Below are 72,089 nucleotides of genomic sequence, written 5' to 3'. Positions count from 1 at the left end.
AGAATGCATCCTTTGGGAATAATTTAAAATAGGTATGTGCATGAATCCTGATGCATGTGATTGCATGGCTGTATCTAAGGGATAATTTGGCCTATTTTTTCTTTTTTTCCTTTTTTTTTGCAAAGCCTCTCTGCAAACTATGTGAGGGTTTATACTGTTGTTCAGAGTGCTGTTCATGTCCATGTTCTTTGTTTTGTCTGCAGCTGTGGGCAAAAAAAAGGAGAACAAACACATACACAACTTTGCAGTAAAAAAACACCTTTCCTGTGGTGTTCTCAGGATATCTAACAAACAGTGAATTAAGACTGTTATAGAAAAGTCCTTCTTCCCCTTCCTGCCATCATCATCTGAACTATAAAAATGAGGCAGAATTTAAGTCTCACTGGTGATTTTAATTCACTTTTTTACAATTTTTTTAATCATTAGTGGTAAAAGAAACCTGTATAGTTCATCTCTAAAGAAGGCTAGAAAATACTTATCTCTTTTGAGTGTGTTCTTCATGATGGCTAAAACAATGGATACAATTCTTGATCTGCCACCATCAATTGGAATTTGCTGCTGGTTTCTGTGAGGACAGGATTTCCTCTTCTGTGCTACCAATTAGTTTGTTTTCTTTGTATGGTCACTTACTAATGGGATTCCCTTGTTTGTGAGTATGTGTGATAAGTGCACTCTATTTAGTGTTATGATATTGAAAGACATCACAATAGCTACATCGTGTTAGGAACAGAACCTGGAAGTATTTGATTTGTTTTCAAAACCCAAGTTTGTGTTTTACTCGTGGTACTGTGCAGTGCGTAAACTTGCAAATGAGAGTTGTATGTCATGCTTTGGAAACGAAACTTTCACTACCCTTTTTTTTTTCCCCCCGTAATATATGATAAAACTTCAGTTGTGAAAAAAGAGCCTCCATTTCTGTCAGATGTGGCACAGAATGTGGCCTGAAAATACAGCCTTACGAATTTTGCAGCTGTGTGGTTACTTCGCCTTTTTATGTTTATCTTTAGAAATGAGATACTCTTTAGCCTGTAACATCAATTCTATATGCTTAGTAATAAAACAAAATTGCTGATACTGCAAGATTTATTATATAGAAGTATATATTTAGTATATAGAAGCTGGAGTATATTCTGATCAGATTTTCTTGTGAGAAAATCTGTTAATATGAACATCTATTAAAATTCCATCAGAAGTGCATGTTTGTAAAGTTTTCCCGTGGAAAAAGAGGAATTCAAAGTTTATTTGCTTTTCTTTAATGTACACTGATTAACAGTGTGTATGTTCACCTGTGTGCAAGTACATATGCATACACATGGGAAATATGACATTTGTGTTCCAGAAAACTCTGTATAGAAATAGAGAAGGATATTGATATTTGTGTTCTTCTTTACAAAGCATGAAAAATGGTGGGGTGTGTGTTAAAAATAATTAATTAAAAAAAGTAATTATATAAATGGGTTAAAATTTCAGATTTTGATGTTTTGCCTGTACAGCATAGGAACTAATGGGAAGCAAAAAAGACATGTTACTGGCAAGCTTGGATTGGGCTATGATGCTCTTGAATGATAGCAGAGAAGTTTTTAACCAGACACTGGTGAGGGTGTCACTAGAGAGATATGACAAAAAATACTAGTTTCCCTTCGCATGGACATGTGAGCAGATGATCTGGAATATTTTGGGAATGTCCAGATTTGGAGGATAATGTGGAAAGAGAATACAGTATATTAGCCTGAATATAGGAACTTCTGAATATGTTCCTGATTCACTCGAAAGGTAACAAATGTCACAGAAAACCAGCGTGCATCTGTAGAAGAGTAAGCTGCAGAGAGCCATGTGAGGGAAGTTCTCCCTGTTCAGTGCAGAGACGCTATGGCGCTTGATGATCAAAAGAAGGATAAACTAAAGACATGGTAAAAGAGCTGTCCTAGGCTCATCAGTTATTTGAACACTGGGTTGTGTTTTCCATGTCCCATAGTTATTGCAAAAATGATCTCTTGTCACACTCTGCATTACCCACTCATGTTTTAAATGTAAATATCATTTTTCATTTCTAAGGGTGTTGTAAACTCTTGCCATTTTCATTCATTAGCCCTTCCTCTTCCCCATATGTTTAAGTTTCACGGTCTTTTTTTGGATTCTGTCGTTAGGGAGGAGGTGGAATATTCGACAGGCAAATGGTCAAGCTCTTCTCTGGTGCAGGTGGTGTTTGGTAAGAAGTGGTAGACAGATTTACAAACTGAGGAAATGCAGTATAACAGCATATACTTAAGTTTTAAATTACATTGAAATTGATCAGTACTGATGTCTTTGCATTTATATGCAAAGTAATACTGTTCTGCATGCTGAAATATTGTTAGATGTTGCTTAAAAGGAAATTGCTTCTATGAAATGAAATGACATAATGAAATACAGTTTCTGTATTTTTTTGAATAATATAATGTGTTTAATGTATGTGTTTGTAGCAATACATGGACTCTAACTTTAGTTCTGCAGATTGAAGGCCTTGGGCTGTCTGAGGACATACCTGGATAGGATAGACATAAATATGTTCTATTCTTGTGAAGTAAATATTTCCTTGTTACAACTGCTTTCAAAAGGAAAAGGAGGGTTTCTTGGTGTTTTTTTTTCCACAATGACATCTACTGTAAATCTTACAAGAGTACCCTGATGTCTTGTTTCTGCAATACCTAGTTACCTTCTAATTTCCACACAGAATTTATTTATTCTGTTAATTTTGTTCCTATTTTTTCTGAGACCGAGTGACTTTCGTGTTTAGTGACTGTGCCAGTTTAGTCCCTGTCCTCCCTTAGCCCCCTTTTTTCCAAGCTAAACTAGCCAAACTCTTTTGGGCACTTCACTAGTGATAGACCATTCCCCTAACCATTGTGCTTGGGATCATCAGGCCCTCTCCCAGCTTGAATCCACTTTTCCTCGGCTTGACTGAACAGAAAGGTAGGTGGTAATCCAGAGTGTGAAGAGCTCCATAGGAGGTCTCATCTGAGCCTTCTGTGCTGACATTAAGCTGACACTGATACTTTTCCTTGCTAGAAGTACCTTGGTTGACATCCTGTGTGCCCTCTCTCTGGCTGCATCAGATGGTGTCATGGTCTCTGCTGTATATATCCACCTACCCTAAGTATTTAACTTGACATGCAATTTAACTGTGTAATGAAAGGGGAGAGATGGACGTTTCTGCATGGCTGTTCACAGACATTTAGGCAATTTCTATTATTTAGTTTAATATTGTCTATTAAGTGTGCTGTCCAACTTCTTGTCCTTAATTTTGTTAACCCCTTTCTAATTTTTGTGGCTAGATGTTGTTGGTGATATATAAGATTTGATTAGATTATTTGGTAGGTGCCATGGCTGATCACCTCTTCGAAACCTCCTTTATCCTACAGTTCTCTTTTCACCAGTACTCCTCATGTTCCCTTTAATGTGTATGTTACCCATCTGGCAACTCTTGTACAGATTGCTCGCATCTGCTGCTTAACTAATCGTTTCCCATGTTGGTCTCAGTCAGATGCTTTACTGAATGTCATGTGGACTTAATCAAACTAGTTCGTTGAAAAATTGAGATAGCTTATTCAAAGACTGAAGTTAGCTGGACACAGTCTAATTCTAGTAAATACAGATTGTGCTTTCTCCCATTTTTCAAGCACACACGAGGTTTATGAAGTCTTCTGTTATTTGCCCTAAAACTTTGTATATTATTGAAATCAAGACTAGAGATGACTGGCTGATCATTATGAGGAACTTCTCCCATTGTCTTCCTTAAATATAAACAATGTTCATTTTGTTCTACTATAGTACATCTTAGGATAGAGACTGCGAACTCTTATTCTGTTTCCTTTTTTCCTTTAACATCCTATGTATAGTCATTGTTCTGTTCAAAAGTGAATTAAGTATTAATTTAGTTATAGACCAATACTTATAGGATCTTTGGTCTTAGTATCATATTCAATACATGTATAATGGTCTTTCTTTTTCTTATTAATACATTTGATGAGCATTTGAAGGAATTGCAAACTCCTAAACTCACTCGTTCTCTGAATTTTTAACAATTTGATCTTTTACGATAGAGAACTTAAGTCTGTAACATTTCATTTGCAGTAAAGTGAGTTGGGTCATGATCATTCAAATCAGATCTTACCAGATCTGATGTTGAAAACTTAATAGAAAACCAAACTCAACCACAGTAGTGTTGTTTCATTGGCTTCTTGGTGAAGATACACCCATCACTCATGTGATGAAGTAGCCAGAACTGACAGTGATCAGTAGTATTTTTTTATGGGTATGGGAGGTTCAAGTAATAATACACTGTCCTGACACGTCTTTCTCGCATGTAACACTGTTGAGCTATGCCTGTCATCCTGCCTGGTAGCCCATATCAGACTCCAACTCTATCCCATTAGGGCCCTTCTTTTCCGGACTAATTTTGATACTTTTTTTTCTGAAATCTGTCACATCATTAATATGCGTAACTACTGCACTGTCATACCATTTTTTCATTTTACCTGAATGCTTTAAAATGTAGGCAAGTACCCTTTCAAAGTTATGTTTTTGTCATGATCACTGGTTTTTGTCTCTTATTCCTTGGAGATCCATTTTATCATGATCTCTGCAGTTAGTTTCAGTGCCAACACAACATAGCATAGATACAAGAAGATAAATCTTATTTGCATGTAACAAGTGATTCCTTAGGCTTTTCAACTGCAGTTATCTTGTCTGTTTTTTTCTAAGAATATTGATATGAAGAAACTGAATGGCAGCTCAGGACATCTAGGTTCAATTTATGGCTTGACTTTGTAGAATTTTTTTCAAATGCTCTTGTGCAGTTCAGTTTTTCTATACCTCTTTGCCCAGTAAAATAGAGGTAATAATATTTCCTTGTGTCAGAAGGCATTTCCAGGGGGTATACTTACCAATATTTGGCAAGGGCTCAAGTAATTTAGTGGTAAATATTGTGGAAATAGAGTCTATTGCCTGGAATGCATCCCAAAGTGACTGGATGGTTGACTGTTCAGAACAGCTGTTAATATATTTTCATATTTTTTTTAAAAAATGGAAGTTTAGGAAAATCTTAGAGTGTACCAACCATTTCGTTCAATAAACTCTGTCCATGCTTTTCCGAGCAGTTGTTATTATTATTGGAGCTTTTGGCTTATTTTCAGGAAACAGGTGCCATTATTTAAATTTTAAATTTATATTAATATATGTAAGAGGAAATCACTGTCACCTAGAGAAAAGGTTTTGTTAATAGTTTCCGTTACGGGATCCTGCTTTCAGACGGATGTTCTCATTGCTCTTTACTCATTTAACAGTGATTGCTTGCTCTTGTGTTTCTTAGCGTATTGTTGAAGAAAACTACAACATTTTGGACATTCATTCTGAGAATTTTCAGAGCTTTGCTTCTACGCTTCCAAGTTTAGGATGTGTGATTTGCCATTTGAAAATGAAGTTGCCTATGTCTTTTGAGTCTTTTGCTGTCACATAAAACACACCTACCTTTTCCCAAGTGATACTATTAAAATAATGAGACCCTAGTTCATGTAGCTGTGATTTTGCTACAGTTAGAATGATCAATGCAATCAAGTCCCCATATCATAAAAATTATTTAAAAATAGAGGCGATACAATGCCAGTAATGGATGATGATAGAAAAGTAAGACATACTGCAGAAAAAGACACTGAAAGAACTGTATTAAATGGAGGACTCGGGAGATTTACAGTTACAGACTATAAATAATTGCAGAGATAATAGTATAAATGAAAGAAGGGAATTACCCACATTCTCAGAAGAAAGGACAAGGTGCAATGGCCTGAAGCTGAAACAGGAAAATCTCGAATCAGTAAGAGGGTGTTTCTTACAACCAGAGTAATTGTGTGGTGAACTAGAGGGCAGTGCAGTGGCACTGCAGGTGGGCTAGCGAGGCCATCAGCATTCCTGCAGAATGGAGCTGGACAGATTAGGTGGCGTAGATGAGCTTCTCTGGCTGCTAGTTATTTCAAGAGCTTACAAAAGTCAATCTGTTTCTCTACATCATCTTCATAAATCCTTCTACAACTGCCAGTCATGTTGTTCCAGGGGGCTGTCATACTGAAATGCATTTTTGCAGTCATGACTCCCAGTGGCTTCAGTGAGGTGAGGATCTATCTCACCTCATTTTCCATTGAAATTAGGTGTACAATTGGCTCTGGTTTTCCCAGAATGCCCTGTCTCTCTCTCACTGTTGTTTACTCAGTGAGTAGGTTCTCATTATCATCTTTATTGTCATGTTCAAGTGCACTGCGCTCCTTATTTTATGTGTAAGCGTCAACAAAAGCGTGCAAAAAAGGTGCAGTGTGACCCTAACCTGATTCTTCTTTCTGCCTGTGTCACTCAATGTGTTGCTATGCTAGTGACACTATCTAATTCCAGCAGGTGAATACAGCTATGTGAATATAGCTAGGCGAATACAATCTCCAAAAATGGAGACTCCAGGCCTTTTTCTGCAACAGCAGGACATTGTTGGCTCTTCAATTTGTTACCTACAGTTTTCTTCCTGATATTTAAGATGCGTTATCTAGGTTTTACTTGGGTTATTTGAAAGGGAAAAAAAAGAGTGTGAAGGTCTACTTGCATTTGGCGTGGATATGGCAGAAGCCCTTGTGGTGTTAACACATTCCAGGGGAAAAAAAAAACCCAAACAAACAAAAAACAAACAAACAAACAAAACCAAAACCAAAAACAAAAAAAGGAAAATTTCTGTATCCTTTGCCCTCTTATGTTAGGAATTAGAAATTCTACATCCTCATTACTGCAAATAGCCAAGAACAACCATTACTGTTTTATCTTTGATGCTTTTGCTAGGTAGTCATCCCTGTGATGGGAAAAAGCAGGAAATGTACATTTCAAAGTGTGTGAGTTCCCAAGGTCTTGCATGTCATGCATTGGTCTCCAAGCTGTTCACGAGTGTTACCAAGACACTGGTGCTTGATAGTTCGCCCTTGTTCTTCACGGTTGTCACACTGCTCTGAGCGAGTAATGAGCAGTGAGACTTCTTGCTTTTAACCTGAAAGTTAGCTCAGACATACTGTTAGGCTCCAAATAAGCAGCCCCGGTGAAAAGCTACAGGCTGGGAACGTAACTGTTTGCTGCAGAATGGGAATGTGACTTGGTGCTGCATGCTGTTCTTCAGCTGGAGCAGGAAGGCCCATCTGCAGGGTTAAGATGAGAGCAAGATTCAGCCCTTTATCAGCAGGCTCCAAATGGATGTGGGATCTGCTCTTTTTTTAATTTATTTTGCAGGGAGAGTGTTCTTTGGTACCTACCAGTGTGCTATGCTCCATGGATATCAATAATTCAAGCTTTGCGACAGTTCTGTGAAAGAACTCATGCAGATGAGCCTGAGGGACAGCCACAGGACTGGTTCAGCAGGAAGGCAATTGCCATGTTAAGCTACCCGGGTTGTTTACCTACTTCTTGCTGCCTCACTGTGCCATGGAGTCCCTGGCCCTGTTTTATTTGTTTTCACTTCTCAGTGCAGTTACTATCTCAGATGGTGGTTCTGGACTAGTGATCCCCAGGACCAGTGCATCTGAGGGAGAAAGCCTTGGGGCTGAAAAAGTGTGAGCACCCAAATCTTCTCAGACACCCTTAGGCTTATGAAGCTGGAATATCTTGGTGTTTCAGGGACCAACCCCCTCTCCCCCTCTGGGTAGTGAAGTGGTGAATTTCTCCTGTGCCAGATGGACAGACGCCACTTTCTAACTCCTATCTAAGCTTTACCTGGATGTGAGTTTCAACCTTTTTAAGATAATGTTGATAGGAGTATTTTCTGTACAGTTTTTAGTGTGCTTTTCCCCATTAGTTCAATTTGAATCCAAATTATTCAATAAAGTCAGTACATATGTGCTTCATATTGGGGTATAGATTCTATATTTGGACCTTAAGTAGAAGCATCTTGCTAATCACTCTGAATGTTAAGGAGTTTTTATGGTTCGTTCAATGTGTCTGATTTTCTGCTTTCCACCCCTATGTAATTGTGAGCAGTAACATTTCTCGGAGCAGCATCTTGCCAAAGGCGCACCTGGCAGCTGCCTGGGTGTAGCTAGCTGCTGTGTTGTGATTTTAGTACAGCTATAAATGAGGCAACAGACATTCTTCCCAGGCTTCAATTTTGGCTAAGGGCATTCTGTTTTTTAGCTTTGCTTAGCAGCTGAGGAAGTGCTTATATGGCCACTTAGCTAATTAGTTTCGCTCTTATATTTGAAGACTTTACTAATAGTTCAGTCCATTGGTTAGTTTAACAGAAAGCATTTATAACATCCATGAATTGTAACCGTCTGTCAGTGTTGCAAGCATAGGCTGGTAAGCAACTGTATATCTGCATAGAGGAAATGCATAACACTGTATATCACCTGGAGATAGATCATCCTAAGCAAAAAGAAAGCTTTGAAAAAGAAATATTTTTAAAGGTAGAGTGTAGCTGCTCCTTAGAAACCTAAAGTGATGTAAATCATCAGAGAATTGTCTTACCACTATGACAGAGTTAACTCTTATTTGTTATTATTTTATAGCTGTTTCCATCCTTATTAATTATCATTAATAATTAATTCTTGTGAAAGTAGTAAATAAAATCATAAAGTCTTACTGAATTTTTTATGGCTTCTAATGAGACTCTTATCAGACTTGGGGGTGAGCAAAGACTGATGTTAGCATTTGCCTTTGTAATTTGGCATCTGGCTAAGTGCAGCTGGGGGTGAGTAGTGCAAGGTAGACCTACAGAAAAACTGGGTTAGAAGGACCCTCTAGAGTAATCTGACCCAGCTCCTGCCTCTAGGGAAGGAGATATTCCTATGTTGCTCTTGACATTGGAAAAAACATGTCTAACATTTTTTAAACCTCTCCAGCAATGGAGACTCCAGGCCTTTTTCTGCAACAGCAGGACATTGTTGGCTCTTCAGTTTGTTACTTACAGTTTTCTTCCTGATATTTAAGATGTGTTAAACCTTATAAGGAGGAAGTTAACAGTGTGCTAAGGATGCCACATTTGTCTTATATTTTGGACAAGACTGAGAGGCTGTGGGGTATCTTTGCAAATTTAAATTACATACTTTTATTCTTGGTTATACAAGCCAGATGCTTAAGCGTGCCTGTCTAATGTGTGAAGAAATTTTCAAGGACACTTTAGTGGAGGCGAAAACTTCAGTTACAGCTGTTGTGTGAAACAGAAGCAGTCCTAAGATTATGCACAAATTCACCTTATGAATTGATCCGAATGTGACTTGGCAAAAGCTCACAGCAGAAGTCAAAAGGATCTGAATGCTGTGAATAAAACCCTTGGTGTACACACTGCCAGCTGGGCTCCTTGCTTGTAATAGTCATGACGCAGGTGGGTGATGAAATCTACCCTCTGCTAGCCAGAGGGCAGAAAGCAGAGGGCAGGGTGGCAGCCAGCAGCTTGCTCCCTTTCCTGTGTGCACTGGCAGCAAGGCTTGTCTCCACGCTTGTCCCACTCCAGCCTTTGACTCTGCTGCAGGGAAATGAGCCAGACTCCTCCTAGGCTCCTGCACCAGGACTCCACTGTTTCCAAGGTAAGATTTTCCATGGCATGGAACTTTTGCACTTGCGGATTGCAGAGCAGTAACAAAGTCAAGAGACAGCACTCCTGTATGAGAAGCCTCTGCAAGCTCTAGACTATTATTTTCAAATGATTGATCCGTGTGGTAGCAGATACTGTCCTGTACTGCAGTTCCTCACTTCACTGGCCCACAGGGCAGAAAACTGGCACAGTGTACAAACATCTCACTTCTTTCTCAGTCCCACTTTTCCATTCAGTAGCTCCAACACATTCATGCAGAAAGGCAACTTTTCTGTTACTGAAATGCAAGCATCTCAAACTGTTTGTGCAAAGGCAATGTGGTAAAACTGCATTCACGGCCAAATTCACTTCTGCATAAACATCTTCCCTGTTCTCTTTTCTGGTGGTGAGCGTCACACTTCTGAATTGAAAGGTCAGATTGGTTAAGTTTTTATAGAGTTTGCCTCACCAGAAAGATGCCTGGGGTTTTGTCTTCAGTGTTAATGTCAGAAGTAAATATTTATTTGAGCACTTGCTGATTTAAAATGTATTGTTTCTTTGGACTCACATTTGTTAGATGGCTTGACATAAAGGGTATAACATTCTCCTTCCACCTAAATTCCTTGATTTGAATAGTTATCAGCAGCAGAATTGCACGGGAAGGCACATGGTATGGGAACAATACCTCCATTATGACCTACTAACATTGTAATCTGAGTTTAAAGAAACACCTACATATCCAGCACAGTAGGATAGCTGAATGCATTTTTATGCCACAGAAACAGTGATCTCTGACAGAAGGTCAGCATTTGTGTTTCAGGTAGTGCTTCAGTGTTATTTACATTGCTATTTCTAACTGGTGCAATGTTTCAATTAAATTAATATTTGTCACCTTGCGCAAGCTTTATTTTATTTACTTTTTGTTTGTTTGGTTTGTCTGGGTTTTTGTTTTGTTATTTAAATGTTAAAAGGCTTGAAAAACATACGATGTTGAAAACACCTTGTTAATTAAGGAATAGTTCCTTCTTTGGAACTGGAACTGTGTCTTGAAACACTGAAGACACAGAGGAACCTTAATTTACACCTAGTGCTCTAGATTACGGACAACATTGTAACTGCAGTGTTTAGTCATGGCCTATACCAGAAGCTGAGCAACTTGCAGTCTCTGATGTATTTCCCATAAGGGCAACGATGGGAGTTGGGGTGCTCAAGACACAAGGCATAAAACAACCTTCCCAATGTCGTGGCGGAACATCTGTGACAGAGCAAAGAGTTTGGGCAGCAGCAGTTAAGATCCTTTCCCTCTGAGTGATACGGCTAGAGCCCTGTGAAGAGCTGGTGCACATTCCCATATGGACTAGATTAGCCATACTGCATATTAAGAACATGGCCACAAACTATTTTTTTCTAATGCAGAATGCTGTACTGGTGTAACATGTAACAAACTTACATTAGCATGAATGTCTTACCATCAAATGCAGCAAAATTATGCAAATCTTGCAAGAACGCTTATGCGTTGGCATATGTTGGCATATGTTGGCCCAGTTCTTGCCCTCCTTGGAGGTGGCTGGAATCCCTCTGTTTATATAGTGGGCTATTCATTGTGCTCAGATTTCACTCTATTCCTGTCAGACATCTACAGGCATATTTAGGTGAGTTAGGGTAAAGGTACCTAAGGGGAATTTAAAGGATCAAGTTTGCGTTGCTTGTTCTAAGTCTCACTACAAGCACTTATGTTCCTGGGTCAGTGTAGGCAGTTTAAAAACACTCCCTGCTCATTCTAATGTAAATCTGAATACTGTTCCTTGAGACAGATCTCAGTTATGTATACAGTGTGGCAGCTGGTACTTGCTTCCGTTCCCAGAGGGGGAAAATATTGACTGTTTATTTTTTGCTATTGGATTTTGGGTAACTGAGCTGTTTCCTTCACCGCAGGCAAACTGCAGTCAGCCATTAACTTCAGTAGCTTAATTAAATAATTTGAAAGTTTCTGATTTCATTGTGCCAATTGATATGCTTAAATATATTTTTTTACCAATAGAGTTTTTCCAGCTATTTAATAGCACATCAATAATGGTACATTTTTAATACAGTTTGGCTTTCACAGTGTCCAGCTTGTGCATCACACCTCCTAATTCCATTTTAAATAAGGTATGATGAATACGAAGAAGGCTGCAAGATACATAATGGCAAATAATACAGATAATTTCTAAAAAAATGAATCAACTGCTTGTGACCAAGTATGTATGAAATTAAATAGGTCCTAGCTGGCCTCTCTTTACATTAGGTGGATGTTACACAGTAAAGGTGCAAAATTATTTAGTAATTTAGTCAGAAAAATATTAGAATTTCTTTTTGATATATTCCATGTGTTAATTGAATAGGCTTACTTCTCAAAGGAAATTTCAACATTCATCTAGTGTGCAGATATTTTCCAGACACACCTAAGTTGTCAGAATAGCTGCCTGACATACACAGTATGCCTTTTGCCCACATGAAATACTGCGTTTTGATTTCTACCAGACTTACACAATAATAGGCCTAATTCTCCCTCCCTTTCCTGTGCTGATTTTTAGATTTCCTGTTCCTGATGGAAGTACTCTCTGACATCTACTTACAGCTGCCATTTTCTGCTCTATGCTTTGTATAGTCTATTATGCATATGCAGAGCATGGTATTGCTTTTCAGTTTCTTTTTCTACACTTATTTTGCGTTCTGTTTGCATAACCTTACGTGTTTTCAGATATATAGAGCTTTGGGGCACCCAGCTTTGTCAATAGTCTTAGAGAGGAGAGAAAAAGAATGTGGGGGGAGGGGGAGTAAAAGAGTGGAGTTAAGTTCCAGTTGTATTAATAAAATATTTCAAGTAATAAAAATACTTGCTTTGTGTCAATGGTGGTGTGGTAAATAATTGCAGCAAGTTAGAATGGCCAAGTTAGAAAACATATTAGCCTTTATTTGTGTTGAACTGAGATTGAAGTAATGTGAAACAAAACACTTGTTAACTGTGTTACACAATCATAATTTGTATTGGTTTATTGATGTCTTAAAAAACAAGCTTAACTGAACAGGACTTTCCTAATGCATAGGTTTCTTGAATGAAAAACATGGCCAAACTTTAGCTTTGTGAGACAAAGCAGTTACAAAGCTGGAAGACATCATTGTGCTTCATGTGCCTTACTTCCAGGTAATTTGGAAATGGACAGTTCCTGCAAAAAGGGACAGCCAAGTTGATCCTACAATTTATTAGGTATAAACAATGCCAGAAGATGACTGGATAGCTTGTATAATGCAGGAAGTTTTCACTGTCTCAGGAAGATTAGGTGAAATACAGTGCATATATGTTGAAATCCAGAGCAGAGGCTTTGCAGATACTCAGATCTTCTGGAGAGAAGTTGTAGCCTGCAGTCTGATGACACCGAATATGTCTCCATGGTTGGTTGCACTCATGCACAAATGCCCTCTGCATAAGTGTTCAGTGGCCTGGACACCAGCCAGCTCCAGTTCAAAAGCGTGTTTGTGAAGCCCAGCCCAAATCGCTCTGCCTCTGCGTGCAGCTTATTAGCTCCAGCACAGTGTCACCCTAACAAGGTCACAAGGGTTTTCAGTTCAGTGCTGGCTGGAGGCCCACTAGATTGGTGTGCAGGCAAAGGAGCTCCTATGTGCTTGTTGTGGCTCATTTATCCGCATCCCGTAACAGTTTACGAGGATCCCAGAACTAGATAAGCAATAACACAGAGGTTAAGAAAAATTAATAGAATGCTCTGGACCACTTTTGAACAAAACTTCTTTAATTACACAAGCTTGTCTGTTACTTGTGGACTGGATCATTCATATGCTTTTGAAAGCCATGAAAAGAGGCTTTTGCTTCCAGACAGGTTAACACATTCTTAAGGTACTGCTATGTCAGTCTTGTCCAGTGTAGGGCTTGCAGGCACACCTGACCTGCAGGACAGTTTTACCCACTTGCACCTCTCTAGCTGCTTAATCGGCTGCAGTCCAGGCTGCTCCAAAAGAGATGGCACTGTGCCCATCGCTGTGCTTGACCACTCATCCCCATGGCTTCCCATTGCAAGTGCAGCCACATGGAGAACTGGCAGACCAGCTGGCTAAACCCCAAACATTTCACTGTTGCTGGATTCCAGCTGAGCAGCTTCCTGGTTCCAGCCTGTCTGCATGGCCATGTGAGTGATGGCACTGGCATGAGAGGGCAAAGTGGCTGAGGGCAGGGAGATGGTGGTGAAACCATTCCTTCCAGTGCAGCACCAATTTTCGCTGTGCTGCCCCTACAACCGTCCCTGCATACTGCCTACCTCCCTGTGAGTATGCCTGTATGACTCAACATCAAATTAATCAGCCACTCCTGAGGCACCTCATAGTTCAGGTGTTGTGGGCACTACTTCTGAGTTCCGGTCTGGCTAGCAGTGGATCCAGGCGTTGATTTACAACAAATGGGAATAACTGAAATCTAAGCTTAAGTATCACCACAATTTATCTTGCTGATATCTGTGCGGTACTTTTTTAAAATGTATATATACTTAATTTTATGAAACACATAGGTTGGTGGTTTTTTGTGGGATGTTACTTTTCCTGTGCTGAAGTCCTGAAAGCTGTATTAGACCCATGAGAGAAACTGAACCTTGAGTAATGCGGTTACCAGAGAGACAAATCTTTTGTATGGGTATTTCCCAAATGCATCCGGAAAGTTGTTTTTTTTCAGCTCATCTTAAAAAAAATTTAAAAATGGAGTGTATCAGAGAATTGACTTTTAACATATGATGTTGCAGAAGAGGGTAGAAGACTGACTAATCAGAAGCAGCTCCCCGTTTTCCAGCTTTCATGCCTCTTCAGTGCCTTTTCTGATAGCATTGTGCTTTGACAAATACCAGTTGTTGGAGGTTGAAGATGAGGAGCTATAAAATAATTTGATTTTGTTTTGAAAACAGTCTGTCAAAAGCAGGCGAAGTCTTAATGATGAACTATGATTGTGGTATTTAGTAGCTAGGGAAAAAATTCTATTCTCCAATGGAGGGTAATCTGCTAAACATGCTATGATAGGCATTTTAGGCAGACTGTATGGTTACTTTTGCAGTTATGCTGTGGAATAGTATTTAGTTCTTCAGTAAGAAGTATCCCTTGAGGAGCAGAGGTGAAGCAAGTCTAGAATTCGCATAGTTTTAAGTTACACATTTTTCTATAAATAGAGTGCCTATTAAAATGAAAAAATAGAGCACCTATTAAATCTGCCATGGATTTCAGTGGGAACAGAAGTGGGTCATAGGTCTGCATAGAAACTCAAAAAAATAATGAAATTTTATGCATGGAAGTGCCTGCACCATGCCCCAGATTCTCCATCAGGTTTTGTACTGTTCTTTTTCCACATAGGTTTGGATTCCTACAGTCACCCTTGATCTACTTGTGTCCATATTTGTAATGTGTTTCAACAAAAAGATATGATTCTCCTTGTATTCTGGATGTTGACTTGTCTCTGGGGGCAACTTTTTTCAGCTCTTATTATTGATAAGAACACAAGCATAGAAGTTGCACAGTAAACAGCCTCACTGACAAGAAGGTTACCTTATATCACTGTGGCATAGTGAAGGTGGCAAGAGATGCATTTACATACTGTCAAATTGCATTTACAACTTTTCCATTATCAAGGTCCTTTATGTTGCCGGTGCGGTGTTAGGAGTGCCATGGAGAGATGGCAGACAGGTGCCTGCACCTGAATCAGTGGAGGAGGAGCAAGATTAGCAGCTGACCATAGTACAAGATATTGAATAAATGGAGAGCCAGATGTTAAGCTAACACATATTAAAGCCAGGCAATGTCTATCTGACAGTGAACTAGGCTTCCATCATTTTCCATGTAGTACACTCTGGCAGAGGCATCTTTTACCAAGCAAAATTGGATGCCCAGTTTTGCAGCGAGTCCAGTTTTGCTGCTCACTTAGATGACTTTTTATCATTATGTGTGGATCAATAAATATTTTGTGTTGCAACCAGAAGCACAGGTTCTGTTTCTTGTACATACAGCCTACAAATAGACTAAAATGGATTATGGGCTGAAACAATGACGTGTTCTTCACTAACTAAAAATGTTCTGTTTTGGTTAAGACTATAGGAAGTCATGAAAGCCTATTATAAAATCTGGAAATAGTTCTGGTGATCACATACAGGTGTGACTGCTCTGGTGGCTTCATAGAAACAAGAGTATATATAATTAAAGCAATATATACCTAAAGTTCAGGTTGTCAAAAGGCCTCAAAGAAAAATCAGTATTTCTGAAATATTACCTAGGATATAATACTCTAAACATAAAAACAAGAGCAGCATGAAATAATGCCTTGGAAATGTAAGATCATATAGCTTGGCATTCCAGATCAGATTGTTGTTTCCACACATTATTAGCAGTTATAGTACTTATTATAGTTTTAAAAGAGAGCTCCTGTTGTCTGCATCTAATCAATTGTGCCATAGGAGTACATCACAGAGCAAACTCCTTCTGTGAGTGATCATTCCATTGACACCAGTGAATTAGATTTTATTGTCCTTATCTTGCTTCTTGTGTGAACAATTTGAAATTTTCAGTTTTCTTTTATCTCTGCTGAATAGCAGAGACATGCTGACTAAAACACATTGGTAGGAGAAAAATAAATGTAAAGCAGCCTATCTTGAGTGCAGTTGTTTAGTGTCTAGATATGGACATAAACACATGACAAATATGTGGGGCCTCTTTCAGTCATATCTGATGCCACTGGCAGATTTTTTAGCAATACGTGAAATCTGACATCCAGATCCTGAGCATTAGGCTGTATTCAACAGAGGAGCCACGAGTTTAACAGAATGCTGACCCTCTCCCCAACTCTTGTAAGGCCTTATGATATGAAAATATGAAATATTCTCTCATTCAGATTTTTCAGTTCACAATGTGCTTCCTTTGCTGCAGTTTCCTAGCGATTTTTAGTGGCTCACAAGCTGAGGATATTTTAGAAAAGTTCATTTATAGGCCAGTTGCACTAGACATTCCAGTTGATTTCTCTAACCATGAGAATGTAGTAGGCTAGGGAAAAAATGTGGAAAAGTAGTGATGGAAACAAGGCAAGGGAAGTCCTTTACGTATGAAGATGCAGTGTGCTACCTGCTTGGCACTGTGGAGCCTGTTATTTGATGGCTTAGCTTAATTCAACTCTGAAATCGCTTGTATCTCATTTTTCATTTCCCTGTGATGTTTAGTTCTGATAAGTTCTGAAAGGCAAAACTTTGCAGAGTTCACTGCAGTGTAGGTTTTCCCTTTGCCCAGAGCAGCCTTTGCAGCATAGTTTGCTGTGGTCTTGCTGCGCGCTGTGTCAGTGAAGAACCTTCTACTGGCTCTCGCCAAGTCTGGGGCTGGTGTGACTCCTCCAGTAGATCCAAAATAATGGCAATCTCCAGGAAGCCCATGTATTTCAGAGAAAAGTGTTTACCTTCCTGGTTCAGATTTCCATCAAAAGTCACTAAGAAGCTTCCTAGTATGCCATTTGTCGTCACATGATGGATTTCTGTGGTATGCTGTAGGATCTAGGAAATTTTCTTATGGCAGTTATATAATTTCTGTTGATTTGGGAACATTATCTGTGCATATTGTCACTGCAGTAGCTGGATATCTTGCTGTACTGTTGTAGTGGCTTTGGCTGACGTAGAGTCTGCTTTCCTCCTGGCAGCCCGTATAGTGCTGTGCTTTGCATCTGTGGTACAGCAGGGTTGATAACCCTCCAGTAATACCACTCCAGTGTTTTGGCTATTGCTGAACAGAACTCGCACAGTGTCAAAGCTTTCTCTGCAAGCTACCCCTCCACCCTTGAGGACAGTGGGCTGGGAATAGGCAAGAGGTTGTGAGGGAACCCAAATGGGACAGCAGACATAAACTGACCACAGGGACATTCCATATGACATCATGCTTAGCAATAAAAGCTGAGGGGAAAGAGGAGGATGCAGAGACATGCCCCATTATAGCATTTGTCTTCCCAAGCAATCATTACAAGTTCTGAGGCCTTGCTTTCCAGGAAGTGGCTGGACATCTGCTTGCTGAAGGGAAATAGTGAGTACATTCCTCTTCTTGTTTTGCTCCAGGTGCAGCTTTTGCTTTTCTTACTAAACTGCCTTTATCTTTTCTTCCTAAACTGCTTTTTCATCTTACTTTTGTCCTCTCTTCTGCTGAGGAGGGGGAGGGAGTAAGAGAGCAATTGGGTGGGTGACTGGCAGCCAACTGTTGTCAATGCACTGTCATTGTCTTACCTAAAACTGTATTAAAATGGGACCAACCTGACCTATCTCAGTAAGCATCTTTGGCACACATAGTTACACAAAGTTCAGATCATCTTCCTGGTGTAGGTACTCAGGCATTAGGATTGCTTCTGTTCACTTGACAGAAAGTGAGTACAGGACTTGGTTTATTTCAATGGGAAAGCCGTCTGTGTAGCCTGCATTCACAAATAAATGCTACTTTTTCTATAGAAGGTGATCTGTGGTTTGCAAAATAAGAGATGAAGGATTTGACATACATTTAAGACAGTATCATTATTCAGGCTTTCCATAGGTCATGTCTTCACAGTGATTCTAAAGCCCAGGAGCTGCTAACATATTTGATAATCAAGATGTTTCTCACTCTGCTACCAGCAGAAGAGGTTATGTCAGTATGAAATGCAGCTTCAGATGGTATTTCCTGCTAAGGGAACTGTGAAATGATGGTATTTCCTGTAGGGGACTGTGTAAGTCTATAAGAAGGGTATGGGGAATTATACAGAAGGAAAAATTAATTTGAGGTGAATAAGAATGGTTTCTGTCATTTATTGCAGGAAGGACAATGCATGAGAAAGTCAGGTAAAATATTGGTGGATGTTATGAATAAATGCAGCTCTCCAGACAGCCTGTTCTTGAACAGTACAGTCCCGATTCACTCAACCATATAAAATTATAATTAGTCATGTCCCGAAATCAGCTCAGCTTGCTGAATAGGCTGTTTATATAAGATCCCAGTAGCAGACTTAGGAGTCATGGCACAGGAAATGAATGCTAGTATAAAAAATCAAACAGTTTTTCCCATAAGAATCTGTAGCACAGCTACAGTCCTGAGGTCAAACACGGCTCTGTATAGATGAAAGTGTCATAATGCTGTTTCAAGCTACAACTCAGATAATTTCTGCAGATGAATATGGCATTGGTGCACCCTGTACAAAAGCTATTGCATCCACCAAATGATGCAGCAGAAGATCCTAACCTCACAGGAATTAGTGGAAACGTTGCCATGCATTTGACAGGATCATAACTTTATTAATCACTATGTCTGGCAGAAACTGGTGGAACGGGAGGGTGTGATCACTTTGAGATCAGCCTACAAGGTATGAGTACAGACCCAGCCAAATTTTACAGGGTGCCACGGACAGTGATATACAGCTGCTTCTTTTAAAAATGACAGCAAGAAACCTCCTGCTTTACAATAAGCAGGTGGTAAGATTTTGTAGCTCACTGTTTGTGAGCCTCCACATTGGAGTATGAAACCTTTGCCTGTAAAAAGCACATTTGGGAACATTTTCCCAGAGCTTGTTAAGTATCAGAGCTGGATATTTAGTTTGAAAAAGACTTCTTGCTTAGAAGTGTTCTTTGACATTTCTTGATGATATTTGTGATGAGGACATTTAAAAAGCAAAGTATTCAAGTGAGTGACTTAACTTTTTTCCTGACTGGAAGGGTAATTCAAGCATGCAAAGCCATATTCATGTCTACAGTCACGAATCTTCCTGTTCTGCTTTTGTAGAACATCTTACACTGGGAACCATATGCAGAAGTAGAGCTGATGTGTGTTGTGATAATACAAATAGTAAATACAGGAATAATCAGCAGCAGATGGGATCTTCACACAGCTTTTGCTGAGGAGTCTACAGGAACACCACCCCAGTACAGCAGGCCACATAACAAGGGATGAGGGAACAGTCAGGATTCTATAATTGACATTAACTGTAAGTTGTTTCAATTAATTGTTCCAATTAGTCTCTTTTCAGTTATGCTTTTTTGTAAAGGTGTCATCTGGGATGCTGTGAGAAATTGAAAATGCCCTAATGGTCAGATGCTCATCAATTAAAGAACTTTCTAATTAGCTCCCAGAGAAGAATTTATTGTAGGAATGAAAAATTTTAAAGGTGGAATGAGTGAGAAGTTGTTTTTATTACAAGACTAATTTTCCTCTCAGCGATAGCATTATTTCTGTTGCCAAAAATAATTTTTTAAAAACCCCTTAATAGAAAAGAAAAGAAGGAAACAGCTGGTTTCTTTCTGTCTAGCAAAGACTTGTTCTTGTGAGCTCCCTTTCACAATGATTCAGTAGCTTGGGTGCAAACAACATAACAACTCTAAATCACTGTTTTAGAACAAAAAGCCAAAATAATCATGCACATTCGAACTACCAAAGCTACTTTTTATGAAGTCAGATCAAGAGGTACACTTTAAGTTTTTTAGTCAATGAGACATTTCCTGATAAATACTCATTAAAAATGGATGGGTTCTAGATCTGGTTAAAATATTTCTGAGTTTATATATATATTTTTAAGTGGAAAATTGAAGTCTAAGGTGCAGTTTCAAAAGTTTCTTTTCTTTTCCCCAGTTTTTGTTTGCACTGGAGGTTCACACAGTACTGGAAAAAGTTGCTAGCAGTTGTTTCCCCTGAGGCTGTAAATGCAAAAGGACAGAAAGCTCTGCCTAAAGCATGGCCTAACAGATGCTTTCTGCCACAGCCTGTAACAATCTCCAAGTCCAGGTGTATCATACTGCCTTAATAGGCTGAGATTCAAGTTTTTCAAATACAATTCCAAGTGTGGCACACAGCCCACACCTTAATCCAGACCACCAAAGCCTGCACACTAAGCAAAGGCCTTCAGTTTAAGAGCTTATCCACAAATGGAACTATTCATGAACATGTCTAGGGTTAGTCTGTGCATAAGTATAGCTCGTGAATGGTTGCACCTTCCTACATGACTTTCAGAAAGCAGAGCTGCTCAAGAAGCTGTGTTTTTTGTCTGCTTATGTTCCATTAGGAATGCTGAGACAGATCACCAAAGTTATTCAGTTGTGCTGTTGCTTCAGCTATGATGATCTGAGGAATTTTGTCACACAGAGATGACAAAAATTAGGGAAATGTGCCATCTTATCTGTCAGTTTTATTATGTGATATGAACAGATGGCATGTGACACCTTCATCAACTCCTTTCATGTTCATTGAAGGTATTTTAGCAACAGGACAACTCAGGTTCTTAGTCTTCCTGTCTCATTTCTTGTCTTTGCCCAAGGGAATAACTTTATCATAGATTAGAGCACTGAATTAATTTCTCTGTCTCTATATGTAGGCATATATGTGTGTATATGTATTGATGCACACATAAATATATATATACATAACTATATACTTAAGTTGTAAACCAACTTCTTTTGCAGCCTTTGCTTATGATTTCCATGTCAAAAATCTGCAGTTAATCAGAACACTGAATGAAGTGAGGCTCATAACTTCTCCATCCTAAACCTTGTTTGTCAAAGTTTTCTGATACTTTTGGAACCTCTTAGTAAAAACAGGTTAAACAGCATGTGAAATTGTCCATTTTTGCATCTACCAAATTAGCGATCTTTGCCACAGCATTTAAATGGTCATAAAGTTGGGTTTTTGCACGTGTCTGCTGACAAAATGATTCATTTAATAACTAACCTCTAACATTGACACAGCAGGAGCTTCAAAATCAGTTTTTTCTAGATTGTCTGTTAAATAAAATACTTCTATAGGTAGCTTTTGTACTTCTGACATGTGCTGATCAAAAACTTTTACCTTCTTATTCATTCAAGTGAAAAGAACTGAGCAGAGCACCCTCCCCATAAAATACTCAGAAGCTGTAATTTCCTCCAAGTCCTGTCATATTGGTGAAGAGATTTATGTAACCAGCAGTGATTTATGCAGAAATGTACCTCATCTGCATTTCTTATGAATTATGACGCTTTGATGTATTCTTGGAAGAGCAAGGAGGAACATTACATCAGAACAAAGCAGTGTTTGGCATATGATAAATCATGGCTTCTCAAAAGCCAGTCACGCATTTCTCTGTTTACACAGTATTCCTGGAGTGATAGTACAATGGCCCTGTCCATAAGCAATGTGCAAGTTCACAATTGTCTTAATGCCCATACCATACCTTCCTGCTGCCTCTTTTGTGCTGGCATTAGCAGCTATGTGGCTGTGTTGTGGAAATGAAGCTTTTCTTTTTTTTGTTGGATAAATATTACGCAAGATTAGTGAGCATTCCACGTTGCTTTTGCTTACACTGATTGTGAAACCCACCACTAGCTGGGATGTGAGGAAAAAAGAAGTGTTCGTCAGTACTGTAAGCCCATATTTACAATCTGTTACATCCTCTGTTCTGCATGAGAAAAGAGGACCATCCAAAAGTAAATCTGTCAGAAAGGTACATAAATTGCCTTAGGTTATTAGGGCATGCTGTTGCTCTCTGTCTCTTCTCCATTTCCTACACCTTCTCACTTGATTGAGTTGCCAGTGACATGTGTATTTCCACTTCTCAAGTATCCTTCTTCTCCATGTTCATTCTCTGTATACTGGCTCTTTCTTCTTTTTCTTAATATTGAGTTCCTTGAATCCTACTCTGTCTGTAGCTTCTATTTCTGGCTGATTCTACTGCATAAATCAGCCCTTTGAGGCTGAAGGACTCCACCATTTGCTTTCATGAGTCAGCATGCCTTGGTAAAGGGTTTTGGGTACCATGTAACACCGAACTTCAAAATCTTTGACATAATGGGTTTTGCAGATGGCTGACTAGAGTGCATGGTGATACACTTTGCTTTAATTAATTGTAGCAGTAAGCTTCAGAGATTCTAGGTACGTTGGTATATTTATTTATGTTGGGATCATTTTACTTTTATTATTTATTATTTTATATAATAAAATCCTTTCTTTCCTATATGGAAGAGGATTAAGAGCTAGAAAACAAGATATCTCTCAAAATAAGCTTCATTGTTTGTTTTTACATAAGCTCGGGGACATGCCCATTGTCCTGTTTTGAATGAATTGTGAAGTGCCTGCAGAGTTTGTTTTTTTTTTACAAAAAGAACTGACCAGGGCATGCCAAGCAGGCTATGTTCTGCACCAAACATTCATGAACTGAGATATTAAAGACCCATTATAGACAACCCTTAGAGAACATAACAGATTAGGCTAATTATATAACTATATGTGTTCTTCTTGAAGGCATTTACCACAAGTTTCTTGTGGAAGATCTCTTGTTCAAAACAAGAGGACACCAGTGAACACATTCTTCATTCATCCATTGCTGTGGGTATTCTTTCATGCAATTCCAGAAACCTGTGTGTAACAGATTATAAAATTTGCCAAGTGATGTTAATGTACTTTAATAGCCTCTAATGTCTCTATGGGAAGCATAAGCCAAAGTTTAAAACATGTTATTTAACCCATAGTCTCAAGACATTCATAATTACAATAAGTGTCTAACATTGTGTCTAATATTGCCAGCCTCAGCTAGAAAAGGAGATGAATTGACTTTACCACCTCTTTTTCCAAGGCAGAACTTACAAGTCTCTTTCTCTTGGCTCAAATCTTGCCTATCTCACTTCAACTATTGTTATTATTATTCCTGCCACCACCATCATCATCATTACTAGCAAACAAAACTCCATTATGTAGATGTGCTATTTATGGCTATTTTCATGAGGATTTTGAGAGAGATGTTATCTGCACTGTGCACATAACTTTGTTTATCTCAAATTGCTATTTCAAATGTTCTGTCTTTGAGGACCACATAAAGGATACCAGTGGTAGTGGAACAAAAATCAAAGACTACCTCTGTGTTTTATGGGAGGGGTTACTGAGCAGGCACTGGAGATTCTGAAAAGCAGTGGTTAAATGTAAGCCTTGCAGGGCAACTGTGCTAATGACACACATCACTTTCAGAAGTGTAGGAAAGTGTAACATACACATTACTCATTTAAGATAGCCACCAACGCGCTTATAACAAACGTGGGTAGAGCCCTTCCCAAATCTTCGTTCGTGAAGCCCAGCCATGATGATAGCCTGTATGTTTCTGAGTGGTGTAAGCTATAAAATGTGTCCTCAAGCAACTCCAACCTGTTCACTGCTAAGTTCTCAAAGCAGACCCTGAACTTCCTTGACCTAAGATGAGAGGAAACTCCACAATCGGGAGAGCAACCATTGCTCTCATGCTTAACAGCTGATGATGAGTTGTGAGGGCCCTCTATACAAACAGCTCTCAAGGAACAGCAGAAACATAACAACACTCTAAACCAAGTGTAAAACAAATAGCTTAGGCTTTTTTATAACCTTCACCAAATCTTTGAAATATAGATTATGGAGACTGTCTGTTGCACTATACTACATTAATTAAAGCCATCACACATTCCTCAGTTCTAGTCGTGATTGTAGGGAGTGGGCCAGGGACTGATTATAAAAATACCTTTATCATCCTCTTTTGGCTATAAAATTTTCGTCTTTTAAGATGGCACCCTGCAAGCTTTCAGTGTTAGGAGCTAGAAATTATTAACTTCTGGGAAAATTATTAAAATGTGTGGTGGGAAAGGACAATGCCAACACAGAGCTTGAACAGGCCTCTTGCCAAAGGCCTTGAGAGCTGTGTAAAACTTTGTTTCTTGGGTGTCTTTTATCTCACTGTTTATTGAAGAGGCTTTCTCAGACCTTACTTCTTTTTCTGTGCGTGTTTTTGTTCTTAGGGGTTTTATATTTGTTTTTTTTTTTCTATTTAACTAGCTATTTTGAAAGCAATAGCATTATCAGTTGAAAAAGAATGGATCTAGATGATAAAAAGCTGGCAGATGATGCTACTAAAAGTTAAAAAGCATTACGGTTTCTCTAACCTTTGCTAAGAGCTAAGGATAACTTTACCAGCATATTGGATGGAGAAGGAGTAAACACTGTCCTCCTGGGTATGCCAAGGAAACCACAGCTGCATCTGGGTCTTTTCTGAGTGTACCAACAGCTGAGCTACAGATTAACAGATTAGTGCACTTGAGAGGAGAATAAGACAGCAATTAAGTTTATTCAAGTACTTTGAAAAGACACCTTGTATCTTCAAGTCTTCATCTAGGGCTTTTTTTTGCTGTGGTATAAGATCTATTCATGATGGCCAGTCTGTTAAAGCAGTCAACAGACAATGATTAGTGCTAGTGTGAGCCAAAATGTAGTTACTCAGTTTCCATTTTGAAAGGTTTACATTGCATAGGTAGCTTGTAATGTAATTCTAACTGACAGGAAAAATTAATTCAGTAATTAATTAAGTACCTCTCTGGAACAAATGAACCTATAGGTATTCCCAAAACATATGGTTCAAATCAGTGCTGATCAAGTCATAGTGTCTACATTTGCCTCATTTATTGACACTTCTAATCAACCAAAGTGAGGCTCAGTGCCCACTCTGTACAACTTTTCCTGATAGGTATCTTCAATAGATACCCAAAAAGCAGCTGAGAGCTGTCAAGAATGACTGATGAACATTACTGGCTTCTTGCATTTTTAGGGACTTTTTGTTCAATTCTCTAGCTGCAGACCTTAGGCATTAAGGAAATTTGGAGACAACGGTTTCTCTAGATTTGAGTCAGACAGGCTTCAATACCCATATTGATAGGAGATGCTACTCAGTCAATTTCGGTCTTTGGATTTAATTTTCCTTCCTGCAATGCTACAAAGGCAAGTGGTATTTCCAGCACTTTAAGCAGCCAGAATTCTCAGTCCACTAGTTTATACTACTGCTGAGACCTCTCTAGCCACTGAAGACCTCTTTGGGATTTTAAGTGAGACTGACTTGTGAGGCTTCTTTCCGTAGGAGTAGTGACAATGGTAGTCACAACTATTTTATTAAGAAAACTTGTAGCCTGTGTAAAGGGGTTTGATTCTACTTAGGAAAGATCCTTTCTGATTTCAGTAACATAAATGAATATAGACAGAGAGAGTGTAAAAATAAGCAGAAATATAGGAATGACTTCTGCTATTACTTTGCTTTTTACCTCTGGAAAGGAAGAGAGGCGGTACTTACCAATCAGTTAAGGGTATCTCCTCACAGCTGAATGAAGGTGCTGTTACAGTATTGTGCTGGTTTATCTGTGCCAGATAGTTTAAATTGAAAACAAAGCATTGCACACCCAGTGGCACACATTCTCCTGTGTGCCAGCAACTTGAACTTAAGCTGTTCAGGGAACTGGGTTGCACATTCTCTTCAAGCTATAGCCCATTAAGTTGCTTGCTAACTGTGTAAAAGTAATAGCACTATTTAGCTGCAAATGTTCTTAATTTCCTTTGGGAATGGGATAACAATGTATCTGAGATTTGAATGTCCTTGTGGAGGGACTGCAACTCAGCTACATCTAGCAGGCTCTGCTTCGCTTCTTGTTTAGCTAAATTAATTTGTTAGGCAGACAATTTGTCAAAATTAGCTATTGTTTCTTGGGTATTTGTGACTGTACAGGAGGAGATGTTCTTGAAAGTACACTTCCTCTTTAATTAAACTGAAGGATTAAAATTATTTACTCTGATCTGTCTCTTTCCCCCAGATCAGCACAACTACAGCCCTCAAAATTATAGGGCATCATGTCCCTTACTTCAAGACCCTCCACTGAAATCCTCCCCATGGACCAAGTAGAAGCCTGGGTACAGGAAAAGGCTTTGCTGCTTGCTTGCGGCATATCATTATGGTGTGGAACAAGAATCACCATGTAGTAGTATCTGCTTTTGACTTGCTGCAGAGTCTTTATCTTGCTTCAGAAATGTGCGAAGAACATTCACAGGATAGATGTCTAAAACAGTTGAAATGGGGAGAGAGAAAGAAGAGGAAAACTGGAAAAGGCCATAGGTTATGTACATAAATGGGAATTTTAAAGGCAACAGGAGAAACTGCTGAGTTAAATTAAAAAAAAAAAAAAGAAAAATTATGTAAGGTAACATATTTTAGTAGCAAACATTATGCTGTTGGAAGTGTTACTCTAAGTTTTTGCTATGTAAGTGATACCTTCTGCAAGAACAAGATTGTAAGAGATGGTTTTACAACTTCTTAATTTTATCTGAAGCAAAAGATGTGTTTTGAAACCAAATTGGCTTTCTGGACTTGGAGAGATATTGGTTATCTGCTTGGAAACCATCCACAACACCTATAAAGATGACATTTTCAGCTTGTGGTCCCAAATATGGGTTCTTTCACCCAGTGTGCAAGAAGCCAATTCATACACAGAGTTGGGATATTTGTTTGTTTCATCTCTGCACAGAGATGGGTGCTAGGTCCACAAAAGTAGCACATATTCAGTATGACAGGTGCTCATTTTTATGCACTTTTAACAATAAAAAATTGACATTTCCCATATATGTAACAACCTAAGGCTGTAGTCCTTGGCTTTGCACTCTCTCATTTCATCTCTGTTTGATACACTTATTTTATGGCACATGCTCCATAAGGAAGAAGGTTATGTGAGTAAGGGGTGAGTCTGTGGGTGGTATTTTGCTATGTTAATGACTAACACTAGCACAAAGTTCAATCAAAGTTATTCTTTAGTTTTATCAACAGTTTGGTTTTCCCTGTAGTTTGATTTAGAGTGTCCTGTTCTTACTTCTTGGGTCATGGCTCTGAGTTCCTGCAGGTTTGGTTGTTTCTCTTTTTTCATAGAATGAGGGAATAACCTCTTTTATTTATCCCGCACTGTACTTTTGTGAATTTTTAACCCTCTTATGATACTTTATTTCAACAAGTATTACTCTGCCTCAAGCCCTCATAATGCAGCATTTCCTCCTTGGAAACATGGAGATGTCCTCCAGGCACAGTAGCCAAAGATTATTTTTATGCATAAATTTCTGACTCCATTATAAACTGTGCAGCTACTAGAGATCCTGGGATTTGTTCCAAAAAACCCAGCAAATCTGTTGCATAGAGCCTACAGGTGAGGACTAGTCATGGGCAGGTCCTGTCAGATGCTGAGTGCCCTTGCCTTGCAGATCACAGCACCGATAACTGGCGCTGGGTTACGTGGGAGAAGAGCTGTGGCCCCACTTCAGGCTGCTACTTTCCTGCCTGTGAAAATCTCCACTGGAATTCCCTTGTGTCACTAGTGCAAAATAATTCCCTTTTCAAGTTCAGAGGTGTCTGCCACTGTGTGGGCAAATCCATGCAAACTTTGGAAAAGGCTAAGAAATCTCTGAGTATGAGTTGCTGTCCATTTATGTAAAAAATCCTCAGCACCATCATAGCAGAGAAGGTTTTTTTTCTGAATTTCTAAAAAATTTCCTAAAAACTGTGAGACTCTGCATTTAACTGTATTTTTTGTAGTGCCTTGTTCTACACCTGAGTCCTCTTATTTGAGCATCTCTCGATTATGGCTGTCATGTGCCTGCATAGAGCTGCATTGCTCAGGAAAGTCTCTAGGCAAATGGTGGGCTGAAAACTGGCTTCTTAGGCATATTGGCTGTTTACAAATTGTTTGGTCCATGTATTAGTTGTGTGGAATACAAAGAACAAAGCTTTAATCTATCTTCTGAAAATTACTGGGGCTCAGTGGATGAAACTGAGCAGGGCCTTCACTTACTAGTCACAGTCTGAGAAACAGAAGTTTGGTGTAGCCTGGATCCAGCCTTTGATAGAGTGAATTAGAGTAATTCACCTCAAAAGTGATCATGCCCGGGTCATTGTGACCATCACTTATCTAGGGAGAGGGGGTGACTCTTGCTCAGCTGGAGGTGATAAAAGGCCTTCTTCCAGGTTTACTACAAATATCCTTAGGGCTTAACTTGATGTACTTTGCTAGATGCTGTATGGAGGATAAGGCCAGTTGTTCAGCTAGTTTTTCAAAGGATTTCTACTCCTTAATCAGCACTAACTCAGTCATACTGGCTCCTCTTGTGATCTGCCTTGGAGGCATGCTGATGCCCTGAGGGACATCACTGGTCATGAGCAGAATTTTAGTGTTTGCTGGCAGTAGCCATAGGTCCTCTTGAATTCCATTATTGAAAAGCCTGAAGCAATCCTGGTTGTGCTCCCCCTGGGAACGGTCTTTTGGTCTTTGTGCACAATGACAGTATCTGCCTACATGACAGTTACACTTTCAAAATCTGGGTTATGTTCCCAGGCAAGCTGTTGGTCATCTGCAGGAGCTGAGAAGATAGTCACAGCCAGCCGCAAACTGGTGTTCCCCTGAGGAAAGGAGGGGAACTAAGGCTATTAAGGCCTGACTCACTACTGTTGTGGCTCCTCCAGGGGATGAGCATCTCTCTTCGTACTGACACAGACTGTGACAAACCACTAGTAAATCCAGTAACGCAGGCTGTAAGATAAATTTGCATGCTGTCAGGGGTGAGTGGACTCTCTCACAACTCCTGTAAAGCATATTCTTTCATAAGTGCTTGTCACTCCCCATTCATCTTTCAGTCCCTGATAGCTGTTCTCCTTAGTCAGTTTGTGGAGAGCCAGAGGGAGTCCAGTGTCTATCCAAACTGTTGTTATACTGCTACTGTTGCAATGTGTATTGTGTTCATTGCTATCAGTCTCTGTCACAGCATGTTGTTTTTCAGCATGTGTTTACTGGACAGCCATTTCCTCTGCTCAGAGAGAACCATTTTCTGTCCTTAATCAAAGCCCTAGGAATGAAAACAGCCAGCTCTGTCATGTACCACTTCTCCTTTCCGCATAGAGGGCTTGGGAGTGCAGAGCCAGAGGTGGCTTACCTCATTTCTAAGCAGTAACAGCTTTATTAGCCAGACTTAACAGTTGGACAAAGAAGAGGGTGTACACCCAGGCTTAATCATAGAAGTTAAGCTATTTCTGTAACAAAATTGGGTTGCTAAAAGTTTGCACAAAAAAGAATTCATAACCTCATGCAGCAAACCAACATAATAAGGGGAATGCCTTTTGATTAAATAATTCAAATATAAATACATTTAACAAACCAATCAGTGTATTTTGAAGAAATGCTGTCTATTCTTTTTGAGAGCACAGGATTCATTCATCTTCCTCTAGGTACTAACAATGAACTGAAGATAAAAAACAAATCTGATCATTTTAACACAGTGTATTGATTTCTGCAATTCCAGTATGCTTGGAAAAGGAGCATTGTTTTATTCTGCATGCACATGCTTCCTACAGCAGGCAGCAGAAACGTCCTAAGTGTGTAGTGTGATTTTCCAACAGGAAAATCTCCTGGGGTTCTAAAAACAGGCTTTTGCATTTTGCAGATGTGGAAAAAATAACAAGGGCCAATTTTCACCTTAAAAGTGATGGGAGGAGAAGAGGAGGAAATCAGACAGAATATTTTCCATTTGATGCTATAGTCAGGTGCAAATATATACTTTAAGTAGTATTTTTCCAGTTAAGTTCCACTAAAACTATATGGAATCTCTCTGTATGGAAGCTAATGCATGTTCCATAAGAATCATTGTGGAAAACAATTGGAATGGCAGATGTGTACATATGACAAACAAACTGTTATGTTTTTTACATTCTTCCTGTAGTTCCACTTACTTTATTTTGTAGAGAAGACAAGTTGGTTTTAACTCTCCATAATAGCTAACAGCATTGCTCCTCCTGGTCAACAGAAGCTAATGGATACAAAAGAACCTGTTGTAAGGATAATTAAGAAATAGAAAAGTTAACACAGGTACTCTAATGTCTATTAAAAGCATATATTTTAAGCATCTTGAACGGCTCCAAGTGTGCTCAGTAGGCCATATGTGTCAACCTACAAAATGGTCTGGCTGGACTCCTGTGAAAATCATTTAAAGGACAGTTTGTTTTTTCAACTGATTCTTTTGTAAAATACTCTCTGGTTAGAAATCTTTGATAAATATTAGTTAAGCATAAACCCTAAGTTGTGACAGTCTTTTGTATTTGCTCAGTTCTTGAGACAGAGGCATAAATGGGCATTTTCACCGTTATAGCTCAAGAAATGGGTTGTCTTTCTCTAGTATGGTTGAACGAATGCATCTTTTGCATGTGTTAGTGGATTATATTAGCTTAAAAAGAAAGAAGTGTACAAGTGCATTGGTTATTTTTATCCCACTCAGAGTTTGATTGTTCTTAATAACACTGAGATTGTGGAGACATCTTTGGAGTGATTGGCATTGTGGTTGTTTTCTAAACCAGAAAAAGGAAAGTGGAAAAAACCAGTGTGGGACTGAGAAAGATTTGTAAGATGTAGAAAAGGATGACTCCTTCTAGAAAGAAAGAAACTCTACCAGTTGTTCTTGACAAGGTTGTTCTCTGCTCAGAGATTTTATGTAAGTGTGCATTTATGCTTGGCCAGGTAGGACATGGCAAACCATCGAAAAACAAAGCAAGGTTCTTTGGGAGCAAAACCCTTCAAACTTTATGAAGCTGATGGTATTGTACTGAATGCCATTTCTTGGTCTGAGTAAACTTTCTGCATGGAATAAGAATTTTTCTTATTTCAATTCTTTTGTGTACTAACTTTTTTCTTTTTTGGTTGACAATATAGTTTTGAAGTGGACTCTTCAGTGATTTTTGAAGTACTTCTCAAAAGACTGATAAGGTAGAATAATTAATTAGTCACAGTGGCTCTTGACATTTCAAGATAAGTCTGGCCTGCTTAACAAGGATGACATGATGGAGGGACTATAGACTTGATTAAAGAAAGACTTTGGTCTATCAGGGATGAATAGGTCATTTTGGTGATTATGTAAATGTTGCTTTACAGATGTTCTGTGTGAGTAGGATGGTATATCAGAGTGATACCTTCTTCCAGAAATCTGAGGTGGGGGTAGAGGGAAAGCAAAGAAAGATGTCAGCTGCATAAAATGAATGACTTCTCCTGAAGAACTGTTGTATACTTGAACCAAGTATATTAGCTGAACGATATAAGTTTAATTGCAGCTACTTAAATAGATGCTCAGTATGAGGTAGACTTCCTTCTGCAAGGGAAAGGAAAATACAGATGAAGTCCTAGTTAACTGAGCTTTTAGGGTAATTTCCTCCCTCCCTGCTTTCCTGTGAAGTCATGGAACTGGTCTTTGAAAAGCACCTGCAAAATGCCGCAGTTCTGCTCAGTCTTTGCAAATACTCCTGTTTCCCTCATGCAGTTCACCCTGACCTAATGAGCCAAACAGAACCTCCTATCACTGCTCCCTCAGCCTGACTGGGGACAGACAGTGTGTTCTGCCATGAGATAGCAGAGCCTGAGGCATTCATATCTTTTCATGGGGCCTCTCCATGAGGCTGGAGGAAAGCTGTACACCTGCTTTGACACTCTGTGATCCACTTCTTTTCCTAGCCACCATCTTTCTTCCCTCCACAGAGGCAGGCATCACCTATTTTATCTGGTAAAGCAGACTACTGCACTGGCCAATTTCCTCCCTAAAGTAATTTCTTTTCAAGAAAACTAAGGCAAATCAGCGGAGTCTGTGAAGAAGTGTTGAATTAAACCATGTTATACTGCCATGGAAGCTCCCATCCAGGTGTGACGTAACTAGATTGCATCAACTTTCTCCTACTCCACGGAAGGATAATTTACTGTGATTGAAGAACAACAATGCAGGTGTGAATGGGAGTCCTTATACAGGGTGAAGGGTTAATGAATTTAATTTATTCTCTGCACTGATGTATTCCTGCAGTCCTGGCGTGGCAAATCCTCACTAAATGCCACCAAGAAGTCAGGTTGAGTTTTTTGATTATTGTTTTTGGTAGTGAGGCATTTTTAAAAGATAAACAAGAATCCCTGTGTCACCTGTTCAATTTGGATGCCTTTGTCAGGCACCCAAAACTGAGCTGCATCTCAGTTTTCACCTTTAGTCCCTTTTCCCACTTCAAATAATTTGACAGGAGTCTGGGAGTAAGTCAGTTCTGAGCTGGCACAGAGACTTTTTTGACATGAAAGCACACATTTCAAATGCAAGAGCTTTTTGTGACCTTCTCATCTGAGTAATTTTACTGTTTTGCCGAGCTGCTGTTACCTGTCGTGTCATAGATTGCCTCTTCACTTGAGTCCAGTCCCCAGCAGACTAATGGAGCTATGGCAGCGTTCAGATTGCAGGCATGCAGCGCACCCTTTTTGTGTGAGTAATTATTCCCTATTTTGGTGACTTGAGCCACCAAACAAGAGGTTTCTCATATTTTTTGTTTGTTTGTTTGTTTGTTTGTTTGTTTTTGTGTTTGGTTTTTTTGGTTGGTTGCTTTTTGGTTTTTTGTGGTTTTTGTTTGGTTTTTTTTGTGTTTGTCTGGTTTGGTTTGGGGTTTTATGTTTTTTGTTTTGTTTGTGTGTTTGTTTGTTTGTTAGTGTTGGGTTTGGTTTGGTTTTCTTTTGTTTTCGTTTTCTTTTTTTTTGGGGGGGGGGGGGGGCTTTCTTTTTCTTCCTCTGTCCCAGACCTGTTAAGACTAGAAATTAAACCAACATAATCCACATAAGGTAGCTAAGTAAAGACAGTCTGCTGGCAGAAGGATCAGTGTTGCTGTGCAAGGTATCCAGCTTTCCTAGGAAGCATTTAGGCATTCACAGATTCAAAACCCCTGCAGAAAACCCAGTGGCACAGTAAGTGCCTCAGGATCCCCTTTAGTGCCTGCTTTATTTGATAAAAGGTTTGTTTACATGGTTTAATATCTGTAATTAATCTACATTGTTGCTTAACTGCTACTTTAATTTGCATTACAATTGTTCTTTGAGATTGGTAACTGAATACATTTTCTTCAAGTATTACTACTCTTCATGCTTTGTTTTATGTCCACATTTCATGGGTCCCTGTGCAAAAATATTTTTTTTTATTGGGTTCAGCAGGTATTCCTGTGACTAGTCTGACCAGCTGTCTTCCTTCTCTTTCTTTTGTGTTCACAGATCAAATTTATCTCACAGAAACAAATGCTGCCAAGTGATTGGTATTAATAATGCATTGAAAGCTGCAGCCACATCTGATGTTTTCTTCTACTGTTGAGGAAAAGAATTATTGTAAACCTTTGAATGTTCCTTTCGTTCCTCCAGTCAGAATAATCTTGAGGGCTTTTGAGGTACTCAAGGAGTGCTTACAGGAATGTAAGTGGGCTTTTCTGAAAGAAAAAAAAAATCCTACTTTTTCATTTTGTTCTAAAGGAGTGTCTCCTGCTGCGGAGGAATGAAAGGTCTGGAATTACATCCTACCTAATGAATTAAAACTGGATACCACTTTCAGTTAAATTACCCATCATTATGCAGGATTGTTTCCTCTTATGTCTTTTATTGTTCTTTTTTCCCCGGCTCATGCTTAAAGCAGTCAAAATATGGAGGTTTTTCATCTCCTCCTCAGGGGGGAGGTCAGCGAGGCTATGAACATACTTGGCTGCTCTCTAAATTTCATTTCCCCTTTGAACACCTCTATCATTGAGGCAACCAAATCTAAGCTCATCTATTGTGGTCTCACCTTTGGCACTGAGGTCCTGCAGTCTGGGACCAGGAGTGGGGTGTCTGTGCTCCCTGTTGCTGCAAGGGATGTTGATGTAGTGGTGCTCACTCAGCTTGGAGCTGCACAAACACAGCAAGTAGGACATAACATGCATGGGAATTTAAAATCCTATCCATCTCTTTTGGACTAGCTTTACTTGATATGAGAAACAAATAATCTAGTTTTATTATGAGCAAATTAATTTAGTGGAAAACAGAAGGGGATGGGGTTTTCTTTTTTCATTTAAGTCCAAGGGTTTTTTTAGGCATATCGTGAAAGCTGTAAGGTGGAGTGTCCTGTCCCGGCCTGATGCCAGGGAACCTTTGCGGCCGGGAATAGGGAAAAGTATAAAAATAAGTATAAAAAATGTACCCTCTGCCACATGGTTACTCATTGTGTGTGGAGAGACCCCCCTGTACAATATACGGGGGGGTATGTCACAGATCAATCAAGAAGGAGGGTAACACCCCCTCCTGAGTCCGAGAAATTACCTTTTAAGATAAAAAATCTGGCAATCACTGAATATGTAACAACTTATGTAACCAGGAGAATACGAAAGGTGTGTTTTTCAAACGGTTGGTGTGCCTCTAGGTCCATGTGACTTGGGATTACACCCAATAAAAAACTTCTTGCTGCATTTTTCCTGGTCCTGTAGGTATTTTTTCCATTTGCTTAAATTTAAAGCAAGGATTTTTCCTACACTCAATGACCTAACAGCTTGCACAGCAAATGAAGGACCGATGCATTTGTCCTAGAATCTTTTCAAAGTGTCATAATTTTTTTTTTTGGTAACACATGAGTGGCACAGTTAGTTTAAACAGGAAATGCTCAGGATACTGTCACCCTCAATCATACTAGACCAAACCTGTTGATGCTCTCTCCTGGCGGCTGGAAGACGCGGCCGTCAACTGGTGTCAAGAAGAATTGTACTCTTTGCCCCATGGAAATGTTTTGGTAAGAGGCAATACTTCCCCAAATTGCATAATATCTTTTTTCCATTCTCTCTGGCAGCACACCCATTCTTAAGCCACCATGGTCACTCTCAAGGAGTTACTCTGAAAGATTCTGAGTTACTTCTGTTTCAACATGTGTTTCTCAATATGCATTTTTTTCAAACAAGATCTTACTGTGTTCTGGTTTAGTTTCTGTCTTTTCTTTAATAATTTTCTATTCATTCCCTGTTACTGAATTGATAGTTGTGATGAATACTTGTATAACAGAACCACAGATTCAACTGGGTTGGAAAAGACCTCTGAGATCATCAAGTCCGACTTTTGACCTAGCACCAGCTGTGCATGTTTCTTGTTCAGCCTATGAGGCAAATGTTAGACCAGATTCTGGGTCTCACGTGCTCTGCTACATCTGTATCTGTAGGTTCTCATGGGACAAATGCACCTACATAGGTAATTATCTTGGGTTTGCATTTCTTTTTTCAATTTGCAATCCATTGCACAGTACTTACTTCCAAATCTGTGATTGTGTAGAGCATTTTGTAATTTCTGACACAAGAAGAATCAAAATCTAAATGAGATCTGTTATGGCCGATGGAAGTGTGTTCTAGAAGGCCATGTGCAGGGTAGCAGTTAGTTGGCTTTAAGGGCACTAAGTGCTTCAAGTAGACTAACACTTTCACACTTGACCTTGCAGGTTCACCCTGTGGAAACTGATAAGGCATTGGAATCCACATCAGGGGATTGAATGGACCATTTGCTGACTTTATAAATCAGACATCAGAAACTCAGAAATGTCTACATCTGCATTCTGGAGAGACTTACAGAAGTACATGCTTCACACAGAAGAGAAAATTCTAACCTGTGACTGAGAGTCAGCAAACTTCTTTGAAGTTCAAATAAATCTTAGTGTTCAATTCATTACACTTTGTCTATATATGGGCTGGTGTACACTGGTCTTGAGTGTTATTTATTGTTTTTTTAAGTAATGGAACACCAACCAAAAGAAATTTGATACTACAGGTTTAGTGGGATTATTACTTTCCTGTTTTTATGGTGTCTAGCACACCTACAACTATTGAAACAGTTTCTCCTATGTCCATTGACTGAAACCTGCTGTTGTGTCTCTCTACAGGTTTAACTAGAGATTCCTCATGGGTTCTCATAGGAAAGTTTCAGAAACAGTCTGAATGTTCCCCATACCCTGTTCTATACTTTCTAATACATTCCCCCTAGAAATTATGCCATTTGTGTTTGTGGGTGTGACGGTTTTGTTCTTGTTATTTTGTTTTTGCTTTATGCTGCATGCACACCCTCAGAGTATGTTACAGAAGGGCAAAGGAAAGATGAGAGTGATAGGTGTAAATGGTGGGTGGCATCCTTGGTCTGGGCACCACACGCTGTCATGATGAATTAGCAGAAAGATGAAGTGAAACAAGCTGATGTGCTGATGGAAGAAGAGATTGGCGTTGAGACCAGAGCTTGTGGAGAGAATAATATGTAAGTTAGAGAGATAAGAAAAGGAAAGGAGATTGTGCACAGATGAATAGTCTGTAAGGGTTAGTTTGGGTGTAGAAGACTGAACAGAAAGGTGAGCAAGACAGCTCAGAGAAAATGAAATTTGGAGGAGATGGTTTGGGAAGAGTGAATTAATTTTGGCATGGTGGAGAATAGACGAATATATGTGATGATATATTTGCACTGTCAAATGACAAGAGTTCTTCAAGTCTAGGAACACCAGCCAAAATCTATTACTGGGGAGTTATGTGAAAGTACTTCTGCCAAGAAGTATTCTGTTAGTTCCTCACTATGTCCTGCTGCTATGATAAAGAAATATGATTTTTGCACATAATTGTTCAATAGAGTGTGCATCCTATTGTAACAACACAATTTTTGGTGATCCCAAAATAGTTTGCTGGAGGGAGATAGACTTCATAGGAAAATGTTGTGAATTCCATAGATAGAGGGAAAAGAAAAGGGAAATCAACAAAGTAACTTTCAGACCATGATTTGGTAAGCGCTGTTCAGTGCTTACCACAGTCCCCTCTGCAGAGAAAGACTCCACTAGGCCAGTGCTCTTCTCAAGTCAGTTTGAAGATGTAAGTGGCTCATGAACCTTGTGCTAGGTCTTTGCACACAGGTATAATCGAGCCTTAAGGCATAGCTTTTGTTGGAGTGAAGCGTGAATGTTAAAGCTGGGTTTTGACACAAGGGTATGGTCTGTCTTCTCATCTAAGCCACCAGGGTAGCCAAGAAGATGGAGTTTCCAGTTAATATTTGTGTGGAGTTTATCCCTTTAGCCAGGCCTTTTCTTACTTAATGAGATCACTTCTGTAGCAAGACAAGGATGCTTCACTTCTCAGTCTCCAAATTTAGATTGATGTGGGTTAAGTATCAATCCAATGGATGTCATTTATTCTCCTGTGAATTAATAGAAAGGATAGGCTTATTAAATCATCTTCAGGAAGGCAAAATATAATGAGAATGCTCAGTTTCTTTTTTACACTAACATTGCCATAAGGTGAATTATACAAATCAGTGCAAAAAATATTGGATAATAAGATGACATTAGATTTTTCTATCTGATGCCCATTACTATCTCTGCTCAAAGATGCTCTAAGGCATTCCAGAGGAGATTGCCTGAAAACAGAAAACTGGATCTGGTAAACAAGCTCTTGACTATAAAATATATTAGGACGCATTGCTTTCAATAATACTCCTTTAGAAAAAGTTGGCCGCATTAACAGCAACAAAAGCAGGACCTTCAAAATGGCCTAGGCTGAAAACTTAAGCTAAAGAAGGAACAACTCATGTGCGTTTTGCTTACACTGTGTGGTGTTGCTTTTCTCTTTACACCTGAGGCAAGGTATAAGTACAGTCCCTCATCAAAACAGTGAAACTATTATATTCAAACACATAGGTAGGGAAAATTGAGACGGCCTAGCACTGGATGGCGTAGGATGTGATTTTTATAGTTTGAAAACACTTTGGGAGATATTGTGCTAATCAAGTTATGTTACCTGTGAGCAGCTTGGCTCTTTTCAGTAGGCTTATTCAATTGTGTAGCAAATGCATGGAAGGACCTGCTCTGTTTCAGCTGCACTGGTTGATCTCTTCACCATAGAAACCCCCAAATACACCAAAGTGGCAACATATGATTCTGTACTGGTATAGCTGGAAAAACATATCTGGACCTAATTCCCACTGTCTTTGCAGGATTCCTGAATCATTCCAGTCAGTGTAGGGACACCTTAGCATTCATGGGGAATTGATCCTGGAATACCTGAGAAAACACAAAATTTTTCTTTAAAAAAAATTGTATTAAGTATTGGTTTGATATCTCTTAAATAAACAGACCAATGACAGCTCTATACAACAGTTAAGGCTGATAAAATAAATTGTTCTTGCAAGTTAAAAAAAGGAAATCTGAACTGGCCTGGATGGATTTTCTGTAAGATAATGCGGATTATAGAATGAAATATAGACAAAATGAAACAAATTTCTATGGCAAAGCAGCATAGGAAACTGCTCATAATATAGAATGGCATGACTGAGTTTTCTTCCTAAACTGTTATTTCGCACATTCTTACGTGCAAATACTGTCAACACATCAACATTATGATTACAATGGCATAAACAGAGAGGGTTTTGGGTATCTCTCTACATGAGGTTGTATACAAAGTTGTATGAAAATACCTTTTGACAACTTTGCAAACAAATTTAATTCTCATGTTAAGAAGAATGCATACAACTTTACAAGTCCTTAAACAAAATTCTACAGTTTAGAATAACTATAAACAAGAATTTTCATACCTTATACTGAAATTTTGAATATGCTATGTGTGCATAAGGACACTCTGACAGCTTTCCTTCAGATCTTCCAACAGTTAATTCTCATAGCCTCAAATCTGATATGCTTCCAGATATTGAAAGGAGGATGAGCAACCCATGTCAATGCTTTTCTGTAATATTCATCAGTCTTTCTTCACATTTTGTTTTTTTATCTACTTGCTCATGCAGATACTGGACTTCCTTCCTAGAAAGTTTAATAAGTGCATGCCAAGCTGTGGAACTTCAACAGAGTTACAGAAAGTCTTCTACATACACATGGTAATAGAAGTCTGAATTTTTGTGAACAGATCTAAGTAGAACAAAACAAAGATTCTCAGCATTTACTTCTGGCTGCCGAAAAGCAGTGCTCTTGTGTTGTGCATTGCAGTAAATACCTAATATAGAGCTATAAATATAAATCAAATTAAGGTAGAGACATTCAATAGCATGATGGGTGTAAGGTGATAGATAAGGCTACACAAAAGGAAGAAAAAGCCTCCTGATTGTTTTCTGGAAAAACCCAGCACCTGGGGAGACATTCCTAGAAACTGATAAAAGGATTAAAACAAGAAAGGAGTGATATGGAGATAAAACGGCCTTTTCCCACCCCCTACTCCTCCCCAACATCCTGGCAACTTGGGAAGTAGATCCTTGGGCCTATTTCATCTGTCTATCACCCCAAAAATTAGTTTCTTGGCTATAGCCACTCATCGTCATCATGGCTAGGCTTTGCGAATGAAGATTTGGGAAGGACTCTACCCACATTGGCTACAAGTGCGCTAGTGGCTAAAGAGGCCAATGCAAGATAGACAAATCCGGTTGCAAAAGGCACACCATCCTTGGATGGTATCGGCAAGACACGATTCTTTCTGCATTGTCTTTTCTCCTCGAGAGTGATCCTGCGTGCGTTCTCAAAAGAAGCAGCAGCGCTATAGATGATGTGTCTCCAGACCTCCTGATTGGAGGCGAGAGTAGACCAGTGATGAAGATCAATATGGCCAAGGCTGAGATGCTGTTTCAGGGAGTCCTTGTATCTCCTTTTCGGGGCTCCTCTCTTGCAGCAGCCAGTGGCACGTTCGCCATAAAGTAGGATCTTAGGGAGGTGGTGGTCCTTCATCCTTGAGACGTGCCCTGCCCATCGCAGCTGCGTTCTCAGTAACATGGCCTCAATACTTGTGACTGCTGCTTGTTCTGGAACAGATGTGTTAGTCACATAATCTGACCAGTGGATGTTTAGGATTGTAAGGAGGCAGCGTCGATGGAAGTGTTCTAGGAGTCGTAGGTGGTGGGGGTAAATGACCCATGATTTGGACCCATATAAAAGAGTAAACAGCACAGTGGCCCTGTAAACACTGATCTTTGTGCTTTTCTTCAGGTGTTTGTTTCGCCAGACTCTTTTATGGAGTTTTCCAAAAGCACTATATGCCTTTGCTAACCTGTTGTCTATCTCTCCGTCAATCTTACCGTCCGAGGAGATGGTGCTTCCCAGGTAATTAAACTGCTGAACTGATTTAAGCTCTGATTTGCCAATGGTAATATGGGGATGATGGGGGACTTCCTGAGGTTCAGGTTGATAGAAAACTTCTGTCTTCTTTAAGCTGACTTCCAGCCCAAAAAGCTCAGCAGCCTCAGCAAAGCAGGATGTTAAACGCTGCAGAGCTACTTCTATGTGGGCAACGAGGGCAGCGTCATCAGCATAAAGCAGCTCCTGGATAAGATGGTTTAAGGTCTTGGTGTGGGCCTGCAGTCGCCTTAGGTCGAATAGGCTTCCATCGGTTTGATATCAAATGTAGATACCATCTTCTTCATCGAGGTCTACCGTGGCCCTTTGGAGCATCATGCTGAAGATTGTGAATAGGGTTGGTGCAAGAACGCAGCCTTGTTTCACACCACTGGTTATTAGAAAGGGCTCAGAAAATGCGTCGCCATATCTGATTTGGCCACGCTGATCCTCATGAAGTGAGATGATCATTTTAAGGAACTTGGGGGGACAACTTAAACGTTCCAAAATCTACCACAGACCTTTTCTGCTCACCTATTGAAAGCCTTGGTGAGATCAACAAAGGTTACATAGAGACCTTTGTTCTGTTCCCTACACTTCTCTTGCAGTTGTCTGAGAACAAATACCATGTCTGTGGTACTCCTGTTGGCTCTGAAACCACGCTGGCTTTCAGGAAGAAGTTCTTCTGCTATAGTGGGTGTTAGTCCATTCAGAAGTATTCTTGCCAGGATTTTGCAATGGAGAGCAGAGTAATACCTTGGTAATTTGAACAGTCTGATTTATCTCCTTTCTTCTTATATGAAGTGATGATGACTGCATCACAAAGGTCTGATGGTAGTTCTCTTAGTTCCAAACAGCGCACCACAAACTTGTGAAATTTAGCATGGAGTGCTTGGCCCCCACGCTTCCAGACTTCGGGTGGAATTCCATCAACTGCAGCTACCTTGACAATTTTCACCTGCTGTATGGCCTTAAGAGTTTCTCCTATAGTAGGGGCAGTGTCCAATTCATTCTTCACCGGTTGCTGTGTGAGGTACTGAATTGCTGAGTCTTGCACTGCCCCGGGGTCCTCTCCGCCCGGCGTGGCAGAGTAGACCTTAGTGGTTTTACAAATATCTATTTTCATAACAATTAATTTAATCTTGTGTTATATGCATTTCTAACCATTATGTGTGTCAGGAACCCATAATCTGAGGGTATCTCTGAGGAGGGGACATGCTGGACAATTCAGCGGCTTATCCCTTTTTCCTTACACACTTATCCCCCTATTCTACTACTGCTAAAAGAATTGTATCAGGAGTCATGGTCTAAACACATCTGTGCTGCTTGATAGCTCATGCAGCATCAAATGTACAGATGATTGCAGGTGTTAAGGTTCAGCATGCTCTACTTTTTATATCCAGAGCAGAGATGACTCTCAGGGTGATGGGCTGAAGGGTAGACATACTGCAAAGTCTTGAATTAACAAAATACAGGATATGGCAACAATCTGACTTTGATTTAATCGCCGATTTTGAAATGTGCCATTCTTGTGCAGTGATTTGCAATTGGGAATCAGATGATGTTATCTCTGATAGACTTTGATAATAACTTCTTTTTTTTTTAAATAACATTGATTCAGGAAGACTCTTTTCTCTTTGTCTGCAACTGGTATCTTAGATGACTGCTTTATGTCTCCATGAAGTTCCCTACAGAGAGGAAAGGAGGAGGATGAGCATTCTGTTAGCCCTTTCTTTCACATTACTCCCAGCTGCAGAATGACCTTCACTACATGAGCACTGGGCAGATAAGCAGTGTCATGTTCACTTGCTATCCAAATAATAGCTGTGGAGGTGGTAACTGGCAAGAAGGCTGTAAGCATTTAAACAAAAGCAATAAACAAAATCAGTATCTCAAGTCAGGTGGAAAAATTGCCTTTCTAATTTTGTGGGTTTAGTTGAATTGCCTTTGAAGTACATAGCCCGTAAATACACAGATCATGTTTCAATGAAGACTTCCCTACTACACACCCTGATCCAAAGAAAGGCATTTTCCTGGTGGCTTTTTCTTTCTTTAAAAGAAGGAATCTTGTGGCTATGTACTGGACTAGGACTTCTTCAGTGGGGAGATCAACTTTGACATTGTCTGATGGTGAGTTTTGACAAATCACCTTGTCTCTGCCTTGCACACAGAAAGCGGGACCTACTTGTTACTCCCATTTTTTTTTGTTAGACTGCCTGATAGAGAATGTTCTGTAGCAACAGGAACAGTGGGCTGACTGCTGCGTACAGCTTCTAGCCCTGCGGTTGTCTTCTTACAGAAAAAACCTTGTATTACACATCGAATCTAAACCTTGTAATCTTTCTGGTCTTGAAGAGGAATGTGGGCAGTAAAGCCCTTGTCTTGCACTCCTAAAACATCTCAAGGACATGCTACTGTTTTGTATAAATGTAGTAAGGTCCAGTCATGACACTGATGTTGATATTCATGCCCCAAATTGCATACTTAGTTTTGAAACCTTCTGTTTTAAACCTAGGCTGTTGTATGATGTTTTAAAGTGGAACAAAGCTGATTTTTGTGGAGTAAAAACCTAACTGCTTTCTTAAAACTTTAGAAATGTTCTGATAAAGTCAGATTAGAAAGAAAATACGTGACACAGACCCTAAACACTGCTGAGAAGCTGAGCACAGAACTAAATCAGTACTCTGCTGCTTTTTGCTTCAGGTTTGCATTAATCACTTTCTTGGTGTATTAAACCCAGAAGGATGCACCCTGCAAATGCAATGCAAAGTGCAAAACTGGTATTTGGATCTGCAGCTGCTTTGAAGAGAACAGTTTGAAGAGAAAGAGGTAATCAGACCAGAGACAGCAAAGAAAGCAGGAGATATTAGGACTTAATTTCATAGGGAACTTTGAACTTTAACTGTCATTGGAAATGTTACAAATAGTCCTGATCTTATCTAAACAGTGTGACTCCCTTATCAGAACTTGTTTACCAGGACTTGTTTACCAGGAATTATACTGTTCCCCGTAAGGTGTAAATTCCCATATTAAAAGACTAAAACTTTGTAACACACAAAATGTAAACTACCATAAATAAGTCCACACTTTCTATCCATCTGGGCTTCATTTTACTGTCACATACACAGATGGCCTGGATTCGGAGCAAGCTAGAACAAGTAAAATTTGGATCTAAGGTTGTGGCATGACACCTGAAAATAGAGCAAGAGAAGCAACAGAGTTTTTGCTATTAAGTCTTTGACCTGGTTAAGGTGCTTTCTCTTTAATGTCTCAGTCTCTCTCTGATGAAGATTGTCTTAGATAAGCTATCATTCAGCTAACCTGAAATAAGAGAGTAATAATAAGGCAGAAGAAACTCTGGTCAGCAGAATGCTTCTGCTTTCTGTACATTTGCCTTAATCTCCTGGAAAAGAATATTATTACATGGCTCAGACCTTGAGGATTTCTTCTCTAAATGTCCATTATTAGGACCATATCAATTTTCATTCTACAGGCCTTACTCAGTTCTTGCTCTTATATGTATTTTCTAAGTATGTGATTTAATTATCAGTATGTTGTCTTGTTCATAAACTGGATCCGTTCATATTTTCTCATGTCAAGATATTCAGTAGCCATAGATTTACTACATTTGATAATAGCATAGCTTTTCATAGTAGAATGCTGTCTCCTGAGAGATTGCTGTCTTGTGAAGTTCTGTATTTTGTTCTCCTGGAGAACCACTCATCCAAGAACAAACTAAGCTTTGCTTTGTTTTTGACAATGGATGAGATCAGTGCTTGATGGGTGTGCTAACACAGACCTTAAATAATAGAAATTGCATATTAGATGCTAAAAGCAGCCTGTGGATGTTGTTCAGTGTTTTAGTGTAATGTGGTTTCCTAGCAATCAAGCTACATTTACTAAGTCTTTAAATAACTGAGCATGCTATTTTTAAAAAAAGGTGTTCAAAGCCGAGAAGTTCAAACACTCTTTTTCTCAGATTATATATGAAGAATAACAGGTTTGTTATTGAGATCAAGTAAGCTTGTACCAGGAACTAGCAAACAAGCTAGGGAACAATCTAGAGAACAAGTTGAAACTTTGAACTGCCTGGGACCGTTTGATTGTGAAATTTATGCCTGGTAGTAATGTTTTCGGATGGAATCCCTGTATCTTAGAGCCACAGGACTGGATACACCATCAATGATGCAGTCTCTATAATCTCCTTTACATCTATGGCACTCACACTGTTGAAAAGCGAGGCAAGGACTTTTTTGTATAAAGGTTCACAGCCTCATGACAGAATGAAGCAAATTGGTTGTATCATGTGGACAGACTTGCTGTAACGTGCTGTGCTTCTTGCTACTGCTTGATAGATAGAAAAGTACTCTAGAACTTCCTTACATTTAAACTTTAAGAGAAACAGACTTTACACTGAAAAGTGAAATTAGACTGAAAAACTTTGGCATATAAATCTGACTTGAGTGCTTGGAGATAAGTCACCTGTATGTTAGTGTCAATGTCTGTCTGTGCACATTTTGCTGGGGCCTTGAGAAAAAGGTGCAGGATGGACTAATGTCAGATATCACAAAATAGTGCCTGGAGAAAAGCCATGTTCCAGCATTCCTGATTTTAGGCTGCGTTAAAGCCCAACCTGCTACAGAAGTTAGGAATCTGTGTGAGGTGGCTTTGGCGTGGAAGTTCTCTTGTTGAATGCTCTTGCCTGATGATCAGTTATACCAAATCATGCATTTGGCATAGGTCTTATCTGAGAGTTTTTCAGGGATTTCAATCACACAATTACCTGACACTGCTAGTACTCAGAAAGCAGTGTTTGAATTAGTGATTTGAACTTTTAACAGATGTACACACCAGATTTTGAAACAGTTCTGTATTTGGAAATTACGTAAGCCACTGAATTGTTTTGAACTTTTGGTATATGAAAGAGTGTGCAGTGCAGTCCTACTGTGGGAAACAGTATCAAATGCTTTATTCAGTCCAAGCAAAAGCATCCATAGTCTTTCTGAGTCACTCTGTCATAGAAAGAGATCCCATTGGTCAAGCAGGATCTGCCTTTCACAAACCCCCTCTGGCTGGGCCTGATACCCCAGTTGTCCTGCATGTGCTGCATGATGGCCTTCTTGGCATGATCTGCTCTATGACCTTCCCTGGCACTGAGTTCAGGCTGACAGGCCTCTGTAGTTCTCCAGATCATAGAATCATGGAATGGCTTGGGTTGGAATGGACCTTCAAGATCATCTAGTCCAACAAACCAGCCATGGGTGACACCTTCTGCTGGACCATGTTGCTCAAAGCCCCATCCAACTTGGCCTTGAACACTCCCAGGGATGGGGCACCCACAACTTCTCTGGATAGCCTGTTCCAGTGTCCCAACACACTCACAGTAAAGATTTTCTCCTAGTTTAAACCTACCCTCTTTCAATTGAAAGCCATTCCCCCTTGTTCTATCACTACATGCTCTTGTAAAAAGTCCCTCACCAGCTTTGGTTTTGGCCTGCTTTAGGCTGAAAGTCTGCAGTAATGTTACCCCATAGCCTTCTCTTCTCCAGGCTGAACAATCAATCCCAGCTGTCTCAGCCTATCCTCACAAGAAAGGTGCTCCAGCCCTCTGATTATCTTTGTGGCTCTAGATCCTCTTTCCAGCCCATCTTGTAGATGAGCATCACATTTGCCAGCCTCCAGTCGATTGGGACCTCCCCAGTTAGGCAGAACTATGATGGAAAGTGGCTAATTTCTGCCAGTTCCCTCAGTATCTTTGGGTGGAGGGTGGGGTAACTGGGGTACTTTGCTTCCTTTCTGTGTCACTGTGTTGGGACTGTTGGTCAGAGTTGGAATAATGGCTCTCAGCATAGCAGCTGTACCTCATTATGGAGTACTCCTATACCAATTAAGGAGAACAAGTCCAGAAAAATAAATCTTCATTTTGTCAGGTTTAATTATGCCTTGGATAATTAGGAAGTTGACAGCAATTCTTCATCATCTAATGGAAAAATATTACTCGCTGCAATCCAGAAAGGTGAAGGCCATTTCTATTTCATGTCCTCACACTAGACAGCCATATGCCGCAATGCAATAAATGCTCTCTGCATGGGGCAATCCATGCAAGTATTTTGTCTCTTAAAATATGAGAAGGGGGGGAATCCCTCAGTGATTTTCTTGGTGCATAAAACAACATTTTCCTGCAAACTTGGTATTAGCAGCAGCTCAGCAGAGAGCATGATGGTGAATAATTTGTATTTCTAAACCAGAGATCTATTTCCCTACAGCTTTTGTTACTCTTTTAGCTGTGTGGCAGCTAACCTGTCTTACAGCCTGCCAAGGCACTGTTCTGCTACAAGGCACTGCTCTGTTTCAAACATTTTCTTCAAGCAGTCAAGCAGTCGGCTTTATCTTCTAGTTGTCAAGTTTGTGCTTGATCATGAGATTTGCAGGCTTACAATGGAGCTATTTGTCAGTCTTTTGGCATACAACTGTCCAAGTGGCATGAACAGGGCTTAGGGTTTTGCAAGTGCCAGACTCACTAAAAGCCAAATAACTAGTTCCTTCCTCTTTTTTTTTTCTTTTTTTTTTTTTTTTTTTTTTTTGGTAACTGAAGAGAAAGACAAACTTTGTAACTGAAAAGAAAGACAAAGGAAGCAAATTTCACTTTAATATAGAACTAATCTGCTATATGAACAGTGTTGGCTCAGTAAAATATTTCTCAGTAAACCTCCTTATTAAGATTGAAGGTCTGTAAAAATTAACATCTAATACTTTTGTTCATTAAAACAAGAAAAACGCAGCAATAATCAGCATCTTTGTTTGAGCAAGGTTCAATACAGTTTTAAACACAGTGTTATCTCTTCTGCCAATAACAACAAGGGCACTAGTAAAAGGGGGGTTAAGCCTGATGAAGCATCCTCCATGCTTAAAAGAAAATCACTCTCTGTTATCACTGAAAAATTTTGGGGAGGATTCACAGTTGTTGTCATATGACTCTTTTAATGCAGAGGGATTTCTATCTGATACTGTGTGCAGGTAGAATTGTGTGTGGCTGTGGGGCTGCATTGACTTCAGCAGATGCAAGAGGTGGCAGGCACCGAAGTCCCAAGGACTTTGTCTGTTAAAACTAAGAAAACATGAGAAAATATTTCCTAAATCTCTTTGTATGCATAAGGAATATCTGCTGTTTTGTGTGGTAAGGGATACCATAGAGAAATCAATCTTAAAAATCAGAGGGCAATCAGTACTTTGAAGAACTAGGCCTGTAATGAAAATTTTTTGTGAATATTTCTTCCCGTATTTCAAGGAGGGTAGTGGGGAAGTAGAGGGAAGAGCAGGAAATTGGAAAAGAATGCATTGCATATTCTTTTGTCTTGATATTTTAGAAAACACAGTTTTTCAGATGCTAATACAGATTTTGTTGCTTGTAAATTGCTCTTTCATATGGTTTATGGTTTTTGTAATATGGCTTGTAAATAAGTGATGAAGTAGTTCAAGGAAAAGCACAAATATTACTTAAAAGGATGCTGTCAAAGTATGTGTTACCTTTAAGGTTTTTTCCTAGCCTTGAATATTTAATGACTTTATTTTCCATGTTTCTTCCTTGAAAAATAGCTCCGCCATGCAGCTAAAGAGTTGATTTTTCTAAAAGCAGAGCACACTAGAATCTCACTTATCTTAGTATGTATATATTTCCGAGGATTTAAGATAGCATGCAAAACATATGCTTGTGGTTTTATTAGATACTGTAAAACAAAGCCCCCCATGCTTTGTGAACTATTCAAATCAGTTTTGAAGATTGTCCATATATAGTTTGGATGAAACTTCCAGACTCTGAAAGTATGTCAGTGCTATATAGTCTGGAAAATAGGAAAACATGGAGCCAATTTTTGTAGGACTCAGAAGGACACCAGTTTCTCTCTCTCCATACCATTTCTGAATTGCATTTAAAGCTCAGAACTCCTCTCCTCAGGCAGAGAAGGAATCAGTGCTGAGGGACATATGATAGCATGTTTACTGAAGTGAAAAGTGCATGCCATTCACAATTTTGGACCAGCAGTCATAACATGCACATACATTACATTTTCTTGGTTCCAACCACAAAAAATTTTCAGCCATCATTCAGTTCAAAACCACTTGGCTTTTCCTCAGTCTACACAGAGATGTCCCTCTTGCCTTCATCCTGATCTTTCCATTTCTTTGTATGTATGATCCAAAAATCCTCAATCCAACAAGAGCTCTTGGTTTTGTATTTACTTGCCATGGCTATTTAGTCCCCAATAAAACCTTTGAGGCCAAGCGATTCAATTTCCTTTCAAGCATTGTTATTTGCCAGTAACTTATATTCTAAAGGACCCTGCTATTTTAAAAGAAATAACTATAACTATTCTCAAATTACATTCAAACAGCTAAGAGTTTAGGACCAACAAGAGCAGTAATACTTTCTGCTTTATGAGGTGGTGGCATGAAAGGTGTTCACTGGGTGATGAGACAGAGTGATGTAGTATTTACATGACGTAGTGTTTATAACTGAGTTCTTCTGGATCTGTCTGTTTCCTTGAATTTGCTTTGGTCCTGGAATAAACACATCTTTCTCAAACAGTATTTGATGTGCTGTGAGGTAGAAAGTGACAGCCTTGTTACAGACATGTAGAGTGAATGGATCTTCTCACCATAAAGAGCAAAGCTGAAGTGATAAGATAAGGGAAGATTTGTGCTTTGGAGGCACTGAATCCATATTCCTTCAGAGATATTTAGATAAGGTTAATTGCTTTCTAGTAAAAGGTTTCAGAGAGATTTATTGCTAAACATTTTTTCTAAAAGGTATTTTGAAAAATTGTTTTATGCAATAATGTCTTGTACAATACAGCAATTAGGAAAAGTAGAAATAAACGATTTATAGAAGAGAAGAGTGTAATTACAATTTTTCTTGGAAATGTTTGGAAAGAGAGGGGTACACAGGTTCTTAGTTTAGGTCTATAGATAAATTTATTTGCCATCGTGATTCTTTATTTTGTCGAGACAGCAAATCCTTTACTGGTTGAGAATGAATCAAGCAGTTATCATGAATTTCCCATATAGGTCTCTTTCCCCAGAAAATTCTTGCTGTTTTAATTTATCAGCAGCTCTAGGGAATGTATCCTAGTGATCTAGCTTTGAGATGTGCTCAACCTGGCTGGCGACTAGAAGGCGATTGAAAGTTTTAAGAGTCTTATAAAGATGGAAATCAAATAGCTTTCTTGCATGATGTGCCAGTGTCTACAGCAACACTGCAGGGAGAAAGTGACCAGTCTAGAGCAAGAAATGTCTTAGGATCTTCACTGTTATCATCCTAGAATAGCACAAATCCCTGGAAAAGTGTAAAATTCAGGCTGTGATCCAAAATCCATTGAGGTCAATGGAGAGGTTACCAATTGTTTTCAATAACTTTTGAATCAGAGCCTTAAAGCTGGTGTTTTGCTGTCAGAAATGACTTAGGCAGACCATGAAACATAAGTATGTATTTCTCAGAGGAACTGGAGAACACTGAAACTGATTTATTCCCTGCAGCTATATTGAGGATTATGCCTGATTGGCAAAGCTTTTCAGAAGGTTTAATCTTCAAATTAATTTGATGGTTCTGTTCAGCACAGGGTAAACACAGAAGCAAACTGTTCTGCAATATTTATTCACATTTTTAAATGGGTAGTTGTCAACAGTATTTTCTTTCTCTCTGTTTACCTTTCTGATAAATCATTCTAGTGAACAAGTTTGCTAGCTGGAAGGGATTGCTGATACAGCAAACCTTAAATTGGATGCAGTCTTCATTCTGTTAGCGATGAAGTCCATGCATGCTGTACTTAAAGGTGCAGCTGCAGTTGGCATGGTTTTGCACAGGCTGGTTTTGTACTGTCAGCTGTGCTGAGTGGTCTATTTATCCAGCAAATCACAACACACAGTGTAGCCATTGCATATTGAGCTGTCTCATATCCTATTAAACATAAGGCTGGCATTGCTTTCTGTAGTGGAGTGGTGACTGTCTGGTATCACTCCCACTTTTGGCAGACAGCATATGGGGAAATGTATCATTTTTAACATCCACAGGTTGCAGGAAATTTATGTCTGACAGAGAAAATGCACACCAGCAAGATTTTAATGCACCTCCTGGTAGCGGTAGGGAAATTATGAAGGTACCTAATTTGTTACCTAATTTGTTAATACTTTACTGAACCTAAGTTTCTTTAAAAGTCAAGACCCTGTAACATCTATCTCTTTTTTAAAGAGATCTCCTTTCTCTAAACAATAAAGCCAAGCAATGATAATCGAGAGGATATCACTAGTTGTCTGTTGTGAGAGAAAACAAAGGCTGAGTCTGATTCACATTCTGGATTAAGGTTTTAGAGATCTGGATTCTTTCTTTTTTCATTGCTTTTCAGACTGACTTTTCTAAGAACTTGTTCAATCTCCACTGCAGTTCTCTACTGTGAAGCAGGAAGAATCTCTGACTTTAGAGATGAATTTGAAGATGACTTTGTTACTACCTGCCATGGAATTATTTGTATTAGAAACAAGAAGATCAAAATAAAGACATTAAAAATCTTGCTAGAATGAGATTTATTTATACTGCAGTGTCATTGTTCACTTTGCAGTTGTTAAGACAAGACAGAAGAGACAGTTACTGTACCCAGGTTTGCAGACATTTCTGGAAGTCTAGGTGTAAAAGCCTACAAGATAAGGGGCTAATGTGTATGTCTCAGGCACCAATAGCCAGATAGCTGTGGAGGCAACCAAGGACTGTTGGTAATAACAGCCAAGGATTGTTGTAATAACACATTGTGAGAAAGAACAGGATGTGGCTGGAGAAGGGGCCATATGGAGGTAGGGCAGCACTTTTTCCGGGGCAAATGTCCTTGTTCTGGCTCCTGGAGATAAGCACAAACAGTACAGAGCTGCCACAGAAGTGAGGCTGAGAAACTGACATCGAACATAGGGGAGAATCAAAACCATCCAAGACTCCTGAAGCCCTCCCACCCATTTTCAGAAAGCTCTAGAAGAATGGACCGTGCATAATAACTGATTTGCATAGAGAGTGAGAAACTTATTTGCAGGGTGGGGAAAACTGAGCTACAAAAATATACCCCCACGACACCAGAGTGCACATATGTCCCAGGACTCTGGACAGCCCATCAGCTGGGTCAATGATGGAACCAGGACTGCTGATCTCTTTTTTTCCCACTTCTTTCCTTTCTTTCTCTCTCTCCCACTCTTTAATTCATATCTCCCTTTCTCTCTTCTCCTCCACCCTACCCCTTTATCCTAAACTCACTGCCATATGCTTATACCAGGAGATCAGAGACTAACATACCCCTTTTCATGCCAAGTGTGTAATTTATTAGTAAAACTTAGTGAACTTTCATGAGCCCTCTGACTTTTGTCATTCCTTTTGACCACGAGCATCTACAAATCTGTTCCCTTCCCCCTAAGGGTGGGACACCACACTAGGGAAGGAGCTTTTACTCCCAGTAGATAGTTAACAGGTGGCTATAGACACAATGGAAACTTCTGGTTTTTGAGATTTGTAGTCTGCAATCCTTTATGTTCAGAAAAAAGCTGTTCTGGAAGGTCAGTCCTCCTAGTACACCATGTAGATAAACGGTAGAATAAAGTGGGTTTGTTGTACCACACAGACACACTTTCAGTTTTGAAACATCATCCGCTGCGAAGGATGTGATTCTGCATGATCCTTGTGGGTAGCATGACATGCCAGCAAACAGGATATAGCTGAAAGTATTAACTGTCTACAAGTATGTGTCCAGGGTGACTCATCCTACACACTCATCATACATAACTGCAAACTGATGCAAGTGTTAAGTGTGTAGTCTTCAAGACAAGGCACTGTACTTACAAAAACTGTAAATCAGACAAGCTTGAAGAAAGCATGGGTTAGTGGTACTTCTCCAAGCAGTAGCAGGATGTCCCCAGCAAGGTACATAAATACTGACCTGGCTCTCTCTTCATAATACTGTTGGGCACATGAATGCCTGATACAATTTTAACGGTATTCTTTAATGACATCTTTCCATTTAGAACACAAAGTAAAGTAGGATACTGTGACTAAAGTTGCAGACAGAAACTTCCAAATTTTTTAAATGAATGTTTACCAGTCTTCTATTGGGAGTGAGGGACAAATAGGAGATCACTTACCCTGCACCAAGCAAATATCTATACCTGAAATCAAGTATTATGTATCACATATTAGGTATCTAGCAATTTGTATTACCAAATGTATGCAGAAAAGATACTAAAAACTTTCAAGCATACCATTGGAGTCCTGTGAAGTTTTCCTTTTTCCTCCTTTTTTTTTTTAACCATTCACTGTTAACTGTTGCAGGTTCTTTCTGAGCATATCAGCAGAGAATGGAGGAAAAATGTGGGAAATTTTCCTTTACCCATAGGCAGGAACTGTAGTTTTCTTTCTTTTCTTAGAAACACTGAGATGTTTCCCTCATTTTAAATTATCTACCATAGCTGAATACATTTATGTTTTGCTGATGCAATATATCTGCATTATATATTTTATGTTCATATGAACATTTTTCAGTCCTTTTTGGGGAGTTACATAAACTCCCAAAATCAGAGCTAACACCAGAAGTGACAAAGTATCACTGGTTGTCCAGATGAAATACTCACAAGGTATGTTCTGACTGGCATCTTTAGGCCTTTACATCTGCTTTACTTCCTCTTGTAGAATTCTTAAAAAGAAAATTTGAAAGGATAGAGACAAATATTCTAATCTTTATTGTTCCAATAAAACCCCCTGATGTTTGTGTAATTGCCAAACATTCAGAATGCATTCTGCTTTCTGTTCTGTGAGCTATCCACAACTTTGTTCATACACAGTTCATGATACTGAATTTATTCTTCAATGAACAAAATTTTTTGGGGGATGTGATAGCCTGATATAGTTCAGGAAAAGGACAATTGCATCTTGCTCTGAAACTGCGAAGTCCTAGAAAATGTCCCTGTGTTCAGTATGTTCCTAGAAGCTACTTATGGCAATGAGATAAGATGCCTGTCTGAATGCTGCGGTTAGTGTTTCATAAAGGGACTAGGGAGGTGGAAATGCCACTCCTGTGACCTCTGCAAAAATTTTTGTTTTAATCATTTATGGAAGGCCTCATTGATACTGAGTGCTGTTGTCCACACCCTTCCCACATGTCACAGGCTGAAAGCCAGGCCCCCACTGCAGCTGGACCCCCTCCCTTTGCTAAGAACCTCCCTGCATTTCCGGCTTGGTCACCAACATCCCAGTGAAGACCAACCACTCTGGTGGGACTATATTCTGCAGAAATCTAGGGCAGCTTTGCCATTTGCTTCAGCTTGGCTTCTGTCATACATCTTTAGTTGCTTTGAATTTGCTACTGACAGGGCTCCCTGTGGCTTTGTTGTTTTGCTATGTTCAGCTTCTGACTGGTGGCTGTGGTCCCATCTCCCACATGGGGAATGTTTGGGCAGCCCCACACAACTCCCACACCCCATATATCTCTGCTGATATACGCTTATTCATGAAGAGAAGAGCAGTAATAAGCCTCCTCACATTCGTTTTCTTACTCAGCCTGTACTGGAATGTTTTGAGTAACACAGAGCAGAACCAGATGAAAATTAACACACCTGCCACTCTCCCCATCCCTAGACCAGCAGGAACAGAAAGAGCTCAGTTACTTAAATGCACACAGTGCTTTAGTGTTATATAAACACTAGCAATTCCCATCTTTGTTTCTGGGCAAAGAGGGCTGGACTCCTCAAGTAATCCACCATATGATGTTTTATGTGTTTTGGATGGCTCTGTGTGATCATGGTAAGAGAGGCAGAGAAAACTCCTTGCTTTCATCACTCCTCTGGCATGTTAAACCAACCTTATCTGGGATTCATTTGAGTCCTGGCTCTGTCTCTTGTATTAACATCCCCAGCAGACCAAGTAACACTTTAATTCAAAAAAGTTCAGGCTAGTGGTTCTGGATGCTTTAATTGGAGCAACTTTCACCTAACACTGATAGGGTGTCTGACTTTTCAACATGCTGGTTGTTGCAGAACCCATTTATTACTCCCAGAACTGCCTCCACATCAACAGAACTGGTTCCTCTGTGTGACTGGAAATACATTGCACCACGCAGTGACTACCAGACATGGAATTAAACATCTTGGTTTTCTAACTACTGTCAGTTGGTTGCTGATAAAGTGTATTTTTAAACACTAACCTTTTGCTACAACTCCTTAACAAGAAAAAGCTGTAAAAATTGTCTTTTTCCCCTTTGTTCCTAAAGATGTGTAGTAGAGAGATTATTATGCCTACAGCAGACTTTCAAACTCTTTGAAGCCACTTTCTTTTTTTTTGAAAGCTGCTGAGTAGCATTGAGTAACAACCATTATCCAGAAAAGTTTCTTCTTGGTGGACCTGGCAATCTCTCCTTCCCACAAGGTTTTGTCGTGCTTTGGTTATCTCTGTAATCTTGTTTGTGTGTGAGTGCAAAGGTGACAGTGCCTCTGATTTTGACCGTGACTGAATAGTAGCAAATGTCTTTGAGGAAAAAAAAAGCTTCTGTGAGTTGGGCTACACCTTTTCTATCCTGAACTAGCTTATGGATAAATCTAAAGAAGCTTTGAGACTTCCAGGGTTAAAAAAAAGAATTTGTGGATTAAGCTTTAAAATATCAGAGATAAACTAGAGGATGTCTGTTTTCAGGTTATTTCTGCTGTTGAACTACAGTACCATGAATAAGTGCTTGTCTAGAACAACCTGAAATATACTGGCCAGAAAGCTTACCAGTGATGCTGTTGCAGGGTTGCAGTAAGGCCTAAATCAGTTCTTAACCTCAGGCTTATGCCATAGATTCAGTTCATCCTGACTGGGAGAACGGGAAGGCCAAGTGCCAGCAAGATGTAATCCAAGTGAAGCATACGAAGTCAGTGACATGAGGTAGTGACACCTGGAAATATGGCTGAGACTGGAAACAGCAATTTCCTCTTTACACCTTGCATGTTAATTGCCAACATGCACTGACTCCAAAGACACATCTAAAGAACATGAATGACGTTAGGACGGAGAGTGCTGGTAGCTGACATAGTGCAGAGAACTCCTTCATGCTCCCTCATCCTTCAAAAGCACAACAATTCAAGTGACTTTTTAAAGTCTTCTGCTATGCAGAAAATTTTCCCAAAGCAGTGTTAATCCAGAACTCATTCATTCAGTGTCTCATGCTGTGTTGACGCATGCTTAGGAGCTAGTTTAGTTTCACAGTCAATCAAAAGTCCTCATTGTGTGGGTCATAAAATAATCTAAATCTGCCGTCTTGATACCCCTTATCACATATCCTCTGGGAGATATTAAAATGAAAGACCCCTTCCAGGATTGCATGGCTGCTTAATTTGCATAAACCGAATATTAAGTATTCAGATATGTCAGTATTTCTTTTTCCATTCCTTGTTTAAACTTTGTATTTGTTGTCTAAGATTATCCAGGCTATCTGCATATTTTCTTTGTACAGAACCATAGACATGAGCTTGAATTTGTCTGCAGCAGGATTTAATTTAAGATTTGGGTATTAAAAGATGAAATGTTTGCCCTTCACAAAGTTCAAAATACAGATGTCATCTTGCCAAATATAGAGAATACATAATCAAAATTTCACAGACTTTATAGCCTACATTGTGCTCATCTGTGAGTTTGTTGTATAAAAAAATGAGTTTTCCAGCCCTTACACAGTGTTCCATCCCGCCTATGTGAGTGAGCAATGGGTATGTGTGGAACTCTGCCTGGGCGCAAGCAAAAAGTCATCTGAGAGCTTATGGATTAGAGGGCAGACCAGTGTGGGTGATACTGTAATAGGTGTCTGCTACAAAGACCACCTGCTCAGGAGGAAGATATAGACAAGGGACATTGAGGGACATCATCATACAATTGGAAGAAGCTTCACATTCAGAGATCCTGAGGCACTAAACTACCCTGATACTTGGTGGTCAGACAACACAGCAGGCCACAAGAAGTCCAAAAGTTTCTGAAGTGTGTCAATAAGGACTTCTTGACACAGGTCATCAAGAAGTCAAAACAGGAAAGATGCTTTGTTGAGACTCCTGTTTATAAACAAGGAAGAACCAGTCAGAGATGCAAAGATCAGGGTAGCCTTGACTGCAGTGACCATGAGATTGCAAAGGTCAGGATCCTGAGAGACAGTAGCAGAGGAAATAACAGAATGACAACCTTGCACTTCTAGAGGGCAGACTGGAACCCCTTTAGAGATCTACTTGGAAAAATCCCTTGAGAGACAGCCCCAAAGAGAGGAGGAGTCCAGGAGAGCTAGTGGATATTCAAGGGTCATCTCCTCCAAGCTCAAGAATGGTCCATGCCAACAAGCAGAAACCAAGCAAAGAGGGCGGGAGGCCACATAGTTGAGCAAGGAGCTCCCAGCTGGACACAGACATAAAAAGGAGGTGTACAGGAGGTGGAAGGAGGGGCAAGTGGCCCAGGAGGACTATAGAGATGCTGCCTGACTGTAGAAAGATGGGTTCGGAAAAGCCAAAGCTCACCTGGAAGTGAATATGGCAACACGTGTGAGCAGCAACATGGAAGGTTTCCACAAGGACATCAACAGCAAAAGAAAGAAAAAAGAAAATGCGGCCCCAGTGTTAAAGTGAGCAGAGTCCTTGGTGAAAAAAGATGTGGAGAAGCCTGGGGTTCTCAGTGACCTACTCCTCTCTTTCTTTAGAGGTACAACACCCTCAGGCATTCCAGGCTCCTAACACCAGTGGTAAAATCCAGAGTGATATAAGATCACCCTCAGTGGAGGTCACTCAGGATAGGAAACATTTTCAAAGAGTGGACCTATGCTTTGTTCATGATGTAATGAAGTAAGTAATCCCAGAAACCACATACAGACAAGAAAATGACTGAAAGTATTTGGCATGGATTTATGGAGAAGAAATCAAGCCTGATCAACATGATGGCATTCTACAATAGGGTGACTTTCTTGATGAACATGGAAAGAACAGTGGATACTGTAATTTTGGACATTGGTAAGATGTCAAATTGTCTACCCCATAACACCCTCGTAGACAAACGGGGGAAGCGTTGGTTATATAACTGAATGGTGAGATTATTTAAAAACCTTCTGAATGGGCAGATCTAAAGAGCTGTGATCAGTAGCACAAAGCCCAGTTGAAGAACAGGTACAAGGAGTGCCCTCCATGGCCATTAGGAGTCCAATCCTGTTTACTATCTTTATTAATGTGAGGAAGATGGGGCAGAGCTCATCCTCTGCATTTATGTCTGCAGATGTTACAAAAATGCGAGGAGAGGCTGATGTACCAGATGGATGTAGTGCCAGTCAGAAGGACCTGACAGGCTGAGGAAATGGGCCAACTGGAACATCATAAAGGTCAATAAAAGAAAATGCCAAATTGCACCTGCTGAGGAATAACCCTGTGAAAGAGGGTCCAACAGGCTGGAGAGCAGCTCTGTGGAGAAGAAGTTGGGGTTCTGGTAGACCAGAAGCTGACCATGAGCAGGTAGTGTGCCCTTGTAGCAAAGAATGTCAGTGACATCCTGGATTGTACTAGAATGTTGCCAACATGTGGAGGGAGGGGCTCTTTCCTTTCTGCTTAGTCCTGTTCAGGTACATGTGGGTTCTGCACATAATCCTGGGCCCTTCAGTGAAGAAGAGACATGGACGTACTGGAGTGAGTGCAGTGAAGACCACAAAGATGATGAAGGGACTGAAGCATCTGTCATATAAGGAGAGGCTGTGAGTGCTGGATGTGTTTAGGCCAGAGAAGACAAGACTCAGGAGGATCTTAACTATGTTAAGCTTGGGATAGTGGATAGAGAATAGAGAATAAAAATAAAGGAGCAAAACTCTTCTTGGTCACATCCAGTGGAGTAGCAAGAGGAAACAGATACAAATGGAGATACATGAAATTTCACTGAAACATGAGAAAACCTTCCACCCCATCCCACCCCCCTCCCCGTGAGTGTGGTCAAACACTGGAACATGTTGCCCAGAGGTGTTGTGGAATCTCCACCCTTGGAGATATGCAAACCTTACTTGACACAGCTCTCAGTAAGCTGCTGTGGCTGACCTGCTCTGACCAGGGGGCTGAACTGGGCAATCTTCAGGAATACCTCCTGGCCTCAACAGTTCTGTGTTTCTATAATCAGGATAACATGTTCATAAGATCTAAAGATCTGAACTCAGTGAAGGTTACTCTTTCATGCCTTGCTTCAAGCAATAAATTGTATGTAATATCTCCTTCCCCTGAGGCTTTCTCTTTGTCTTAGAGAAAGGTGACAATGGCAACATTCTAAGAAACCTAGTGGAGGACAGTGGTTTGGTACAGAGGTCCCAAATTCAGAGGTTTCTAAAGTTCCAGTTCCCAGCGGCTTTGACTAAAATCTTTCAGGCACTCATTTGAGTACTTAATGAAAAGCCATGTAAGCAGCTGCTGCTAATCACACTGGATAAAGTAAAAAATTTAACTCTTGCAGAACCACGCCTAGGCAATATTACTTGAGCCCATAATACAGCTACATGTCACCTTGCAAGCTGGAAATTATTTCTGACCCGGCAAAGATGAAAAACTCCATGTGAGTATAAAGCAATGTTGTGCTATGACATGTTTCCTGTGGTTTTTTTCAAAAGTGTTATGGATATAACCCCAACAGAACTTCATAGAGGGATGAAATTTTTCTTGTTTTTTAGTAGGAAAGGTCTTCCATTCTCCTTACTTGTAATATTTAACTTCATTTTTTCTAACCCTTAGATTAAAAAGGCCTATTTGGTCTCTCTTTGCAGTCTGTGGCCTAGAGGACAACAACATTTGTCGGTCAAGGCACACATATAGTCTTCACTTAATTTTGTCTATCAATCTGCTGTGTGGCCTTGGGCAAGTTATTTCATCATCTGATTTGCCTTTGTAAAATGGGAACAGGGATACTAGAATCCTTTTAAAAGAGCTTCCAGATGTACTCTATGTAGGACCCAGGGAGTGAGAATCGAACACGCTGTGCATTAGTGTCAAAGACGCAGCTTCTCTGTACTGGAGAAGATCAAAAACTCTCTGACGCATTAATCAATTCCAGTAGAGATAAGAACACATTAGTGTCATTATACAAGGCACTGGAGACATTTACTCAGCATGCTGTGCATAGGAAGATTTACCTAAACTAAAAAAGGTATAGGACAGGATTGGCAAAATGACTAGGAAGAGGGAACATAGATTACTTCAACTTCCTTAGTATAGCAAAACCTTTTTTTTCTTAAGAGATTTTGACATCTTTAGAGAAATATACAAGAAACAAGGAGGAGATCTGAACAAAAAAAAAGAGGGAGAAGAAATCATTTAACCAATGTTGTCATGGGAACAAATGGGTAGTACCCACAGAACTAAATCAGAAATGAAAGGTTTCTCCCTTCCAGACAATTGAGGTTATGTGTGCTTAGGCTAATAGCATAACGAGATCACAGAGAAGCGCCTGGTAGCTTTATAAACAGTATGGCTTGATGAGGTTTCTGGTGGTGCCTGGTGCAGGTCTCAGTCACAGGAGAAAATGTGTTATGGATCTGTACTTTCTGTCCCCCTGCTTCTCCTGTTTGCTATTCCTTCTCAGTCCCCATATCCACACTAGCCTTCTGCCTTCACATGTTGGCAGTACCAACACCAACCTGAGCAAAGGTAGAACGGGGGCATACAGACCCATGCTGTATTTCAGACTACTGTGTGGTAATGCTTTTTAATAGCCTGATGTTAAAATTATTTGGGCAAGAGAGGAACAGAACTACTTGAATGAAGCTTGTAGGCACTGCAATAGCTTGGAATACATGGTGAAAGCTTTTAACTGTAATTAAATCCACTGGAAATGTAATTTTTAAATGTCTCATTGAGAAGGAAAAGCTTTTATATGTATGTTTTGTCAGTGCCAAAGTATTTGCACTAATCCTCATAAAGCAGTCTTGTGTGATGTCTACGATTTACTTTCCAAGTTGATAAATAAAAAGCAGACGGATAAATGTAGCTGACACAGATGTGTCTGCTATTTCTTCATAATCTGCCTGCCTTTGAGCAAACCGTAACATAGATGGTGAGATTCTGGATCCTGTCCAATAGTGAAAAACTCTCCTCAAACCTATGGTACGCTTTCAAGCCGAAAACTGGTCTGGGCTCTGAAACAGCTGCTTTCATGATCTTTGTTAACTCTGTCATTGCTGGCTTTACATTGCAAGTTAAGGTCTATGACCTGTATGGAAAGAAATATGCATTTTCCTCTCCCTTTACCTCAACTAGCTTGGGCATTGGCTATCATGGCAGTTATGTGAGGCAATGTCTGAGCAGCCTGCTTCATGCAACCCATGTGCTGTGGGACACCCAGGAGCTCACAATTCCATCCCTGCCCAGAAAGAAAAAAAGATGAGAAGATGAGAGGCTGAAGGCTAATATGAGAGAGGACATCTAGTCCATCCTCCCTACTCCAAGCAGGCTCAGCTCTAGCAAGTTTCTGAGAGCTATATCCAGCAAAGCTTTGCATTCCTTCACTGGTGGAGATTCCACAGACAACAACATCAGGCAGCTCCCTTAGCACTCAGTGTGTCCCATCAGGACCCGTGCATTTGTGTAAGTCCAGCTTCTTAAATGCTTCCTAACCTGACTGTACTCCATCAAGGAGGACAGTGCCCTGGACTTTCCCCTTGGTCTCAGGGACCTGGGAGTCCTGAAGGCTGAGGCAGAGAAGGCGCAGAACAACATTGCCTTTTCTGATTCCTTGCCATCAGAAGAGCTAGTGGGTATCCAAGGGTCATCTCCTCCAAGCTCAAGAATGGTCCATGCCAACAAGCAGAAACCAAGCAAAGAGGGCGGGAGGCCACATAGTTGAGCAAGGAGCTCCCAGCTAGACACAGACATAAAAAGGAGGTGTACAGGAGGTGGAAGGAGGGGCAAGTGGCCCAGGAGGACTATAGAGATGCTGCCTGACTGTAGAAAGATGGGTTCAGAAAAGCCAAAGCTCACCTGGAGTTGAATATAGCAGAGGATATGAAGGTAAAAAGGAAACGTTCCTACAGGGTCATCAGGAGTAAAGGGCATCCCTAGCCCAAATGTGAGTATATGGACTTACTCCTCAAATGAAACTGTCACAGATGTCAGTTTTTCCACTCCATCAAGCAATGGAAAGACAGTTCAGGTTGTCAGTAAGCTCTCCATTTTAGGAGCAAGACATATTCTGCTGGACTGTGAATTATGGAAAAATGTAAACGTAGCTTTGGATTTCTGAAATATTTTTGCTGCACAGATTCGTGAATCTGTACCCAATTACATTGACCTTACTCTATTAATTTGCCATCTCATTATTAACAGTTAATTTGCTGTTTACACTGGATTTATTTGCTATTTATGCTAGTAGCTCTGCTGTGAGGAAGACTTCTATAGTACATCCATGAAAGATGTTATGGAGTTATAGTCTCTTAAATAGAACTAATTCTTCCTCCACTCCCCACTTAATTTTTAACTTACAGTAGCAGTTAAAGAGATTTGTTTGGGTTGATCTGGGACTTTTTGAGAGAAGTGGGGGGCATGATGTGACTGTTTTGTATATAAACCAAGACAGAGGGATATTTTTTCTGTCAATCTGTATTTAATAAGCAAGTTTATCTGGAATAGGAGGAGAGGCCTTTTTATTTCAGTGAATGCAAAACCACCATGTGGGATGGGGCATTGCCCTTTTACCATTATTAACTCTGCACTCTTGACTTACTGTAGGGTTCCTTAGGTCTCTTCCAAGGCCCTGGTTGGAGAAGGAAAAGGAGAAAGGAACATGACTGCAGAAAAGCGGAGACAGAAATGCTCTAGTGCATCCCACAAACCATCAGGAAATCAACACTTAAGTGCTATTGCTGTGGCCTTAGAGTGTGGTCTTAATACTGTAAAATAGATCCAGCCCTGTGACACTTGGAGTAGTTGTTTGGGGAACAGTTCTTGCTAGCATGGTCTTCTCACAAAAAAATCTTTCATCCTTTTGGCTGAAATGTTCTGACTCATGTGGGCTTCAGAGATCAATGCAGCTTTTACTACCCAGCAAGGCTTCAAGAACTATTTTGTTCTTCATTTTTACCAGTTTCCCAGTCTTCTTGCTTCTTTGGCATGTTGTCAGCTCCTGCTATAAAGTACAATCAATTGTGTGCCTGTTCCTACATAGAAGGTGTCACCTGTGAAGCTTAAAGAAGTGCTTTTGTACTACTATGCATATGCAACAAGAGTCCAAATTCTAAACCCTTTTCCAAGCAAGTTCTTTAGCATAGAAAAATTAATCACACTTTCCATTTTTTTAATGGAAAGTCCGTTCTATGGACTTGGAGCGAAGTCCATGTACTGATACACCCATTCAACTTGTGCAATAGGTTGACAACTTGAAATATTTTAGTAAAAAAATTTATTTTATTAATAAATGATTGGTTACTAAGTTAAATACCTAGAATTAGTATATTTACTTGTGGATGTAGTCTGTCTAGACTTCAGTAAAGCATTTGACACCGTCTCCCACAGCATCCTCCTAGGAATACTGGCTGTTTGTGGATTGGGTGCATGGACTCTTCAATGGGTGAAAAACTGGCTGTATTGTGGTGAATGGAGCTAAATCCGGTTGGTGGTTGGTCACCAGTGGTGTTCCCCAGGGCTCAGTTTTCAGGCTGGTCCTGTTTAACATCTTTATTGGCAATTCAGATGTGTGAATCAAGTGCACTCCCAGTAAATTTGTAGACAACACCAAGCTGGGTGGAACTGTTGGTTTGCTTGAGAGTAGAAAGGCTCTGCAGAGGGATCTGGACAGCCTTGATCAAATGGGCCAAGGACAGTGGTATGAGATTCAACAAGGCCAAGTTCTGGGTCCTACCCTTGGGTCACAGCAATTCCAAGGAGCACTGCAGGCTGGGGAAGGAGTGCCTTAAGAGCTGTTCATCAGAAAGGGACTTGGGGGTGCTGGTTGACAGCTGGCTCAATATAAACCAGCAGTGCCCAGGTGGCCAAGGCCAATGGTACTCTGGCTTCTATCAGCAATAGTGTGGCCAGCAGGACCAGGGCAATGATTGTCCCCCTGTACTCAGCACTGGTGGGGATGCCCCTCTAGTACTGTGTCCAGTTTTGGGCCCCTCACTTTAAAAAGGACACTGAGATCCCAGAGTGCGTCCAGAGAAGGGCAACAAGGCTCATGAAGGATCTAGAAAACCTGTCTTAGGTGGAATGGCTGAGGGAACTGGTTTTATTTAGTCCGTAGAGAAAAGGAGGCTCAGAGGAGACCTCAGAGCTCTCTACAAGTACATGAAAGGAGGTTGTAGTGAGGTGTGGGCCTGTCTCTTCTACAGTGCCTGCAGTGAGAGGACCAGACGAAATGGCCTTAATTTGAGACAGGGGAGATTCAGATCAGATATCAGAAAAATTTTTTTCAGTGTTGGGGTGGTCAGATGTTGTAATAGGTTGCTCAGGAAGGTGGTGGAGTCACATCCCTGAAGATGTTCAAGAGGCATCTGGATCCGGTACTGGGTGATGGTTTAGAGGTGTAGCAGTGAGTGCTGTGTGGACAGTTGTACTGGATTGTCTTGAAGGTCTCTTTGAACCTTGACAATTTTATGATTTAAATAGGTGTTTTAGTGTTTTCATGCAGAAGAAAGTAAGTGGAAGGCAGTGAATAAAGAACAGATGGAAGGTAAGAGTGACCTCTGAGTTAAGTCTTTACTATTCAAGACTGATATGGAAATAAAAAAAAAAGGTGCTTCCCAGAAAAACTTGTGATAGAAATGAGTGGCGTGTTTATCTGTGTTAACTAGTTGCCTGCTGCAGCGTTGAGGCTGAAGCTGTCAGCTATAGGAAGTGCTTCAGAACTTTGTTTTACACATAAGATGTCATGGGAATATAATCCAGCCACAGCCATGCTGAAGTGTGTCTATTCTCTCCCTAACTATTGTGCTTTCAGCCAACTCTTTGTATGCATTACAGAATTTATATGGAGATGAGAAATGCATAGAAATCAAAACATAGAACCATTTTTTCAGGACTTCTGGAAATTAAAATTAGCTACAGGCTACAATAGACACAGTCAATAAACAGATATATCTTGGCACTGTCTAAGTTCTGTCTGTGTAGAGGTTGAAATCTATGCTGTCTTTCTCTCCAGGACAGAGTTATCCCGTGACAAAGCTCTTAGGAATCCCTCATGACTTGGTTTCACAGATCAACAGATTTACCAGTGGTGTCAGAGCTGAGGAAAAGGTGCATTTCATACACGCTGTTAACACGTTATTCAGGTTCTTTAAGATCCATCCAGGCTTAGCCTTCTCCTCTGACATACTAAGTCCTATAGCCAAGAATGCAACTGAAAACAGCCAGGCAGCTGTAATCACCAACCTAAATTCTTCCCCATAGACTGAGAGGAGCTCTGTCCTCCAGTTTTCCTAACTGGTACTTTCTACACAGCAATGAGACTCACTATTGTGGAGCATGAGAGTTTTCAGTTAAATACTTTCCACCTCTTTCTTTGGGAGGTGGATAACTTAAATGCTTCAATGCAAGTACCCCCATCTATTGACATTTAGTATGACCTTAGTGCTGTACATGTTTCAACAAGAAGAGTTTAGTTCAGGGAAAGCAACAAGCATGATAGAGAAAGCATATGAGAACATCTTTACATTTTGTAATAGAAGAAGTGTAGAATTAGCCCTTCTGTGAATAACAACATGTGTGTCAGTTTCTAGAAGAAATTTCTAGACAGATGTGAAGTTTAATAGCTAACAGTTTTTAGAATCAAGGAGTTCCAATACGGTTTTGGTACAAACTTCTGCATCTGAAGAAGTATCTTATTTCTCTATAAAAGTCAAACAGAAATATTTAATGGGTTTTAGTACTTATTTGCACTGCATCCAATTTAACCAGCAGACAGAACTGTCTAAGAACCGATAGAGACCTAACAGATAAAGTCCATTTGATGCCAAATGACAATAGTTCCTGGAAACTGGAGATGGACTTAATGGGTTGGACTCCAGATGGAGTCAAGGAGGGGTCTCTTTCAAGTTGAGATATTCTATAATTCTAAATACAAACTAAGGTAAGGAAATTTCATTGTAGAACAATTTTATTCAGGAAACAAAACACAGTACAGAGATTGTTTTGAAGAGCTACTTTCCTTGTTTTGTACTTTAAACAGCTCTGTGCTTGTTTTTAGATGACTTTGGATTCAATCCTTTGGAAAGGTTTTCCTAGAACATGGAATTTCCTCTCTGAGTACATTGGAGCTGAAAGCCAGTAAAGAAGAATTTACATTTTGGCTTTGTGTTCTCCAGATTAATTTTAAAATAGATGACTAAACTGAAAAGGAATGAAAATTTCAGAACTCTTAACTTGAACTTAACATGCAGATAATAGGTGGGTTGTTTGAGGCTGTTCAATTCACTTTTGCAAAGTCAGGTGTTTTCATCTGGGGATACATCAACTTGAGCCGATGATCTTATTTTTGTCTTGACCAAACCACTTTTGTGAATTATAGATGTTTTCATGGAATGTAATCAAATGAAAATGCTTTGTGGATTAAAATTTTCTTCTCTGCCCACATTGCACATCTTGTGTTGTCTTTCATGAGTGCAGAGGATCTTTGCACTTTCAGTGAAAGTCAGCTAGCTGGGTTGTGCAAGACAACTTAGTGTGAGCTTTTCTGCTGTTTTGTCTTTAATTAAAACCTCCAGCACGTAAGCCTTTCAGAGAAAAGTACAGTTATGCCACCTTTAAGAAGAGAGACAGAGTTATATAGACTAAAGTTGTGTTTCAGGTTTTTCCCATCAAAGCTTCCATCAACAGATAACAAAAAAGGAAAAAAAAGGGCATAGTTTACGAAGTCCTAATACTCAAGGTGTTCTTGATCCAAGTAATTGTGCTTGCATTATTTGACATTCATATCTGTACTCACAATAAAGCATAAGGTCCTTTAATCCTTTTGGTACTAATCTTTTCAGATGCAGTAAGAAAAAGTTGAAATATTTTCAAGTTACAAGAAAAGATAGAGTATATTAAGACACTTCTATAACGTTGCTTGTCTGATCACAAGCACATCCTACATAGCTTCAGATTAGCAGACCATTTTAGAAATTTACCCAGATTTGAACAGAACTTATCCAATTTGTTGTGTCAATCATTATTCCTCCAACTAATATTCAACATCTTACAGTCCAATTTCATCTGTATTCCACACAGTTCAGGTAGAGCAACACCTGTAATATTTTAGGTTGGGTATCCACACCAAACTGGGATATGCTGATTTTTCCCACTGTTTCTACTAGGCTCAAAGAACTTCAGGACAAAAATACTGATTTAGGTGTGACTGAACTATTAGAGGTAACAGAACAGTTACACTTTATCATTACCAAACATATCTGAGGTAAGCATTGAAATGAAATGATGGTGCTTGTGCTAGCAAAATGCTGTTGCAATAACAGTTGCTGCTTGTCTCATCATTCTTGGATGCAGGTCCAATAGGCTGTTCAAAAATCCAGAAAGTGATCCTTTTGTTCTCCTTTCATACTTGAGCATTTCCAGAACTGAGCCAAATCCACATCCGACCTGCATGGTGCTTCAACGAGGTTAGGCTGAGTGACTTTCAGCCGTATTCCTGTGTATTAGCTCCTAGAGGAAAACTGCCAGAACACAGTGTTCAGGGATGGAGATTGTTGGTTACTTTTTCTTAGAACAGATAGCACGGATTGTTTAGGTTTTCTACTGTGTGAGTATGAAAAGGCTGCCTGCTCTGGCTTTGTGCTATGAAATTGCTCCCTTGAGCAGAACTAGCACATAGCTGCAGTATGCTGGAGATGTGTTTAAGCACGTTCTGCCTCAAAACATGAAGAAAATTATATTCGTTGTGACCATGAAGACATAGACAAAAAGTTTATTGGCTATTCAGGAAGAACCTGAGCACACCATTGTAACAGGAACCAAAAAAATGATGACAAATAAGGATTAAAGTAAGCCATTCTGTATTATTATCTGTTCCCTGGAGGTTGTTTGAAACTCAGTACTACACAGAAGTGCTGAACTACTGGAGAGTAAAAAACAAAACCAAACCATCTGAGCAGAAAAAGGTATGTTCTGCAAAATGCTCAGACAATCTTTAAAAAGGAATGGTTTGGACTACAGAGAAAGAAGAAATATGTGATAATTGTGAAATGTGAAGAAATGAAGATGAACTGCTTTCTGACCAGTACTAACGCAAAGATCATGCAAATTAAGGCTGCAGATTAGAGTGCCTTGACTTATACATTGTAATACCGGGACTCAGAAGAAGTGAGTAATAAGTTCTATCAACTTCATTTTAGAAGAAAAATCATCAGTAGTAGGAAAAGAGTGAGGTTTTCTTTAGATCAAGTAACATACACTAATCAAGTGTGGAGAGCAAACTACAAGTTAGTTCTAAAACGGCCTTTTTTTGCAGAGTCCATGAGGCCAAATTTTTGTTGCTTGGCAGTAGTGTGTCACCTTGGTAAAGGCAGAAGAGAGCCTCCAATGTCCTATTCGGTGTAGCCCTGCTTTAGGTGACCACACACATTACTGACTTGATAGATACCTTGTGGCTGCCATCGCTAAGCAATGGAGTATTTCCCAGATGTCTTAGTGATGTCCCTGTGTCAGCAAAGCCTATGTGCTGCAATTTCTCCTAAAGCTATCAGAAAGAGCTTAGTCATAATTTATTGTTTTACATATCCTGGAATATTTTCCTTTCCTATTGAATCTCGATGTTTCTACAGAGTCTGTTGTACATTAACCTTTCTGGAGGTAGTGACAAAGTTACTATGCATTCAGTCTATGTTATCATAGCTTGCAAAATGAATGGATGATTAAAGTTTAGTACCAAACTCACACAAGACTGTAGTCTTTTCTCCATCCTTGAGATCTCACTATCTGTGATTGGATAGAGCTGAACAGCTATGGAAGACCTTTCTCATGGATAAATCCCGGCCAAATTTTCCAGCAGAACGATGCCTGAAATAATTTTGTCAATGTAATAAGAGGGTTATTTACCTGAACATCCTCCTTTCAGCTTTTTGTGCAGAAATCAGGGACCTGGGACTTTTTCTAGGCCCCCCTAACTATTTTGAAATATGACATTAACTTGCAGAGGTATTTAATAGTTAAAGATACTTAACCCAGTTTAGTTTAATATTAATCCATAATACTTCTGATATTGTCCTGGGTTGACCTGGGCCAGATTCTAGGCACCCACTAAAGTTTCTCTGAGCTGGGAGAGGTCACACAGGCAAAACAGACTCAACGTGGGGTTAATACTAAAATTTATTACTAACAGGATGAGATCTAAAGAGTGAGAAATAGTCTTAAATACACATTCCACCCACCCCTCCTTCCTTCCATGTTCTCCCTCCTCTCTCTGCAGCAGTGCAGGAGGACAAGTCCACACCTCGGGCAACAGGTTTTCCAAATCTGCTGTCTTGTAGGTCACTCTTCCATGGGCTGCAGGGGGATAGCCTGCTCCACCATGGTCCTCACCATGGGATACGGGGGGGGGGGCACAGCTCTGAGTCCTTCCCCTGCTCTGTGGGGTCCCTCCCATGGGTAACAGTCCTTGATGGACCTCTCCAACATGGGTCCACCCCTCAGGCAGTAGTTCTTTCATATCTACCGTCCCGAGGGTCACTTCTCCATGAAGTGCAGGGAGGGGGTTTCTGCATCCCGATGGTCCTTCATAGGATGCAGTCCTTCATAGGGTGAGCTGTACTGATGTGGATCCCCCACAGGGCCATGAGTCCTACCTGGGAATAACCTGTTCCAGTGTGAATTTTCCTCTCCACAGGCCACAAGTCTCTTGAAGGACTCCGCTCCATCCTGGGCCTTCCACTTGAGTAACAGCCTTCTTCCATGCATCCGTCTGCTCCAGCATGGGCTCGGCTGCACTGCGGTGGGCTGCCCCAGCCCAGGCCCTTGCTCGACTTGGCCGGGGCCAAGGGAGGGCAGTGCCTGCCAGCAGGGGCCACGCTGCCGCCCTGGCCTGTGGGGCACTACCCCCCCTTGCAGTTTACCTTGGGGGCTTTGGTGCTGTCGATACTGTTCGGCTCCTTGGGCAGGATGGGCTCCAGCATGGGCTGCTCCCAGGGCGGGCCCAGGGACTGCGAGGCTGCTCTTCATGGGGCCGCACACCCCGGCACCGGCCCTGGCCCTGGCCCCGGCCCTGGCCCTGGCCCCAACCGGCGCTTTGCAGGGACTGCCACTCAGCTCGGCCGGCACTGCCGAGAGCAGCACAGGCTGCTTGGCTGGGACGTCGCTGCCTGTTCTGGGCTAGGTGCCGAGAGGCCTGGGCCGGGCTGCTGCCATCACCCTTCTTCCCCTACGGCAGGGGAGGTGGCAGGGCCGCCCGGGAGCTTTGATCAGCTCTCCCCTGGCTGGAAAATACTTCTGCACAACAAACTTGTTTTTAAATATGTTATCACAGAGGTACAATTATTGGCTTTCACTTGGCCAGCAGGGGGAAGTCCCTCCTGTAGCCAGCTATCATTGGCTTCACTGGGGGGGGGAAACTTCTAGCAGCTTCTAACCAGAGCCACTCTATGTAGCTCCCCCGCTACCAAAAACCCAGCCACCTCAACCCACGACAGACATTTCAGTTTTGTCCCATGGAAAAGTCCAGTCTTGACATTTTGAACAAAGTTGTAGTGATATTCACAATAAAATTTATATAGATTGTTTTTCTGCTCCATGAAAAAATCCTGAGAATAAAGCACTAGACTAGCATGGGAAAAACATATTCTAAGGAAATTCTTAGGAAAAAGCAGCATGTCCACCTTTAAAAAACTATTTTGTTGTTCTTAGCACTGCCAGTCAAACATGTCTATTAGTATGTGTCTAAGTCTGTTTTTCAAGATGTCTTTAACTCTCCAGGAAGAATTTATAACCTCTAAACATGGCCATAGGTCTTGGTCTTATTACTGAAAGATGGGTATCCTCAGGAGGCATTCAGAAGATCTGAATATATGCTTGGAGTAGTAAACCATAGAATCGAAGGTTAACAATATGCACAGAAACTGGTGTACATTTTTGATAATTTACACCTGATGAATTCAATGGGGATTATATCACTTGAAACATTTGATATCAGAGACTGATAGCAGAAAACGTATTTCTGTGCCACATCTAAGAAGCATCAGACCAGTGGCTTTACAAGTAATTAAAACGTATTTCCTCTAAGTATTATGGAGAAGCAAAGCCGCCGAAAACAGAAGGGTCACCCAAAGGGCTTAGGAGACCTTTTTTATGATGGCTCCCTCTCCAAAGGCACTATGGTTGTTTGCACACACCTTGACAGGTTCAGCCGCTACAGCAGCTTCTGTTGTTTTCTGACCTTTTAACTGTGCTTCTCTGCACTCTTTAATACCCCCACTACTTCAGTGAAAAAGAGTACGATCTTAGACAGCTTTATAGGAAATGCTGGTGCTTATTTCACTGACACAGATGCTTAACATGGACTGACTGCTTTCTGTTAGAAATAGAGAAAACATGGTATGTTTGTCTTCTCTGTGTATGAACTCTATTTGTCTGGTTGTATGTGTGAGATTTTTATTGTAGGTTACTGTGTGAGATTTTTATTGTAGGTTACTCTCTGCTAAAGATAGAGTTATTGCCATAGTTTTCAGTCACAGAGATCAAGTTTAGTCATTCTGCTATAACTTCATTAACTTCAGTGAACATTTCATGCATATTTTTCAACATTTCCTGTACAACACTGTGGTCTAAGCATCCGTTTAAGTCAGATGTACAGTGTTTTTTCTTCATTTACTATCGTTACTATCGTTTACTTAATAACTAGTCATAGATAGAGTACTGTCTTAATAACTAGTCATAGATATAGTACTGTCTTATTTTATCATTATTTTTGATAATTACAAGGAAAAGTGGAAAACCTGACTATGATCAGTGAGTCCCTTCTGTGAGAAGGACAAATTGTCTTCCATGTTGATGATCGTCATTAAAAGAAATAATTCACTCCTGCCTAGAGTGAGTAGCTGAATAAACCAGCAGAATAAAATAGCATCAGAAGAACAGTTCCTCCTAGTCTAATTTTACCAGATTTTGCTCCACACAGGAGGCACAATTTTGTTGACCTGAATGTTTTGCATTGTATTCCCAGCCAGAGGTTCATGAAGTGAAAAACTAAAAAAAGTTTAGCATCTGCTACCTGTATACATCAATATGTGTATTCATGTATTTAAGCAAGGGAATTTATAACTCACTAACAAGTAACCACTTAAATTATAACACAGAATTAATCCTACAAAGGGGGCAAAGGGAAGAAGAGACATATGGGAAGACTCCTGGTAGGATAAGGGATTCAAAGGTCTTGATTCACTAGTTCGTATACTGTGTTGTAGAGAAAGTCTACTGTCAAGTTTTGGTTAACAGCCATTAAAACAACCTCCCAGAGTGTCCTGTTGCTAATGTTTAAGTCAAAGCTCTGAGATTCATATTAGGTAACCAAGGAGATATAGACAGTAGAAAGGAAGGACAGCATTGTGCAGCCATGGGACTGGGATGCAAGACTGTTGGACCCCCTTCCTGGATCTCACCCAGATGCACTGGGAGCCTCCTGCAGAGCAGATGGGATTAGACTGCACCTCCACTAGTTGCTTAGTTTAGCTTGTCACTGCTGAGTGTTCTGTGTATGGTTTTCAATAATCACTAAGAAGAAAAAAGCAAGGAATAAACAGAGGTTTGGTCTCAGTAAGCCAGTGTAGAA

General features: G+C 40.1%; 2 long non-coding RNA genes across 4 annotated transcripts in view; one reads left to right on the top strand and one right to left on the bottom strand.

The window, feature by feature from the left end:
* Positions 1 to 119, top strand: part of LOC116780871 — a 3,954-nt gene extending 3,835 nt beyond the window's left edge. The window contains exon 2 of the long non-coding RNA XR_004354683.1: positions 1 to 119. This exon is cut by the window's left edge and continues 2,804 nt beyond it. This is a non-coding gene — a long non-coding RNA (uncharacterized LOC116780871).
* Positions 120 to 30,120: 30,001 nt separating this feature from the next.
* On the bottom strand, positions 30,121 to 69,889 carry LOC116780872. Of its 3 annotated transcripts, XR_004354686.1 has the most exons (4): positions 69,382 to 69,889; positions 69,115 to 69,250; positions 68,208 to 68,329; positions 65,473 to 66,987 (listed from the first exon to the last, which is right to left on the bottom strand). It is a non-coding gene; the product is annotated as an uncharacterized LOC116780872 (long non-coding RNA). The 3 variants fall into 3 exon arrangements; XR_004354685.1 differs by lacking the exons at positions 65,473 to 66,987; positions 69,382 to 69,889 and adding an exon at positions 30,121 to 30,227 and having other exon boundaries at positions 69,115 to 69,346; XR_004354684.1 differs by lacking the exon at positions 69,382 to 69,889 and having other exon boundaries at positions 69,115 to 69,346.
* Between the last annotated feature and the right edge of the window lie 2,200 nt (positions 69,890 to 72,089).

The sequence above is a fragment of the Chiroxiphia lanceolata genome, chromosome Z (genome assembly GCF_009829145.1).
Source record: "Chiroxiphia lanceolata isolate bChiLan1 chromosome Z, bChiLan1.pri, whole genome shotgun sequence".
NCBI classification, from domain to species: Eukaryota; Metazoa; Chordata; class Aves; order Passeriformes; family Pipridae; genus Chiroxiphia; species Chiroxiphia lanceolata.
The sequence above is the reverse complement of the archived record's forward strand: the minus strand, read 5'-3'. Positions and strand labels throughout refer to the sequence as shown.